At 33.7% G+C, this 70,000-nt stretch overlaps 2 protein-coding genes across 2 annotated transcripts; both read left to right on the top strand.

Moving 5' to 3' along the window:
* The first annotated feature begins 30,316 nt into the window (after positions 1-30,316).
* Positions 30,317-46,239, top strand: LOC114738294 (uncharacterized). Its single transcript, XM_028926334.1, has 11 exons — positions 30,317-30,436; positions 39,396-39,570; positions 39,680-39,861; positions 39,956-40,732; positions 40,870-40,947; positions 41,147-41,447; positions 41,551-41,750; positions 42,165-42,241; positions 44,363-44,464; positions 45,612-45,795; positions 46,150-46,239. The coding sequence occupies exons 1-11, from the start codon at positions 30,317-30,319 to the stop codon at positions 46,237-46,239; spliced, it is 2,286 nt and encodes a 761-aa protein (XP_028782167.1).
* A 5,561-nt stretch (positions 46,240-51,800) lies between these two features.
* LOC114738293 (uncharacterized) lies at positions 51,801-52,496 on the top strand. Its single transcript, XM_028926333.1, has one exon. The coding sequence runs from the start codon at positions 51,801-51,803 to the stop codon at positions 52,494-52,496; it is 696 nt and encodes a 231-aa protein (XP_028782166.1).
* The last annotated feature ends 17,504 nt before the right edge of the window (positions 52,497-70,000 follow it).

Genomic DNA, 70,000 nt, shown 5'->3' with positions numbered 1-70,000 from the left:
CAGGTAAGTTCCAACCCGCACAAAAGGCGTAACAAGCTAGGCACTGTCTCATAGAGAGGCTCGGTGAAATAGACATGTCTGTGAGGATGCGGACTACCTACACCTAGACAGAAAGACCCTATGAAGCTTCACTGTTCCCTGGGATTGGATTTGGCCCTTTCCTGCACAGCTTAGGTGGAGGGCGAAGAAGGCCTCCTCCCGAGGGGTCCGAGTCATCAGTGAGATACCACTCTGAAAGAGCTAGAATTCTGACCTTGTGCCAGGACCTACAGGCCAAGGGACAATCTCAGGTAGACAGTTTCTATGGGGTGTAGGCCTCCCAAAAGGTAACGGAGTCGTGCAAAGGTTTCCTTGGGCTAGACGAAGATTGCCCTGGAGTGCAAAGGCAGAAGGGAGCTTGACTGCAAGACCCCCCATCAAGCAGGGATAAAAGTCGAGCTTAGTGATCTGACAGTGCCGAGTAGAAGGTTTGTCACTCAATAGATAAAAGTTACTCTAGGGATAACAGGCTAATCTTCCCCAAGAGCTCACATCAACGGGAAGGTTTGGCACCTCGATGTTGGCTCTTCGCCACCTAGGGCTGTAGTATGTTCCAAGGGTTGGGCTGTTCACCCATTAAAGCGGTACGTGAGCTGGGTTCAAAATGTCGTGAGACAGTTCGGTCCATATGTGGTATGGGCATTAGAGCATTCAGAGGACCTTTCCCTAGTACGAGAGGATCGGGAAGGATGCACCTCTGGTGTGCCAGTTATCATGCCTATGGTAAATGCTGGGTAGCCAAGTGCAGAGCGGATAACTGCTGAAAGCATCTAAGTAGTAAGCCCACCTCAAGATGAGTGCTCTCCTATTCTGACTTCCCTAAAGCCTCCAGTAGCACAGCCAAGATAGCGATGGGTTCTCTGCCCCTGTGGGTATGGAGAGATAGAAGTTTTGAGAATTCAAGAGAAGGTCACAGCAAGACAAGCCGTTTATCATTAACGATAGGTGTCAAGTGGAAGTGCAGTGATGTATGCAGCTGAGGCATCCTAACAGACCGGTAGACTTGAACCTTATTCCTACATGACCCGATCAATTCGATCAGGCACTCACCATCTATTTTCATTGTTCAACTTTTTGACAATATGAAAAAACCAAAAGCTCTGCCCTCCTTCTCTATCTATAGAAGGGATGGAAGGGAAGAGGCCTTTGGTGTCCCCTCCAGTCAAGAATCAGGGCCTCACAATCAATAGGCAATATGCTTTTATCTCATGCCTTTCTTCATTCATGCTTCGATATTCTAGTGTCCTAGGCGTAGAGGAACCGCATCAATCCATCCTGAACTTGGTGGTTAAACTCTACTGCGGTGACAATACTGTAGGGGAGGTCTTGCGGAAAAATAGCTCAGTACCAGGATGATAAAAAGCTTAACACCTCTCATTCTTATTACTTAATAAGAATGAAAAATGAAAAGGTCATCTTATTCAAAACCCCAATTATGAAATCCTTTCTCTCCCACTTCACACCTCGGAACGTACCATTCTTATAGAGAGAGGGGTGCTTTCACATCTTCTTAAGCCGAAATAGCTGGGGAGAGGAAAGGTTCCCTTTTTTTTAGGGTACTCCGAGGAATAGATCCAGTGGAAACAGGGTGGGGCCTGTAGCTCAGAGGATTAGAGCATGTGGCTATGAACCATGGTGTTGGGGGTTCGAATCCCTCCTCGCTCACAACCAGCCAAAAAGGGAAGGACCTTTCCCTCTGGGGGTAGGAAAATCATGATCAGAATAGCGGACCCAAAGCTATGGAACTTGGGTGTGGGTATTTTGTCGAAATGGAATGGCCTTACCCTACTGTTTTCTTTTTATTAAAAAAACAAAAAAAATGCAGAGAAGGGCATAATAAATGTAGTATGCCCTTCTCCGTATATCTTTTTTTGTTTTACACCCCCTAATTCTTCCTCAGCCAGGCTCGGGCAAAATAGCAGAGCAAGTAAAGTATTAGTAGCATAGCACAAATGCCTTCCTCATCATTAATATGTTTGCTCACGGTAATTATGGCCTCTCGGGAGAATTGATGACTACATCAAAGATGCACTTACTAGTACTAGTACATCTAAGAATTCTTAATTGGTTAGTTTAAATAGCCCTGGACTGTGGAACAAAGGAGTATCCCAGACCTACACCGAGGTATTAATGACTATTCTCAAATATCACAAAACAGAATGGGATACAATGAGATAGAATGCAATAGAAACAAAGACACAGGGAATGGGTTACCCACTCTTAATGGTCAAAATGACCCCTTTCATTCCGAATTAAAGAATTCGAAATGAATCAAATCTCCCCAAGTAGGATTCGAACCTATGACCAGTCAGTTAACAGCCGACTGCTCTACCACTGAGCTGCTGAGGAACAACGGGAAATTAGATCTCATAGAGTTCAATTCTCGTTCTCAACCCATGACCAATATGAGCTTGAAGTTTCCTTTGTAACTCACAGAACTTCTTCATAGTGGCTCCGTTCCATGCCTCATTTCATACGAAACCTCGAAGTGGCTCTATTTCATTATAGTCCATCCATATACTAATTCCATTCATTTAATGTTCCTTTCTTTGGTGTCATTGAGATAAGAGATGTCGTTTCTAGTCTATCTGTTTCTATTTCTATATATATATAGAAAGTTTCAAAATCATCATATAATAATCCAGAAATTGCAATAGAAAAGAAAAGGGGAGGTTTGTGATGATTTTGAAATCTTTTATACTAGATAATCTAGTATCCTTATGCATGAAGATAATTAATTCAGTCGTTGTGGTCGGACTCTATTATGGATTTCGGACCACATTCTCCATAAGGCCCTCTTGTCTCTTCCTTCTCCATGCTCGGGTTATGGAAGAAGGAACTGAGAAGAAAGTATCAGCAATAACTGGTTTTATTACGGGACAGCTCATAATATTCATATCAATCTATTATGCGCCTTTACATCTAGCATTGGGTAGACCTCATACAATAATTGTCACAGCTCTACCCTATCTTTTATTTCATTTCTTCTGCAATAATCACAAACACTTTTTGAATTATGGATCCACTAATCAAAATTCAATGCGTAATTTTAGCATTCAAAGGATATTCCTAAATAATCTTATTTTTCAGTTATTGAACCTTTTCATTTTACCAAGTTCTATGTTAGTCAGATTAGTCAACATTTATATGTTTCGATGCAACAGCCAATTTTTATTTCTAACAAGTAGTTTTGTTGGTTGGTTAATTGGTCACATTTTATTCATGAAATGGGTTGGATTGATATTAGTCTGGATACAGAAAAATAATTCTATTAAATGTAATGTACTTATTCAATCTAATAAGTACATTATATCAAAATTGAGAAATTTTATCTCTCGAATCTTTATTATTTTTTATTTATTTCCTCGGTATACTATTTATTTTTAATAAATCTATAATTAATATATAATTAATATTAATTAAATAGAATTAACTAAAAATAATATTAAATAAAAAATAATAATATTCTATTTATAATTTTAGAATTTTAGTTATAATTTTAGAATAATTAAATAAAAATAATGAAATTTAAATAAAATTGAAATAAAAAAACTAATAAAAGGATTAATGCATAAAAAAATACAATAAAATATACAAAGAAATTCATCCACCCCCTGTATATTTTATAAGTTCTCCCAGAAATAAACTTGTAATACCCACCCCGTTTGGAATTCCATCAATTACTCGTCTATCTAAAAAAGAAATTAGTTTAGCTAATCTTCTTACATTATTAATTAACGATATTCTATAAAAAGCATCTATGTAACCACGATTATATGACTAATCATACATGAGATTTCTTATTTTATCTACAACAATCTTTTTAGAAACATTTTTTGAAAATAAATTAAGTAAGTTGAAACTTAGTAAAGATGAATAAAAAGGCTTATAGAAAAAAGACACTATAAATATTCCAAAAAAAGCTATACTAACCGAAAAAGTTGCCTTTGTAACAAATTCATACCAATTCTTAGAATTATTTCAATTTGGATGTAAAAGATCTATAGACGGAATTAAAAATTTTGATAATATATCCAAATCTAGTCTTTCTTGGTTGAAAGAAATTCCTATGACCCCAATGAACAAAGTAAATATTATTAATACAAGCATATAAAATAACAGTATTTTTCGATTCATGAGGATAGGAAAAAGTAGTGTTGTTAGTTTCAAAATAGGTAATATCAATAAAAGGACATGTTATGTTTTTTAGATTTCTATCAATTCAATGTGAATCAGTCTTCTTCTGAGAAAAGGAAGTCCTTCCATTATTATTGATTGTTAATAAAGATAATAAATGCATTTTTTTTCCACTTCTTTTTCTTTACCCCATAAAGATATTGAATGGAATGAGCTTTTTTTTTTCCATTGAAATTTTTACAATTAACGTTTAAATATCCTTCAAAAACAAGTAAATAGATCTGAAACATATAAAATGCAATTAATCCTGCTGTGGAACAAGCTATTATTGTGAAAATTGGTGAATACAATCGACTATCATTAAGAATTTTATCTTTAGACCAAAAACAAGCAAAGGGTGGAATACCACAAAGAGAGAGTGTACCCACTAAAAAAGCAGTTTTTGTAAGTGGCACATGTTTTGTTAAACTGCCCATAAGAACCATATTTTGACTTTTATCTGGAGAATATCCAACAATAACTTCCATTGAATGAATAATGGATCCGGATCCTAAAAACAACAACGCTTTTAAATAAGCATGAGTAATCAAATGAAATAAAGCGGCTCAACAAGAGCCCATACCTAGAGCTAACATCATATAACCCAATTGAGACATTGTAGAATAGGCCAAACCTCTCTTAATATCCTTTTGAGCAAGAGCTAAAGTAGCTCCTAATACTACTGTTATTATCCCTATGAAAGCTATTCCATTCATTATGGAAGGTATAACTATGAAAAGAGGAAGAAGGCGGGCTACAAGAAAAATTCCCACCACAACCATAGTAGCAGCGTGGATAAGAGCTGAAATAGGGGTAGGCCCTTCCATAGCATCCGGTAACCATACATGAAGGGGGAATTGGGCAAACTTAGCAACTGAACCGCCAAATAACAGGAAGGTGCACAAAGTAACTAATAAAAGATTAACCTCTTTATTAGAAATCAAGTTGTTGAATATTTCAAACAAATCCCGAAATTCCAAACTACCTGTTATCCAATAAAGACCCGAAATTCCCAATAATAAACAAAAATCCCCTACCCGATTAGTTACAAATGCTTTTTGACAAGCATTTGCCGCAATAGGACGTGTGAACCAAGAACCTATTAATAAATAAGAACACATTCCAACCAATTCCCAAAAAATATAAATTTGTATCAAATTCAAACTAGTAACCAATCCTAACATTGAAGTATTAAAAAAACTCATATAAGCAAAAAATCTCAAATATCCTTCATCATGAGACATATAATTGTCACTGTAAATAAGAACCAGAATCCCAACAGTAGTAATCAATATTGACATAATAGAAGTAAATGAATCGATCAAGTAGTCAAACTATAAAGAAAGATCATTATTTATAGTCCAAAACCATACATATTGATAGATAGAACTGTTATTGATTTGATGAATAGATAGATCCATTGAAAAAATCATAACTATACTTAATAATAAAACACTAGGAAATGCCCACATACGGAGAATATTTTTTGTTGCTACGGGAAAAAGGAGAAGTCACACTCCTATTAACATAGGAACTGGAAGTGCAATGAAGGGTATGATCCATGAAAATTGATATGTATATTCCATACCAAAAAAAAAAGGATTCTTAATGAGTTTTGTTTCTTATTCGCCAATTTTATCTCTTTTGAAAGGGTTTAGTTAATAAAAAAATGAAAATTAAGATAGAAATAGAATTATCTATTATTCATTATTCTGAATTTTTGTCCAATATTTCCAATACTGAATATTTGTCCAATGTTTCCAATAGTTGAAAGTACGAAGTGAAAATGGGTCAAATGATATGACCAAATTACTAGTGAAAAATCCACTTTTTTTATTAATAGAATATTAAAAGATAATAATATTAAGAAATTCAAATTTTTAAATTATTATTATACAATAATTTATATCCAAAGAGTGGGGATAAATTATTACACCAAAACTAAAAATATTAGTTTATTTTGATATGAGTCATAAAAAACAATCCATCTGATTCAAAAAGATAAGAATTCTTTTTGTAGTTTTTGATTCCGAATCATTAATTTGTTTCGGCACTAATTTTTGATTTTCCATTCCAAGAAAAAGACATATATCTTTGGAAAAAGTTTGTAAAAAAGGTTATGATATTCAACAGTTTACTTTAGATAGAAAAAAGGAATTAAGATACATGATTTTTTGATATAAGATATCCAAGAATGATTTCTAGAATTATTTGATTACCCTAAAAAAATAGAGAAAGAAAATAAAAACCAAAAAGCATGGTGGTCATTTCACATCCCTTGTCCCTTTTAATATGCCAAAAACACCTTCTCACTTCTCATTTTCCTTTGCTACCGACCTGAATAAAAATGAGAAGGAGCTGAGAGAGCTTGAAAGGGCGAGAGGAAGACGAGCCATCATGAGCAACTGGAGAAAGAATCAGAGGTGTTTTTTTCTTGCATGTAAGCATGCTTTCTAACTAAGGTGAGTCCTTCAAGCCTTCCGCTATCCTAGTTTTCTTTGATTGGAACTATATGGGAGTGAAAGAAGCAAATGAAAACTGAGCCCCAGGGAAAGAAATCCAAGAATCGAATGAAAGCTTAGATCGAAGTATAAATTGGGAGTTGTGTGAGAGTGTTCATGCACTTGTATGTCGCTGTTTGTGTTGATTTTTCTCTAGCTCCTAATTATTGAAATAGGGGATAGGTGATTCAAGGAGTTAGCTTCAAGCTCTTCTTTTCTTTGGGTATAATGTTGAATGTTGATGGAATTGAAGAGAGACTTTGTGACCCACATATATATATGAAATTGTATTTGGGTTGGTTCTATTTTAATGACATCTTTGAAGACGTTTTACACCCAAATTATGTGTATCTGTATATGTACCCCATTGTATGAGCCAATGGCCTATTGAATGTTAAACCCTATGGCTATAGTTGACTTAATACATGATTCAATGGCTAGATGGAAAAAGAATGGATTTGATGGCTAAATGCAAATCATGGGTCTCGAACTGTTTTTTGTACAAAGGGTTAAATTGAGTAGTTAAACCACTAGACAGGTTATTTTGAAAGTGACTTTTGAAAAGTTAAAAAATTTTCAGAAAATCTTATTCCTTGAACAGGATCAGACCTTGTCTTTAGGAATAGTATAAACAAAAAATTGTCTTTTCCTAGGATGAAACCTAGCTTTTAGTGGTTCCAGATTAAATAGAATAACTCTACTAGTGTATAAGGAATAGTCGTTGCAATTTTCTTGACTTTTAGAAAGTCATATTTTCAGTGGTGACTTTTATTGTCACCGCAGAAAGTCAAGTTTCAGCGTGACTTTTTAGAGTTGTTGCTGAAAGTTGTCACTAAAAGGCTTCTTTTTTTTTTTTATATATAGAGGAGAGAAAGAGAGAAAGGGAAAAAAGCGAAAGAACAGAGAAGGAGAAGAAAAACAACTCATAACTTGAAATAAGTAATTCCTCAACTCTAAATTACCATCTAAGATTTGTTTTCTCATTTTGGAGCTTCTCAAACAAAAGTTGTTAGAGAGAGAGAGAGATAGGAGGAACTAGGGAGAGAAACCAAAAGGAACACGCTTGGGAGTTGGTAAGTAGTTGGTTTATGGTGATTTTATCATGGTGGTTGTTGTTGTTGTTTGGAGCCTTTAGAAGACTAAACCATATGGGAAATTTTGTCAAAAATTTTCAAAAATTGTTTAGGATTATGATTTGATAATTAAACAAAGATTAGATTGAGTGCTTTAATGGGTTATTATGGTACTGAGAGCATGTTTGATCATGTTTGTCTTTTTTTTTTTTTTAAATAGCTCTTTAGACCGCCTGGTATTAGGGTGTTTTCAAATCCTATTACTAGCTATCCAAGTAACTGACTATCCAAATCTATCCGGATCGAGTTTTATAGGACTACGTTGGGCAATAGACTCTCCCAACAAATTATTCCTTACCAGTTCAACCAAACACTTCTTGCTGATCATGTATGTTTTAATGTGCTTGTTTGGTAATACTTTGAGAACATTCTCAATCTTGCATTATTGAGTGCCTGAATGAGTTATTATGCTATTGAGATTTTTCTAAATTTCACCCCTTTCTTTCATGTACCTATAGTTGCTAGGTGCAAGCTCTTCTAAAGGGAAAGCGAAACAGTTAGAAGCTTACGCACATAGGAGGCACAAGAAAGCTTTGTTGTTTGTTTTTGTGTTTAAATTAGTGTTTCCCTGTTTATGATTTCATTATATAAGTTAATTATAAGCTTTGGCATGTAATTAATCTCCATAAGGAGGCAAAGGAAGACTAAGCAAAAGGTATAGTAAGTGCTGCTATGGGTAAATCATAGCTGATAGCATGAGACAGATAATAATCTGTTGTTGGTTACTTTGAATCATGATTTTGCCAGTAGAACTTGACAGGGCATTTGTTTGAATCAGGTTCTGAAATTGTGAAGCATTAAAGTACACACTAAACATTTAACCTAGGATTTTTTGGATGCGTGGCTTAAGATATATTATTTCTCAAAGTTGAGAAAAAGTCCTGGATTGAATCTGCGAAATTCTTTTGCCCACACGTGAAAATTAGGAGCTTTCGAACAAACCGAGACCAATAATAACTTGGGGTCTTATTTTTCTTTCAAAGAGCTTACCCTAGAGCTAAGTCGGTTCTCGTAACTAGGATATTCCGAGAATGTTTCATGGGGAGGATTACAACAATGTTTTAAAAGCCGGACCAGAGAGCAAGCCGAAAAAAGCAGCGGGTCACGGTTTTTATGGTTCAAGCAGTCTAACCATCGGTCGAACCAGTAATGTAATAATTAAATAAAAAATATTATATATAAGTAATGATATACTAAACTAAAATAAAATAAATACTAACACATACAATAAACATGATATTTTTACAAAAATAATACACAAACAATATTAAATAATCCAACCAAGCCCTTTTTTTCTTCTTTTCTTCTTTATAATTATTGCAAATACTTTTACATTTGTTTCTGACTCTTCAATCTCACCCTGTAGCTATCTTTCTTAATCACTTAATAAAAAAAAAATTCATAATCATTTTCTTTAAATATTTCTATGCATAAATTAATTAGTTAAATTAAGATAACAGCATGGCAAAATCAAAACATGGGGTGGCATCTGCTAATGTCCTGCCCGAGATGACATTTACAATCCACCTGCTCCCATCTAGAATATCAAAACTTTCTTGACTGTTGGACAAGCCACCTTTTTACCTGGGCATTGGTAAAAATGTGGGTTTATCAAGCAACCTGGGCATCCCACTTCGACTTCTTCCATTTTCTCTTTTGTAGTGCTGTTCATTTCTTTGAGTCACTGCCATCGATATTGACCATCTTTCATCTCTTCTGTCTCTTATCTTCTCCTTCCTCTTCTAACCTTCTGCTCTCCTTTCTTCTTTTCTTCTTCTTTTTCTTCCTCCTTTTCTTGTCAAAGAATGGCATCGACCTCGCATAGGCCAAAGGGCTAAGATGTGACGTTGCTTGATGCAGAATGAAGAAGGATCTAGATCAAGAGATTTTTCTGGGTTAGATAAAAGAAGACCCGTAAAGTTAAACCCATCCGGTTATTCAAAAACTATTCCGGTTTCTGGTTAAAATCCGGTTTCCGACTCAACTGACGGTTTCTAGCGGCTCAATGCAGTCCAACATAGGAGACGGTCCAAAGCATCCAAATGAACCGTGTGACAGTCCAGGTGACGGTTTGTCCGGTTCAACCAGACGGTTCGGTCCGAGTCTGTAAACATTGGATTACAATGAGATTTCAAAAAAAAAAATTACAAAACAAGTCCCAAAGGTTGTTATTCTCCACTCTAGAGCTTATCATTACAGACTGCTCAAGTTGTTATTATACCTTTTAGTAGTTATTTCTCATGTACGGGACTTAATTGTAATTCTCCCATTGTAACTCTCCCTTTTCATTTAACTGCCACGTGCTAATCACTGTTACGAGCTTCCCTCTCTATTATTCTAGAAGTCTCCGTTTTTGTTTTCCATTTAATTAGTCGGTGCCTCTTTTGAACATTTTGAAGTATGAATAATTTGAAAATAATCCATGGAAGTAACGCATTCTGACTTCAGAAAGGCAGGAAAATCGGGAGACAACTTTGGCGTATTGCAGCATTTGGTCATTCCACTCACAAATTACATTAGGTATGTTCTCTATTCTTCCAAACACATCCGCTAAATATCGAACAATGCGATGAGGTAATTTTTTTTTTTAAAAAAAAAGGGTTAATACAATTTGTAGTCAATTAAGTTTCTCCTCATTTTGATTTTGATCTCTCAAATTTCAAGTCAAAAGTTTTGGCCCTTCACGTTTCATTTTATTTAAAACATTGGTCTTTAAAATTCAATAAAAACATTAATCATTTTGTCCTTTGAAGAATAATAAGTTTGAAATTTGAGAAATCAAGACCAAAATAAGAGTAAACTTAAGAGATTAAAAATTATATTAACATAAAAGAAAATGGATATTTGAATCCTGGTTTAATGTAATATTTTATTGATGAGCAATTTGTATTATAGTATTATTTCAATCTTAAGTCTAATTCACCTAAACTTACTTGTTAGCTGGTAGCTAAGGGGAGCATGTAACTATTCCTATAATGAAATCATCGGGGATTGAAAAATGTGAATCATTCCATTTATATGCACAAAGTAAGGAACTCCTATTTAATTGCATTCTTTCTTATATAAACCAGGTGAGAGAACTGTACGGAACTACAGAAATATGATAAAAAATCACTTTTGATCCATCATTCCCCAAGTTTCTAACCTACATGGGTCAAGAACATGGCTCTTCCTCTGACGAATAATCACAGAAACATGGAACAACGGACTTTCTCCTCTATTTTGGTAAAATGTCACAGACTGACTTTTGTTTTGGTAGCAATGCAATACTAATATTGTATTATATGTTCTGTTACTTTTATTTATCATGCTGATTACATTCCCCTTATCCAATTATGATTATCATATACCACCTCTGCTCATTAATATAAGAACTAGTTTGATATTCAATTTGGTCCTAAGTATAATATCCTAATCTATTTTGTATCTTATATTTATTTATTTTTTCTCCAAAGTAGTTCTTGTAGTATTTGCACATGTTAAAAGTTTTATCAAATGGTAGTTTTAACTAATACGCATGATTAGCAAGGGTATTTTAGGAAAGATAATACATACTCCTCTAGTCCTAAGTATAAGAACTCTTTTGTAGCGTAATTTACACTACAAAATGGGTCTTATATTCAGGACCAAAGAAATATTTATTACAAATAACTAACTTAACTAATTTTCTTAATATACTCAAATTAGTCAACCAACTTTTCATGCATGGCACCAGGGTATCACTTAGCTATATGCAACAAAAACAAGCTTTCTATGACAAAACACGCAGCAGAACTTGAAAGAGAAACTATAGAGTTTTAGTGTGTCCAAATGAAGCGATTTATTGTGGATTCACCCCGTTACGTACCTACACCCAGCCTGAGTTTTCAGCTGTTCTTAAGGACTATTTGATTAAATAACTTCGATAAATTTAAAAACAAAAAAAAGTAAATTCTGATTCATCAAAATTTTTTGGAGAAATATGTAAATAGTTTTGAAACTGCTTTCAACAAATTAATTATAAAAACTTCATAAATATCATCATAAAATTGTTCAAGGTTCCAATCTTTGCCCTTTTTTTGAATTACACAATATATGAAATTTGAAAGGAAATATAAAGATTTGATTTGAAAGCTTTAATAATCGAACTAACATAGCATATTCAAGTAATTATGAAGAAGATAACAAATTCAATTTATACTTATTTAATATATTATTCGTATCTTTCGCTTAATTAACAAGGCATTAATAACTTTATCCGATAAGAACAAATCAAATTTCAGGCCAACTCTGAGTCCTATATAAACTTCTAACCCCACATGGTTTCACACTCACACAAAACAAAGATTAATTGTCATCGAATTGAGCTTTACAGCTCCATCGTTGTTCTTAGTCATTATAGAGAATGGCCAGAATTTCAATCACACCTATCTTCTTCCTTCTCCTCATTGTCATCTCAGGTGAATTTATCGATATAATTCTTCTTTGATGTTCAAATTCTAATATTTATTAGAAATTTATTAACTTCCTTAATCTCCCCAAATTAATCAACTGGGTCTTATATTAAAGACTACAAGTAGTATTAATTTTACATATAACAATCAACTGATAGGTTTATGATTCTTCACATATAGTTTGAGGTTTTAATTATAATCCTTTCTTTTTTCTCCTTGCTAGCCATGTCTATGAGAAGTGAAGGCGCAGGAAGATGCGTAGAGGTTTTGCATCCGAAGGAAAAATGCAATCTTCCTAAGTGCCAGGAGGAATGCTTTAGGCTTAAAAGAAATAAGGAAGGTCATGGAGAATGCGTAGGAAGTGGTGAACCAGGCACCACTTATCAATGTCAATGCGTCTATGATTGTTGAACTCTCTCTCTCTCTCACACTATATTCTCTTATATATCATTACTACAAAATACCGTTGCTGAATACACACACACACATATATGATATATGTCTGTGTTCGTGATTGAGTAATAACAAATAAAGGTTCTGTTATGCGTGTTCAATGTTTATCCTCTTATACCATGTACTCATGATTCTTAATGTAAAAGTTACTTAATGGATTTGAAAAAAAGTAAAAAAAAACTAAATAAATTACTTAATATCTTCCTAAAATAGTATATTTATGTAACATTAGATTATATATCAGTTTACAAGTTAAATAAATTAGTTTGTGGGAAAACAATAAATATATATGTGACTATGACTAATAGAGTAAATTGAGATGTTATATTCAATTATGACCAAAACTAACTTCCTAACTAGTTTTTATTTTTGGACCTTAGGATTTAATTATGGTGTATGTCTTCGTTTGAGAAACAAATCATAGTAACCCCTAATGATTCAAGTAAAAATTTCTATTTTCTATTTATTCTTCGTTTGCTTAAATAAAGATAAAAAAATTGTTTTGTCAAATTATAAAATACAAACCAACAGGAAAATAATTTTCTTAATAAATTAAATAAACATTTTCTTTAAAAGAAACACAATTGAGTGAGATGCATTTTTTACTATGAGCCACGTGGCCTTTGATCTCTCTAAAAGGTACTTAGGCCAAACATTTTTATCCGAGGTTAAGTCTAGCTTTGTAAATAATTTTTTTTTTTTACTTTTGCTCTTTTTTAATAAATAAAATTTTTTATTTCTCTTGTTTTTTAGGGTAATTACAATATAATAAAGATTAAAGTATACATTTAGTTCTTTATCTTTATATAAGGTTTATTTTGGTCCCATAACTTTAAAAAACATATTTTTAGTCCTTTTATCATAAAATTATTAGTCTTAAATGACTTTTTAAATAACAATTATAACTGTTTTAAAATTGAGACTTATTATATTAGCATTTGAAGATGCTTTACAAACACTCAATATATCAATATCATCATTTTTAGTATACTTTTTAAAATTAAGGGATTAAATTCAAATCTTGTATAAAGTTAAAAAACTAAAAATATACTTTAACTTATAATTAAAAACCATATTATTTTTATAGTCAATTTAGGGCACCCCTTCTCATGAACGGGTCCCTATAAACAATTGACCCCTGAACCTACTCTATTTTCTTAAACCGTTTTTTTTATAAAAAGTTTTTGGCTGGCAGCTCTTCTTTTGTTTCCCTTTAAGGGAAGGCCAGCATTTAGTCCCGACACTCCTCACCATCAGAATGCCACCAATGCTCATCTACGTCGATTTATTCTTCATTTGGTTACCTTTCAAACTGGAAACTATTGGCTGCCGATGACGGCATCGTACTCGGAAGCTTCCATTTGTACTATTCCTTTGGGTTCCAACCTGGACAAGCATACTCTTCCACAATGCCTCCACATCCGGCGGCTACTGCCGGGGTTTGTGAGTTCACATGCCGCTCTTGCATCAGAGCTTCCATCAACAGTTTTAAAGATGCTGCCTTGAATGGCGATTTTCTGATCCGTCATGACTTTGCGTTGATGGCTTCACCATGGAAGGGGAGCAGTATGAGGAGAGAGCATCGCCATGGAAGGGATGAAGGCATTATATTGCTTCCAGACTAGCGATTTACTAGAAGAGTGGTACTGCAGTATTGTGAATGTAGGTGAGGAAGAGAGAGAATAAATAATAATCCTATGGTTGACCGTCCGAAGCAATAAAGAAGAAGAAATTTATTTTTCACTCAAAAAAATAAATAAATTTATTTAGGCTAATGCGGTTTAACAGAATCTGTCGGAGTTATTAAATGTTGATGTGGAAAAATAATCCAGATGGCATCATCTTATTGGCATACTATAATGGACCTCATGGAAATAAGATCCAGACCTAAGTTTTCTCTATAAACAAAAAACCTTCAAAATATATTTTTCACTCATATAAATCAGAGGCAAAACTCGTATCACAGTATCACGCATTGTGCTCCAGCCAAATTGGCACCGCCACATGTTGCGCCTTCTAATTGCTGAGTAAAACATATTAAATGCAGATATGATATATGTTAGTTTGCAACAGATCATATATATCAAGGACGAACAATAATGGCTATTATATCACCAGGGACAAAAAAAAAACACAGAGTATTCTCAATGCAAAACTGTCGGATGAATACATTGAAATAGTTGTCATGATGGATCATTCCTACCAACGACAGATAATAGCAACAAGAAAAAGGGAATGTAAATTCACAATGTCAAGGGATAAATACTCCAGTCCTTAACATAAAACTTAATTTACTAATTTAAAAAGATTAAAAAATTACTAAAGCATGTTACATGATCTCTTTAAAATATTTATGTGGGGTATTAGATTATATATCAATTTACAACTAACACAAATTATTTTGAAGAAAAATGATAAATATAAATAGTTTAAAGTAATTTAGAAACTTTCTTAATTTTTTCAAGTTAGTCAACTGGATCTTATATTAAAGACCAAATGTAGTATTATACAAGTAAAATTTTGTATCAAGGTTATGATCAGCTTTCAGTGGGGTTTGCAAAATTTTGAGAGCACAGATTACAGTACTGATTATAACCATCACATATCTTATGACCACATATTTTTCTGATTATAGGAGCTAGATAATTAATTTATAAAAATTTAAAAATTAATTAAATTATTTTTTTGGGTAAAAAAGTGTGTTAGTTTCTTAAAATATCCTTCTAACATAGAAAATGACTCCCTTGATGAAAAACTTTCTTAATATATGCAATGATAAGGAGAATTTAGGGAAAAAATTATAAATTTGAAAAATCAAAGAAAATTATATTAAAATCTTGCATTTAAAGCCAAAGTAAATCCCTTTACTACTTCTTAGTTTAGCATCCAACGGAAGTGCCAAACATTGTTTAGCCATCAAGCAATAAAAAAATATTGAAAACTAATTATTAATGGATCTACTTGCTGCATCCACAAGTCGAGCTCCCCTAAGGTTCGCATCCTTCAGGTTGGCATTGTTCAACTTGCGCCCTGAAACATTTAGCTAATTCTAATGAACACATATTACCCTAAAGCAAGAACACACACACACACGCACGCGCACGCATACAGAGAGTCGCTTGGAAGAAAATTTAACCCCCCGAAAAAAGAAAGAAATGATTGTTCATCGAAACCTAAATGGATCAATAAACATAAACAAAAGTTTACGTGCAAGCCTTCTCAAAACATAGATGAGCCATAAATAACTTATTTTCCCAAGATATTACTCTCTTCTAATCCAGGATCACCTAGATGTTTCATGATATAACATGTTTTATTTAAAATATCAATTGCTTCACCTAACTAGTATCTTTAATTGGTTATAAAATTTTCTAATTAATTAACTAAACTCCTTTGGCTAATAATTTTTCTTGAGGATAATTTTAAGATTTTATTTAAAAAAATAGTCAAGTTTAGGTAATTTTCTTAGCTTTCGTAAAATGGTCAAGTGGAACTTAAAAATAGGATGTGAGGTTGTAAATTTTATGGGATCATATTTAGAAGTAAATAAAAATTATCCTTTTGATTGGGGGGGGGGGGGAACAAGTGTCCTCAAAATAACCCTTGAGCATACTATAGTGAAGCAAACTCTCTTTTGCATTTCCCATCCACTTCCTCACCACTGCTCATCTCTATCGTTAGATTGAAATTTGAGCTGTTCAGATTTAATTTTTTTAAAATTACTAACAAAATGTCAAGCAGCTTAAAACTGCAATATAAAATATTTTAAAAATATTAGATCTGGACTACTCAAATTTCAATTTAACAATTGAGATGAGAAGAAGTAGATGAAAAGGATACACCACAAATTAGCTCCAACCACTTACCTCTAAATTAGCTCCTTCCAAGTTAGCTCCCTCCAGATTGGCGTTAGTGAGGTCTGCATTCTGAGGCAAAGAAGGTACTATACACTCAATGGATGACTAAAAATAATATACAACGTATTATCTCTTAGTATAAGAGTTAGATAACTTTTGTTTTAAAAAAAGGGGTTAGATAACTAATTTGAGAATATTAAGAAAATTAGTTAAGTAAGTTGTTTCTAATAAATAAACATTGTCTTCCCTGAATATCCCTATTAATCAAGAGCAACTACCATAAGGATTACTTGAGAATAAAATAGATAAATATTGAAAACAAAGTGAATTATGGTCTTATATTTAAAATCAAATTAAATATCCAACTAGGTATATATTATATTAAGGACTGGAAGTAATATTAATGACATGATCCTGGGTTGCTTTTGGTGCACTCAAGGATTGGCGCTTGAGGATTCGACAAAAGGTTCCTTAAATGAAAAAGAAAAGGAATCTTTCCTCCAATAAAGTATTAATTGCCTCTAAAACGTTTAAGCTAATGCACATTGATGGACGTCAAATATGCTGAATTACTGATGCTAACTTGTTTATAAATTATTAAGACCAGTTAAGAGTGTTCCATGCCGTTAAAACCAATGATCTTTCGTTGAGAATATTCTACAATCAGGAAGAAGATCTATTCAAAGTAAAATTCTAGACATGTATAAACTCTATTTAAAGATTCTTGTTTAGTGGTGAACCTGGAGATCCGCAGAACGCATGACTGCTTTGAACAAGACACAATCTACTAAGCAAGAATCTGCAGAACTTTACGAACTATTAACGAAAAAAACAAAACGTTAGAAAAAATTCCAATAAAATAGTACTTGAATTTGCAAAACCCCAAATAGCCATTTAAATTTGCAAAATTCCTAGTCATAACGACTTAATTGAAATTTTGAAATGTTCACGAATTACAATGTTTTCCTTTGCTACATTTTTTTAAAAACCCTTGAATCACCTGTACCGGCCAGCTGACTGAAAGAGCTCTAGTGCCAGAATTGAGGTGGCCACCAGTCATCACAGCTCCAGTGGACTGCTGATGATCAGTCGCCAAAGTCCAACGATTGTCAATTATTTTTGGAAGTTTTTCAACTTTAAAAATATGATTAACAATTCTTGTAATGATATTTACAACTTTATTAACACTATTAACTACATGCTTTTCAGGTTTTTAAACTAAATTTTTTTTAACATTCATAATATGATTATAACAACTCTTGTAAATGATATTCACAACTTTATTAACACTATTAACCACATGTTTTTCTTTGGACTTTAAACTGAAATTTTTTTAACATTCATAACATGATTAACAACTTTTATAATGATATTGACAACTTTATTAATGCTATTAACCACATGTTTTTCAGGTTTTTAAATTGAAATTTATTCTGCTTTTATAATGTGAAAAACATATAGTTAAATATCATTACAAGAGTTTTTAATCACGCTAAAAATGGTTAATGGCGTTAACAGGGTTGTGTATATCGTTATGAGAGTTGTTAATCATGTTATGAATATTGAAAATTTTCTAGTTTAAAAACCTTAAAATCATATGGTTAATAGTATTAATTAAGTTGTGAATATCATTATAAAAGTTGTTAATCATGTTATAAAAGTTAAAAAATTTCAAAAATAGTTACTGAGTGCCACAGCTCTGGCAACTAGTCATCGACTATCCATCAAAGCTCCAGTGACTGGTGGCCACCTAAACTCTGGTGCTGGCTATTGGCACAGGAATTTCAGTGGCTAGTCAACCGATTAGGGTGACTTGAGAGTTTTTTAAAAAAAAAAAAAAATTAAAGGACAACATTATAAATTCACCAACATTTCAAAATTCTAACTTAGTCATTATGACTAATTTGGGATTTTGCAAGTTTAAGTGAACATTTGGAGTTTTGCAAGTTCAAGTGTCATTTTATTGGTATATAATTTTCCCAAAACTTTATGTATAGATATAACGATACAACATGATGGTCACAAAACAGTAAAAGATGAACGTACCTTTCAGATTTGTAGCCTTGAAAACGGCATGTTTGAATGAAGCTCCACGAAGATTGGCATTAGCAAAGTCACATCTTCCCTAGGCCACACTTCTTTAGTGATATGCTTGAAAGAATTAATACAATAATATATGAAAAGTATTGCCCTGAGAATGAATTACATATCAAGAGTTGCATAGTCAAAGATGGTGGCCTGAGCATTAGCATGCTGTATATCAAATAAATTATAGGCTTCAGGTTAAATTCTATGAAACTGGTCCAGAGAAAGAATCACATTTCCAACGAATCTATTTTAATTGTATTAACTTTTGATCCTTATTATAAGAGTTAGATAATTAATTTGAAAATATTAAGAAAATTAGTTAAGTTGGTTATTTGCTATAAATGTGTGTTGATCTTTTTAAATTATCCTTTTCAATCATGTACATTGACAAGAACCCCTTGGGGATATTTTGGAAAAAGATAGGTGACAAAATAGATTGGGGTCTTATATTTAGTACCAAATTCAACTCCCAGTTAGCTCTTATATTAAGGATCAGAACTAGTGCCAATTAACAACGGACTCACCTGAAAAATTACAGATACAAGGGTTGCACGAGAGAACGAAACATTTCTAAGACATGCGGATCTCAAATTCAGAACTCGCACAACCTGAAAATTGAATGATAGAGTTTATGATCATAAGCTCACCTTCAAGCAGTGAAAACATTTTTCTAAGTCAGCGTATGAAAAAAAAACATTTTTCTAAGTCTGTATATCCAACATAACTCCCCATATTATCTCAAACAGTTCCTTGTAATATAGAATTTGTTTAAGTTCGTCCCATCAGTATTTTACAATGATGTTTACATAGGACAAGCTAATCGACTTACTGCATTCTCCACGTTGACATGTGACAGATGAGTTTCTTCAAGATCCGCAGCATTCACCTTTGTGTTGTTCAACTTTGCACCCTGAGACGCATGGAAGCAATTCTGATCAACCTCTAACAAAATGCCATGATAGGCAACTCAACTAGGTATTGATTCACTGCTTATCATAGCAGTGAGTACCGTAAGGTCAACCTAACCAAGTTATTGTAAATGCATAATTCACTTACCTCTAAATTTGCTTTTTTTAGTACAGCTCCATGTAGAATGACGTTGGTAAGATCTGCATTCTGAGATGATGAAGGTACTAATTACCAGATCATACAATTCAAGAAAATGACCCGCTAGACATTGAACTACAATTACACTCATAGGAAATTAAGTTTGCAGAAAAAATAATAACACAGCATAATCAAATCTATATATAAATAACCTGTTGAATCTCAATTATACACTGAGTCATAATACCAGAGTCATTCCATGATACTCTTTTTCTGATTAAGCTAGAACAGGCATCCTTTTATTAAGGCCTATCTAAAATCTTGTCAGGTACTAAATATAAGTATTTCTCTTAATAAATATTTGAATTTTGTTTCACCACGTTATAAGAGACTAGTCTCCTTTTCTAGGCTAAAGCCCCATTGATGTTGTTTAATACTCTAATAATATGCACATTGATCCATAGCATTCACTCGCACGCTACATTTGTACTATAATTGACCAACAAACCGGCTCACTTTTAATTATGGATTCTTAACTAATCAACTAACAGCTAATTCTACCTAATCACATGTACAGGACAGATTTAGGCTGAACCTTTAGAACTGCAGAGGTCAGATCTGCTCCGTGTAAACTATAATCACGCAGGCAAACATCTGCAGGATCCCAAATTGGCAACGTCTATTGTTTCAGTGAAATTCATACATGAGCAAGTATTGACGACATGTTAGAACAGTACAGTTAAAACTATTCGCTGGCTCTAAAACTCAACTTTTTAAGTTCAGAAAAAAAAAAAAAAGGTTAGATATTAACATGCCTTCTAGATCTGCTCCACGGAGGGAAGCATTATTTAGTGAAACCCCACGAAAAATTGCCCTCGTAAGTTTACATCTGTCAAACAACAAAATATAAAATATAATATGTCTTGCTGCATACATAGACATATGGATAGAACAAAATGCGAAACTAACCCAGTCTTTATGTATTTGACCACGCTAAGTATGAATATAACAAAGTATAAGGTGGACTCCAATGTATGAACTGCGTGTTATTCATGATTTATGAATAACATGACTAATTATAAATTTCATACGTATATAGATTATTATATTCGATCCAAGTTCATCATATCTGAAAGCACAAGAAATTATCAAAAGCTCTATATATATGATGGAAGTCTTTTGAATTTTGGTGTTACCAATATGAAAATTTTGGTTTGAGTTACTTACTGAGGCAAATTTGCGTTGTCAAAGATGCAATCTTCAGCGTCAACATCCTATACCAATTAAGATAGCTAGGTTGGAGATATACAAAGTGAAATATATTTGATTTGAAAAATAAATTAAGACGGTGTATGGTTGTTCTTAAACTATTGTTATCCATATGTGTTACTTGTATATGTCAATAGATACTAAAAACTGAATTGATTATTAAATAGTCGGAGACAATGGTTCAAGGACAGTAGTCTAACAGTAGTTGAAGTGTAGTTATAACTCATCATGATTAAAATGATGTAATTTAATAGAAATATGTGAAAGTATTCATATATAACCCTGCAAAAAATAAATTTAAAGGGGAAAACACATTAATTCCCGAGTAAATGGAACATTTATGTATAAACCATGCATAATCCAATAAAGCATACTTGCTGAAGAAGAAGTCTAATAGACTTCTATTTTTCTTTTACTAAAAGTGATATGATTTTAGACTTAATAAGAGGAGAAAAATATGTAAAATCTAACCCAAATGAGCCATTTAAAATTTTTGACGAGACTAACTAAAGGACAACTTCACTAGCTCATTGGCTTTTAAAACAATGATATGAGTTTACAATTATGCATACCAGAAATTTTGTGCGGACTGCTTAAAGTTGACATTCTTAAGATGAGCATAGCTGAAATTCCTAAATGGTAAACTCTGAAAAGCCATAATCAAACTGTGTTGGAGGAAGTTGGTGTGAAGTAATAAATTAAACCAAACGAAGTTTGCACAACCATAAGTTGCTCAAAATTTAAAAAGATGTAAGTTTCTAGAAATTACCTGTTTCGAGAGATCAAGGTCAGAAAGAAAATTTACCGCTTGAGCAATGGATTTTGGATTACCATTAATTATTTCAGTAGCTGTCATCTTTTGGAGCACCGAGGGTATTTCACTTACAATTTGTCCCTAAATTATTATAATAATAAGTTAATTAGAGTCTGTAACATGGGCGGATTAAGGAAAACCTAGTAAAACAAATATTCTCTTTTGTTGGGTTGTATTAAATCTACTCTTGGTGAATTAGAATATTAAAAGCAATGTCGCATAATATAATCTTACCCATACTCCTGTAACGATTTTTCCAACGTTGTTCTCTTTATTCCTAAACTACGGATGAAAAATTTAAGAATTATAGATGGAATACCTGCATATATGATAGAGTTAAAATCCAAATTTGCCCAGAAAGACTTTGCATAGAAATTGTGAGTATTTAAAAGCTGTTGCTGGATCAATATGAGCCCCAAAAATCTTTAAAAATACGTAAAATTGCCCTAACCATTTAAAAACTGACATTGACCATTTTAAAAAATAATATTGATTATTAACATTTTTAACATCTAAGGGCAACATGACTCCTTTTTTAATACTTTGAGGGGCATATTATTGATCCAACAAAATTTTTTGGATTCTAACCAAAAACTTTCGGGAAAAAATTCAACTTTAACCTTATATGAAATATCGAGAAATAGTATGTCCAAACAAAATATAACAATATTGGTGAGGCAATAAAAAAAAAAAAAAAAAAAGACATAAACAAGACAGATCAAATAGAGACTTACCCATCAGCCCAATGATAGCCACTTATATTTGCTACTTCTTTGAAGTCATTTCTCTATTTCTGCACTTGTTCTTGAGTAAATCTTTCATTGCTTTTGAAACGCAGCTTCAAAAGTACCTCTTTGATGTGATATATCAGATGGATCTATATTATAAAACACTGGCAAAACCAGTCCGCTCCACGACTTTTTGCAGTCAACAATCTTTGAGAGCTTATCCAAACACCAAGAAGACGAAGCATAATCCTTAGAGAAAATAACAATGGCACAGAGAGATTCTTCAATGGCTTGAATGAGTTCTGGGCTGATACCTTGTCCTTTCCCTATATCATAATCTATGAAAGTTCTGATATTCCTTTCTTTTAGAGCTTCGTGGAACTCAGCCGTGAAGCCTTTTCTAGTGTCTTCTCTAAAACTCAAGAAAATATGGTACTTCCATGGTTGTTGGAATGAGGAGTTCAAATGTGAAGTTGCCATTGAAGTAACGTTATGGCTTTGGGTAAGAGTATAAGAAAGGGGATTAAGCAATGCAATGAAAAGAGATGACATCTACAGATATTTATATATAAGTTTTCATTTCTCACACCCAACTTGGAGTCTATGATGGAAACGTTCAGGTCAACGATTTGGTTGTTGGATGGAAAGACGCCGCCAATTGACTGGCTTTTAGTCAATACTTTCCCTGGTCCAAAATGTATAGGATCTAAAGTTTACATATTACAGGGAATTGAACTAACGACCTCTCATTTACAAGAAAGCTCTAGGCTATTGGCAATAACTAATAACGATAGTTTCTAATGTAAACGATTAAAGGATATTTAAAGAATTAGCATATATTATTATTACAAATGAATAACTTAAATGATTTTTTTTAATATAAACTAATCATTTAGCACATACATATAGGATTTAAGATTGAAGGGAGTAATGATTTTCGGAAATTCCAATAGCAGACTTGTCTTTAGGAGACCAACTAGTTCATTATTGATAAGACCAACTACTTCTACTTGTATGATATGTGTCACACCTTTCTTTATAATCCATTATATGTCAATTGAAACCAATATAAATCGTTTCATAACGTTTCCGGGTGAAAATTTTTGAATTTCAGGATTTTACTGTTCATCCTGTCCGTATACTATTGATCCGAAAATAGGCAAATTTTAAAAATTTATAACTAAATCTAGAAAAATCAAAACGAAGTGGCTCCAATTTTTACACGAAGCTTGCTAAGAGTTCTATGGATGGAAAATTAATCATTTGGTCCAATTTGATCCAGAATAATTCCAGGAAATTCATCAAAATATACTGTTCATTTGGTAAATTTTCAAATTTCTAGTATTTTTGCCCAACTTTGGAAGGGCATAACTCTTAGCACACAGCTCCAAATTTGATGAATTACCACTTGTTTTAAAGCTAAAAATGAGATCTATTTGACTATAAAATTTCATGCCTAGATTCCTACAATTGCTCATTATTTTATGTGCCACAGATTTGGTACTTTTTAGGGAATTTCTATCCCCTAATTGTCACTTTCTTTAATTTATTTCCCCCTTTCCTTTTTCCAAATCCATTCCATAATGTACCATGCATAATTCCAACACTAGGGCATGAGAATAAAATACAATACACATCATGACATCATCCATAACTAGATACAACCATTACATAAAGTTCAATGATACCTTACACAACATAACATAACAACATTAATTACATATTGCTCCACTATCCCAATACCAATTCCTTGCCTTGATCCATGCTTAGTCTACTTCCTAATTAGTGCATAAAATGACATAGGAGGAATGAGATTTCAAAGAAATCTCAGTAGCATATGAATTATAATTATCATGTAAATCGTTGCGAGTTAAATTGTGATATGTCATGCAATCCAATGCATTCCCAACTCATAGGAATTCAAGCCAAATATCATGCAAGGAGAGGAACATTATATCATTTACATTGACATACCACAAAGCATTTGGCCAAAGCATAACCAATGTCAATCAACAATCAAAGTTACCACAAAATTCCTTCAAATCCAAGCAACAACAAATCACAAACAAACAAGCAAGATAAACAATCAAATTATAATTCAAAGCTACCTCTGCAAAGCTCGTCCAACTAATTCCTCCAAGGAGCAATGCTTCTCCTTAATTCCTCCTCTCAATGCCTATTAAACCAAGCATAAATATAAGCCATGTTAATCACAAGACAACTTAGTTCCAATACCTTAACATTACTTAACAAGTTCTCCCCTTTTGTCTTTGATTTTTAACAAATTGATTCCTCCTTTAGAATCAACCATCTCATGACTCAATTCTACACAATTTTTCATGAGAAATCCAATGATGCAATCAGATTTTTAAAATTCAAACTCCTTTCCCATGAACTCCTCTTGGCCGAACAGGGGCTATATGCTTCCAAAAATTCTATTTTTGATTCCAATGATTTTAAACACTTTCCAACATTATATCCCTACACAAAAACATGTTTTAAAGCCATTAGAATCATTAAATCAAGTAAAATCAAATTGCTTCTGCATGAACAATGCTGAACGAAATTCCTTCCCTTAAACCCTAACTTTGTTTTCATCCAAAAATCAATCCATACATCACTTAATCTTCCTTATTCCACTTAATTATTAATTTTTCTATCCTTTCCTAAGCATCACACATCTCAACCAAATTTCTCAGAATTTTTCAGTATTTTTCCAAGCAAAAATCCTTGTTTAATCAATGTAAAACTTAGAGATAGTGATGCTTGAAAATACCTTAGTGTTTCCTTGAAGTAAGTTGGATGATCTCTTGCCTAAAACACCTCAAAATTTTGTGCAAGGTGGTTGGATAAACAGTGACAGAGTTTTCCCTTATTTTTCCCGATTTTCTAACATTTTTCTTGTATTTTCAAGGGGTATTTATAAAAAAAAAATCCGTCTGCTCTCTCCCTCCTGATTTGCACGCCCAAATAACAGATAAGGAGGTGTGTTTGCAGCCATCAAGTGTCTCAAATCTTCAGATCTCACCAAGTGGCATTTCTCTAGATTTTTCCACACAAATATCTCTTAATTTTGCATTTTATTTAATAAAAATGGCGGAATCTGGAAAGTGCACGAAATTGGGCCTTTAATGAGTCTATTGTGGGCCCCAAAAATGGTTTGGGCTGGCCCAAAAATATGACCCACAAACCAAATCACTATCCCAAACCGATTTGAAACTTTATCAGTTACTATTCACTAGTAACATTCTATAATTTTTCCAGACCTCTAAAAATTTATTTCTCTCTATGATAATCCACCTTTTAATATGAGAGCATGATTTGAAAATTTTCAGAATTTTTCACCACTTCTAGGTATTTATTTTGAATTTTCTCCAGTTAGGCCTTTATCGGTAAATCTGAGAGAAAATAAATTTTCTAAAATTAATTCCTGAGCCTCAAAGGCCTAAAACCAATTTTATAAATTCAAACACACATTTAGATAAATTTTTTATCAATCTTCTAAATTTATTGAGGCCTCTAACTCATTCAAATAATTATTTTCTTTTATTTCCCCAATAATTTCCCGGAAAACCTCAGTTTACAGGAAATTCCGTAATAATTCATTTTCACCAAAATTCCACCTTCTGGGCCTCAACCGAGTTTCCAAACCTGTACTATATACTTTTTCCATTTTTTGGGGATTTTTTGGAATTTTTTTTTCAAATTTTTCCGTTTTGCCCTTCCTAAACCGATAATTACAAAAATGCTAACCCGGACCTTTTCAGGGTTTCATATCAAAAGTTATTTCATCTCCCCGTCTAGTTCCTACATTGACCCTCATCTCAATTTTTTATCTTTTATTGCCAAATGAAAATTTTTGGGATGTGACAATATGACAATGGATTTGTCATCTTTTCCCTCTTATTTTTATTAAGCAAGGAGAAACTGTTTGTAGCTTTTGACGATTTTGGACTTTAGCATTATTTGTCTTATGTAAGAAGCCAATTTTGACTGTCCCACAACCATGTTGTACGTTTCTTGATTTTTTTAAAAATAAACTGGGCTTATTTGTATGGGATCTACAATTGGCACTTTTCACAACTTGTGGATGGTGCAATTTTATATGATTTTTACATTTTATACTTTGTTGATTTGTTGATTGTTGATTGACCTCATGCCGCATGGAAGAAGTTAGTGAAGAATTTTTCACCCAAAAAAAAAGTAGTGAAGAATTGAATATAAGAATATAAATGAAAAACTAGTAAATAATGCTGATGTTGAAATTTTTTTTTTTTTAAATTACGCGGGGGTGGACTCAAACGCCGCATTACAACACAGATCCCACTAACACACACGTAAGTACCACTCAGCCAAACAGCTCACTGTAATGTTGAAATTTTATAATGACAGATAATAAAGGGAAATTATATTAAACTTCAATCTTGGTAGTTAAAAAAAATTAATATTTTATCCCCGTGCTTTATCATTATTTTTTATTGAATTTTGTTCCTTTAATTTAATAAATTAGCTCATTCTTTATTTTCAAAAATACATTTTCGAGTTAATCCCTTTGTTATTGGAGTTAATTAGAGTCTTAAAATCTTAGTCATTCCAGCCTAATTATAAAAGTCCTTATTTATAATCAAATAACTTATTATAACTTTAGGTGATATATTACAAGCAGCCTATTATTACACGCAAGCGCGCGCATGCGTCTAAAAAGTTTAGCCTTGATATGCCTTGATCCTTTTTAATTCAATCCATACACTTACTTTCTTTTTAAGAAAAAAATCCATCCTCATAATCATCAAATAATGTTAATAAGTTAATTCATAAAGTTAATTTTACGTTTGCAAATGAATCGGACTTACGTACAATTGCCATCAATGACATTAAAAGTTTGATAATTTGGAAAGAATAAACTAGTAATTTAATAACCAAAAAAGATTGATTCAAATTGAAAGGATATGACTCATATCCCAAAAAAACTTGATGAGTTCAAATTTTGTTGGTAAGAGCTTTGCAAGTGTATTTTGTAGCATTATTAAGTCTTGAGGCTGAGTTTTCAACATTTTTTTAGGAGGACTTTTTAATTTGATGCAATAATGTAACTTCGATACATTAACAATAAATAAATTCTGCGCAAAAAAAAAGAGAGAAATAACGTGATAGATCCAATAATCCGCCAATGACGATTTCGAAATCCAAATTTTCGGCAAAATAAATGGAAAAAACAAAAAGTTCATTTTCGGCAAGGTATATTTTGTTTCTCGCTTTGTTAGTTAGTAGAAATTGCTGATTCAACGAAAAGTTTGGAACCAAATCAGTCAAAATTGATTAAATTTACTCCTTCTTATCCTAAACGTTTTAGGGAGATTACAAAATTGGTTGAGTTAACTATTTGTAAAAAAAAATATGTGTTAGTTTATATTAAAAAAAACTCCTTTAGAATACAACAGAAAAGGAAAATAAAAAGTGACAGAAGGAAATTCAAAGAAGGAAGCCATGAATCTGTAGAGGGAGAAAAGCTGAAATCATTCCACATACTTTCTATAATATTCTCTGTTATAGGTATATATATTCTTCTATTAGAAGTAATCTTATTCAAAGTACTATCAAACACTAAATATGGCCACCTTTTTTAATGGGATTCGAGCATATATTAATTCCTCACATTATTAGGGACTAGTTTCTTTCACTAAACCCAACACACTTTTTAGCCATGCCCACATCCTTGGTCTTTGGTTTGGGCTCTCTTTTGGATCACCAAAGTAGGCCCAATTCCCCTGGGATGTTATAGGAAACCTTCTTAAATATGTGAAATAAAGACACCTCGTGAGATTAATCTCTTACTATTTGGGTAGGAGGATACTCTGGACAACAAAAAACAAAGATAATTTAAAAATAAAATTATAAATATGAGAAACTAAATTGATTGACATGTTATATTTAGGATATCAAAATAAAACTCTCTCAATTAACTCTTATATTTTTTTAAAGGGAGAGGGAGTAAATATAAAGCTTATCTTTTTCAGATTCATTGTACTGTATCAGTCAACTTCGCCCCAATTAAACTCTTTCATTCATTTTAATTTGAAAGCTTTAATAAACGAAATAACATTAGTGTGTGTGTGTGTGTTCCTGTCTTTTGCTTAAACAGGAATTATTTAATTCCGATAAGAACGAAATAAATGCCAGGTCAATATTGAGTCTCATATAAACCTCTAATTTCCCATTACTTGACATCGAATATTATATTGAACTTTACAGCTGCACTGCTGTTCTCAGTCATTGCAGAAATGGCCAGGATTTCATTCACACGTATCTTCTTTCTTCTCATCATTGTTATCTCAGGTGAGTTAATCAATAATTCTTCTTTGATGTTCAAATTCTAATATGCATGAGAAATTTGGTGGCTTCTACATATATGTGTGCCTACAATGACTTCTTGCAGTGGCTACTCTAAAATATCACCACTGAAAAATCGCTGTTCTATGACGATAATTAATTTCACCGAGGAAGTGGCGCCGCTAAAATTTTGAGTGATGATAATTTTTTTAATTGTTTGTGGCGACTATAATATGTCACAATTGAAAATTCACTTTTCTAATTAATATAGCCACTGAAAGTATGTGATGCCGCTAAAAATTGACTTTCAGCGATAATTTTTTTTCACTTTTTGCGGTGACCTTTTGTCATTGTTAATTATTTTTAGTGATGACAAAATCAATTTTTTTATAGTATGGATACATGTGTGCACACATTTGTTTCCCGTTTATGAAGCACTAAGAATTATAGGTGAGAATTAAAGTTACAATTGAGAAAATAAATTAAAAGAGTGTTTAATATGAGAAATTACTTGATAATTAGAATTAGGCAAGTCTATGTGGGTGGGATTTGAGAAGACCACTTCCCCTCATGGTATTTGTCAATCCTACCTATTTAGGTTTGCTCATTTCCAAAAAGTAAGCAATCACTCATATTAAATACTTTTTAATGGGTTTTTTTAATCACAATTTCAATTGTCACCTTTTATTCTTAATGTTTCATACCAAATGAGATTTGTGTGTTTACACACACATGACAATCAGTGGGGAAGTGGGGGAGGCTTGGCGGCCATGACCCCTTTTAAAGATTTTAATTTTTCTTTATCGTACAATGATATTATGCATTTCCCCGTTGCAAAAACAAATTATGAAAATTTCATCATCTGGAAAAGCATGCCCATTGGCCATTGCTGCTGAGATGGGAAGATTTAATGTAAAGTTGTAATTATTGGTCAATTAAAGAATAAAAACTAGACTTTTCAACCTCTAAAATTCACTTTTAAGTTCTGAAAAGTCGGATTTTTGAGCGTGTCCAACTCATATTATTGTTGCAGCAGATCGGATTTGGATATTGCAAATAGCATATTATTGTTGGCTTTGTGATGTTATCTCTCAAATTTAAAGGTCTATGTTTTACAAGATGGAAGATGATTTTCTCGATGATTCAATGATTATTTTGTTTTACTTGAAAGTTTACCGCAAATATGAAAGTTGATATTTTTATGCCATGAAATATCAACATAACTTAAAAAAAATATGGATATATTTTTTTGATGATTTAATTAATTCTTGAGGTGATACTTGATTATTCTCAAGATACTACATCCGCTTCTTAATATGATATCTAGTTTGTAATCAAAATTAAATCTTATATTAAGGACAGAGGAAGTATAATTTATGATTCTCCATATATAGTTTGAGTTTTATAACAATCAATTGATTGATTAATTCTTGGTACGTCAATTAGCTATGGCAATGAGAGGTGAAGCTGCCAGATGCGTAAAGGTTTTGGATCCGAGCAAACAGTGCCTTCTTGCGAAGTGCCAAGAGGATTGCTTTAAGCTTAAAGGAGACCAAGCAGGTCGTGGAGTATGCGTAGAGAGTGTTAACCAGCCAGGCAGTTATGAATGCCAATGCATCTATAACTGTTGATCTCTCTCTCTCTCTCTCTCTATTCTCTCTTATTACTTACAAAATATTGCTGCTGGATATGCTATATATATGTGGGCGCGCGCTCGTCCTGTACACACTTTTGTGTGTATTTGAGTAGTAATACTATAATAAATAAAGGTTATGTGTGCGTTTAATAATGTTTCATCGCATCGTTAGTTATATCGTGTACTCCCTCCGGTGCATAATACAAGATGTTAGTTAAGCTTATTCATGAGGGAGAATTGCCATGGAATCTCAAACAAGGAATGTGATTACTAAGAAATCTTAATGATAACAAAACAATATGCAATGACAGGTTTCAGAGTAGTAAATGATAACTGTTCACTTGTCACTAGGATTCACAAATCAAGAAATGTTAGTTAAGTTTTTAAATATATTTTTAATTGATAAAAGTTATTTATTTTACCCTTATGAAAAATGTGATTGGAAAATTCTTTCCTCTCTCTGTTGCATTTAAAATTCTCTTTCAGCCTTGTAACAAGGGGTAAAAATGAAAAACCGTCAATAATTACCTTGTCAATCTCTTATACTCTGGATTAAAAATTTTTTTCTAACAGACTTTTTATATTTTTGGACGGAAGGGATTATATACTTAATTACAGTGTACTATGTAGCTTAAGCAACACTCACAAGTAGAAATTAATTTTAATCATTTGTTTTCTTTTTGGGTGATATAGCTAGTTAGGTAGCAATTCAGCCAATAACAAAAATATAAAAGGATTACGTTCGGAATTTTGAATGCAAATCTTTTGTATTAAGTTTTGGTTCAGTTCCGTTGGCAAAAAATTTGTTTTTGGTTCAGTTCAGCAGAAATGAAAGTTATTGTTGATTTACATCCTCTTATTTTCTTTTAAATTTGTATTGCCATAAGTATCGATAATCAGTGTACCATAAGCAGCTCAATTCATTCCTCATATACTTACTCAAATCGTTGTACTTATGACTCTCATCACTAAATACTTTTCTTAAGACAAATAATCAAATTAGGTAGATAAATATGCTGATTAAAATTGGCTAAAGTTAATGCATATGTGAAAGATGCAACTTATTTTCCAAAACGACCTTATGAAAAAGGTGGGTGGGAGGGAAACGAGTGAAAAAAACTATGAGAGAGAGCAACTGGGGAAAAGAGATGATAGACAGTTAATGGTAAAACTCAGCCTTTGGGCATGAAGGAGACTAGCATAATGTTTCTATCAATTCATGTTGACTAATTTAAATAGATTAAGAAAATTTATTGAGTTAGTTATTTGTAATAATTAGGTGTTGTCTTCCCTAAAATATCCTTGTTAATTATGTATTAGCTAAAACTATTATTTGATTGAACTTCTAACATATACAACTACTATAAGAATTATTTAAAATAAATAAATAAATATGAGAGACAAAATAGATTTGGGCTTTATATTTTAGAACCAAATTAAAAGTTAAACTAGTTCTAAGGACTGGAGGTAATATTATTTTTTATTTGCAAACAATAGCATCTAACATAACATTTTAGTTTAAGGCCCATTTGTTTGAGGTTTTATGAAAAGAATCATTTATTTTTGTGGGGAAAAAAATACTTGAGACGTTGAAAATTTTCAGGATCTCAAAAAATACATTTCTAATTATTTGGAGAAGCTACTTTGAGCAGCCTATAAAAATAATCAAATGTGATATATGAGATGTTTGAACCAAATAAAACAAAGTTTTATCGAGTATTAGTTTGGAAGCTTAAGAAAATAATTTACCTCTCTAAAAATTAACACTATTTCTGGTTCTACATATAAGATCTAGTTTGCAATACAAATTATATTGCAAACTAGATCTTTTATTTAAGGGTGGAGATAATATAACCCAACTGGCAATTGAATTCAATACCTGTGTCTGTTATAGATTTGTTCCTCTTAATATCAATCCTGGTACCTAATATTTTCCTATATTCCTCTAAAATATTTGCTCCCAAGGAATTAGCCATATGAGCTTAATTTGTCTTGTTGTGTAACATCAGTACTAAAGATGACTGATTATTTGTTACTCCGTTCCTCCTTTTTTATAAACAATCTTGAACTAAATCACATAAATAAAGAAATTAGTCAAAATTGGTTAAAAATAAAGAATGTGTAAAAATTAAAAGCCCTTTCTCTAAAAATACTCTTATTAATAGAAGAGAGGGTACAAAAAAGAGAATAAAAAAATTATAATAATAAAGAGAATTATGAAAGACAGAGAATGTGTGGAAAGAGATTATATTAAAATATAATATTCAGGACATTTATTTAGAAAATGATGTTTTGGTAAACAAAAAAATATATATATTAACTATTATAATAAGTCTTTAATAAGGGTAAAATAAAAAGTTTGCTATAAATATTTAAGATAATTTATAAATATTATTTATAGTTGATTTATTAGTGAACAGGAAAAAATATTATCTAGATGGGTGAATAGATTGACCTTAAAACAACAACGATTAATTACGATTGCTATAAAACAAGCGCGTATTTTATCTTTGTTACCTTTTCTTAATAATGAAAAACAATTTGAAAAAAGCGAGTCAGCCGCATTCTGAGCAAAATAGCCATTTTCAAGTAGTGTTCGATCGATTACATATTAATCAATATTTGATTGATTGGTCTGAGGTTATGGACAAAAAAGATTTCTCTAACTCAATTTGTTTCTTTTTGTCCAAGATAAGAAAAAGACGATGATTATTAACACAAAGAGCATTATTAAAGACTTGTCCAGAACATCATATCCCAGTACCTCTTTAATTTGACATATGAGACTGACTGTTGACTGCATTAAATAAAAAAAACAAAAGAAGAATGCGTGGTCAGTGTAAAGAATATTTGACTTGAAACTGGAGAAATAACTTCCGGCAAATCTTGATTCATTTTCATAGAATCATTTCCTAATACTGATTTATGAAAGAATAAATAAGCACATTTGTTTCCATGAGATATATATGTAGATAAGAAAATAAAATATACTTCCATATAATTATAAAATACCACTGTCATTTTTTTTTTCACAATGTTTTGCCTAATAATTATCATAAATTAGTATTGTGAAAGCTTTTTTTTTTGAGGGGGAAAAGACAAAAAAAATACCTTCAAATATATAAAATTCTAAATCAATGTTAGTGAAAAGCAAAATCTCATATCAGGACAGAGGTACTAATTTGGCATTTTCAAATATTGGCAAAAGACAAGTTTGCTATTAATAAAATGACAAAAAGAAAGACAGTGTAGAAAATAAGTTAGTGTGGTATATTTATATAAACACATTGTCAATTAATTTGAAAGCGTTATCAACACACCTAATAATGAGATAATATCTGATTTGCCTAAGTTTTGTAATTGGTTTGGCTTGTAATGAATTTTATTGATTACTTATTGTCAATATATATAATTGTTGTTAATATATTTGCAAGAATTGTCAGCGGTCCTAACCAGTTAGCAACATGCTTGGTTTGCCTTGTGATAAGTTTTATTGATTTGTTGTTGTTAATACATATAAAAGTGTTGTTAATCTATTTTAAAAAGTTGGCAACACGTCTAACAAAATTGTAATGAATTTTTCTAATTAGTTATTATCAATACATATAAAAGTGTTGTTGATCCATTTAGAAGAGTTGTTAATACACCTAACAAAGTTGTAATGAATTCTCCTAATTACTTATTTTTAATACATATAAAAGTGTTGTAAATTTATTTGAAAAAATTGTCAACGTGCCTAACATAGTTGTTAATATATTTATGTGAAGGCAATTAATGTGCCCTATTATAAATTTTTCATATTACTTATAGCGAATACATATGTAAGTGTTGTTAACCAATAAATATTATATAATTCAAATAGTGTCTTTCAAATACAAATAATCATCAGATGCTATATAGTTATTAAGAAGTTTAATGAAGTAGTAAACACCTAATTCATACACTGTCATCACAAAAATCTAATTAGCAACAACTGTGCTTACTATTTAGATAAGTGCTACTGCTTTGTTTTCTTTTTTTTCTTGTTCAAAAAGTTTCAAAGCTTTAGCACTATTTTTTTTTTGGTCACAAAAAATGAGTCAAAAGTCTCCATCAATCAAACTACACCATTTTCAACAAGGCATTCATATTTATGCACTCACTTTCTTTTATCTATATTATATATATGTATTTCTTCATCATCCTAATGATTCCTTGGGGCATAACTCAGGCCACCCTAGAAACAATAAAGGCCAACCCAGAAACAATAAAGACTGGTTAATCTTTGTAGAGATTAGGCGCTCCTTCCCATTTCTTAATCATCAAGATAATTATTCACACTTCCGCAATTTGTATTTTGAGATAGATTCCAGTTCTAGGATGAACAACTAAAGGGATATTTTCAGTTCGTTGATTTTATTGGATGACAAAGATGACGAGAAGCAACTGGAGAAGAAGAAAGCCATGGATTTTGATCGAAACGAAGCTATGTTTGAGAGTAACCAGAAGTAGCAAGCTCAAAGCTATGATTGACTATTATATATAGCTTTAGGACCTTTATGCCGATATGAATGAGCTCCACCGTTTGGGAACCAAAAGAGCTCATCGTCGTTCTACTTCTTCCTTCATTTCTGACAATGTGGGCTTTAAAGTTCCGATGCTAATGAGGTCTAGATCGTTTTCTTCATATCTGCGCTATTACTGGCTATGGATGAAAGAACGACAAAAGAAAGGTGAAAAAGGGAGAGAGAAAGAGTGAGGAGGGGGAGAGTTAATTTGGCGAGTATAAAGCTGATAGTGAGGTTGTCGTGGGAAAGGGAGGGAGAAAGAGTGAGGAGGGGAGGTAGACATCTGAAAAGGAACAGGAAGGGAAAAGATTAATTAGAGGGCATGGTGGTAAATTAACAACATTCCAAAATCCCAATTTGATACCCATGGCTTGATTTGGGATTGGTACAATTAAGGTAACTAATTTGGGCTTTATGAATTTTGAGGGCATTTTTATGGGATTTCCCCCCCTTTTTCCGTACTAGTGAGGAGTACAAGTTGATTGCATTGAAATTAATGTGATAACTCCTTTCTATTATATTTATAAGCTTTAAATTTAGGGAGAAATGTGATCCATTTTATAATTTTTATTATGGGTTTGTTTCAATATTTAATTCGTTTTTTTTAATTTTCTTATTAATTATTTATTCTCTCTCATTGTATTTTTTATACATTTTTTCATTTATTATAAGAACATATTTAAAAATAAAATTATATTTTTTACCTATTTATTATGTTTAACTAATTTTAAATAATTTTTTATTATACAAAAATTAGTTATTCAAGACTTATTGACAAGAGGAAGAAGTGATTCATTACAAAAGTGAGATTATCAATTTAGCAGGCAATTCACTCTTAGAGCCTGTTTGGGTGCCCCCAAAACCATAGTTTGGATGGAATGTCACCCAAATAGCATTAATTTTGGACTAATAATCTGAAACCATGGTTTGAACCAAAACCATAGTTTTGGAACCCAAAACCCAAAACTATGCATAGTTTTAAGAGAAGTGAATCCATTCTACTTCTGGCTCAAATTAGAGAGTATGATTGTGCCTATCAAAGTAGATCTCAACAATAATATGACTTTAACATCCCTTATTATTTTTTTATAAATATATTTAATCTTATATCTTATGAATATATATACATATTAATTATTTATTAATTACATTATTTTATGTATTATTAATTATGTTGGTAAAAAATATATTATTAACAATTTTATTCCTTCAAATTAAAATATATCATAAAATCTATTTTTTATGTAATTATCATATTAACTTATGCTTTTTTTTAGTAATTTGTATATATAAAAAGTACTTCTGATAATAACTATCCAAACACTTTCACTTCTCATAAATCACTTTTTCACAAAATCTATTCTCCTCAGAATCTATCCTCCAAAAGCTATTTTCCAAATCATAATTTGGTTTTATCCAAACACCCCTAAGGTACAAATTTTCACAAAATTTGTATATGTAGCATGCATGTATGCTTCCCTAAATTGCCAAGATACAAGATCGTTTATCAAACGCCGTTGAAATTGTAGTCTTGGGGGGTGTTTAGCTAACCTCAGAAGTGCTTTTTAGAAGCACTTTTCCGCAAATCGAGACAAACTCCTGTACATATTTACTTCATATACCGTAAAAGCACTTCTGAAACCATGATTTTGTTCTTACCCACACACCCTAGGCACTGCTAGTTGAATTGATGGAAGTATATTATTATTTTAAATAAAAGAGATCTTCCTATTAAAACAAGAATAAAAATTTCTGTATAAATGTTTTTGGCCTAATAAAAAGTTACAAGTTATTTTATATTTAGATAAAAAATATGTACGCATTTTTAAAAAAATGGATAATTGATATTTACTATCTTTAATATTTTTCAAGTGTATTTTAATTTTGAAAGAATCCCATTTAATTTAATTGAAATATTAAAATTAAAAATCAGGGTCTTCACTTTTTAATAAATAAATGATTAATATAAATTTTGGCCCTTCAAGTTTATCCTCATTTTGGTTTTGGTTTTTCAAGTTTTAAACTATAGATTTTGGCCCCTCAAATTTTTTCCATTTAAAACATCTTATAATCCATTAAAAATTTGGACTATTTTTTCTCTTGAGGATCACAAAGTCATAACCTATAATTTAAAACTTGAGAAACTAAAACTAAATAAGAACAAATTTAAAACATCAAATATTATATTCACCTAATAAATAAGAGTTAATTTTCCATCTACTTTTTCCTCTGAGAAGACGAATAGACGTGTGAGGGTAATAAGATCACTTCTGAAATAGGAATGAAAGCAGAAATGGCATGGCACACGACACAGTACCGTACTACTCAGTCCTTACCGTTTCCCTCCTTTTTTGTCTTCTTCTCATTTTCTTTTCTTCAGCCTAGACCATCTTCTTTCTTCTCCCGTTTCTTTGGTCGTTTTCATCTTCCTTTTATGATCATGAAGAAATGAAACTTATGTGCTAAGTCTTCTATTGCTATATCTTCCCAAGTATGGCAATGCGCTTTAGAAGTTGGCTTCTTGGATTCCACGGATGAACTCTGAGAATTTGTATCGGTCTCCTTTTCAGATTCACCTTACTTAAGACACTCAAACCGAACTGCATTTTGCTCTCAGGTCTTCAAAAGTTTCAAGTCGTCTTGGTGCGTGTTTGAAAGCTCGTTGAGAAGGTTAGACCACGTTCGTACTGGATTGCTTGTTATATTACACCTAAGGCGAGGTTCTTCAGTGCAGATCAAGTGAGTAGTGAAGCGAGTCATTTTTCTTCAAACTTCTTCCGCCATCTTCTTCGCCTGGTCCTTCTATTTCTTCTATTTGCTGCTGGTTTTTCTGTGCGCGCCAGTGAGTTACTCAAATCTGACCCTTGAAATGACTTGGTCAAGTGATCAGCGACCTGAGCATTTGAGTTAATCCAGCCTTAATCTCTAGAGGGATCTTCCTTTGCGATCCCGATGGCAGCTGCAATTTCAGAACAAACCTTTATAGATATTTGTGTATTGTTTTTTTTTTTTTTAATTCTGCATGAAGCTCAGGTATCCGCATCCTTTCATAGAATCCTAGGGCTAAAGCCTTTAACTCAGTTTTAGCGTTAATTCTTGTCACAACTGATTGTTTTTAGCTTCTTAAGATGACTAGATTGCCCCGGGCATAAACAGAGTATCCAGTAGGAGATCTTCTATCTAATATTGAACTTGCCTAATCTGCATCGTTGTATACTTCCACATTTCTTGTTTCAACTCTACAAAGTTTCAAAATTTCACAAGTCTTTAAGTATCTTAGGATTTTATATGCAGCCTCCATAGTTCTTTTTGTGGCTTGTTCATGAGCTGGCTGACAATGCTTATTCGGAGCCTAATGTCTGGCCAAGTATGGGATAAGCATATTAACTTCGATAAACCTTTCAAACCACACTCTAGGCGTCTGCTTTAATCCATACAAAGACTACAAATCTTTGTAGGTTTGGACTTTTCCATCTGTTTGTTGGTGCGCTTTGCGCCTTTGCCTCTGTTTCTTCTGTAGAGTGTCTACACTTTGCTTCTGTCAGGCTGTGTCGTCCTTGTTTCCATCACATTTTCATCTTCCAGATTTCTGGGTGAATTTTCATGGCTGTGTGAGGTTGTGTCTTGGTCATCAAGGAAAGCTCTTACCTTTCCAAGAGTTTTCTCAAAAAATTGAATCTTCTCCTTACTGAGCCTTTGATCATCAACTTCTTTTCTCTCATCTCATGAAGCGACATACCCTTTAACTTCAGCTTTCTGCTTCTGTTTCATATTTGGGGGATTTCCATGCAACTCCCAGCATATATTTCTAGTGTGCCCTCCCTTGTTATACTGGTCACACCAGCCTCTAGAGGCCCTTTTTCCTTTCTGATCAGTAACTGACACTTCTTTTGCGGCCAGTACAGATGCTTCTGGTTGCAAGCTATTTCCTTGGGTGAACTGCTTTCAGCTTTCCTCACACTTTACCATATTAAAAGCTTCAGATAGGCTGGCAGAGGTGTTAGGAGATAAATATTGTCGAGTCCAAGCAAAAATCCAGATGTGTATTCTCTCTCAACTATTTGCTTCTATTAGAAAGAATCAAGGCTGCATCTCCGCTTATGATGATCATACAAATCTACTTGTTGCCAAAGATGCATGAGTGAGAAGTAGTATTGGGTCACGGGTGCTCCGCCTTGCTTTAGGTTTCGGAGTGGTCTTCTAGCTTGAACTAGAGATGCTATGTTCTCTGTTGTTGAGAATGTCTGCCTCCTATCCTAGATTTGTTTTTCGGTGTTGTTTTCCTTTGTTTCATCAATAATTTGTTTCAATAATTTAAAAATTCATGTTCTTTTCTACCTACAGAGAATGGGTGGTGGAAGGAAGACCAAGCAATATACATTGCCAGAGAAATCAAAAACATCATGGTCACTGAACTGTAGCATAAGTGCCAGAAATCTTGGGAAGGCTGAGTTGGCTGGAGTTATCTTCGGTTGCACAAACAATACAATGGAGGAATGCATTTCCAAACAGCTGTTTGGTTAGTTGATCTTTTTCCAAATTCCTAGCTTCTTAGCAAGCCACCATTGTAGTTGCTGTTCATAAAACAAACTGAATTTAATGTGAATTCACTTTAAATTGTGGAACAGGCCTACCAGCTTCTCATATCTCTTATGTAAAGCATATTCGACCTGGTTTGCCACTTTTCTTGTTCAACTACAGTGACAGGAAGCTACATGGTATATTTGAAGCTGCTAGTGAAGGGAAAATGAACATTAATCCTTGTGGGTGGAGTGAAAATGGTTCAGGTCGCACCCGATTTCCAGCACAGGTATTTCTTGATGTTACATAATAATTTCAAAATTGGTTTCATGCCAGTAATCATTTCCATTCTAACATACCTATTTTTTTGTCATATTTTTAAGGTAAGGGTCCGAATTCAGATGCAATGCCAACCCCTGATTGAAGATAAATTTGGTCATGTAATCATCGAAAACTATTATGAATCAAATCACTTTTGGTTTGAATTAGACCAGAGTCAGACAAGTAAGTTGATTTCTATGTTTACAACTTCACCAGTTTTTGCAAGCAATGCCCTCAACGTTGAGAGAGTCAATTTAAATTTGAACCCTAACTCATCTATTGTGAGAAATGGGGATCATTCTACTGTGCATTCAAAGGCTCACATTAGACAAAGTTCTTTCAATACTCATGGTTTGGAGGAGGAAAATTGGTCACTGAACATATCAAACAATGAAGAAGCACATAGAGGGGGGCAAGCAGAAGAAATTTGTCTCCAATCTCATGATTTTGCTTGCAAAGACCAGAGTTTTTCCCTTCCTCAGAAAAAATGGAATGAACCATTTGCAAAATCAATCACTACTGACAGTATATCGGCTCCTTCATCTAGTAGTCTTGATTTTGATGGGAAAAGTAATTCTTTGCAAGATTTTGGAGGGGAATCTGGACAATTTTATGAAGAATTTGATGCCATGAAGCAGCACACGGAAACCCAGGGCTACTCTCTTGGAACAGACAATGATCCCTACTTTCCTCAAAAGGGTTCAATGGAGATCATGTCTCCTAAGACTAATACCTCAGAGGGGAATATTTCTTTGTTGGACAGAGCAGAGACAGGAAACTGTTCCTTGCCTGAAGAAGAGTTTGTTTCAGATGTCAATTCACAGTCTACTATGAACAAGGTAACTTGTCGTCTTCTGTCCTTAAACCCAGTTATGCAAATAAAATGCATTGATTTTTGTTCCCCCTTCCATTGGTTGATTTTAACGATCCCTACATAGTGTGATAGGACTTCTTCTTGTTGTTGTTGATTTTATAGATGCTAGAGGAAGTCCATCAGTTGAAGCTCAATCAAGTCAAACAGGATCAGAAAATTAGATTGTTGGAGGAGGAGTTGGTATGAATCCGACCATTATTTAAATTTGACTTTGTTGTTGGAAATAAGAGTTATTCTATTATTGGTGAGGAAATCAGAATGTATATTATTATTTTCTTCCATCGCCATTTGTACCTTCTGTACTTATAAATGATGATGCTCTTTGGCATGTCAAATGAAGCTGTTGTATTTTGTGCATTTTATTCATTGGCAAATTCAGGTTGAATCAAGAAGGGTGATAAAGAACTTGAACCAGCTATTGGAAATCTCAGAGCGTAGCTCACGTCAACAAACTGATCTTGTTAAGGAATCTGCGTCAAGTATTGGTAAATCAATACTAATAATAGGAGGTTTTGATGGGGTATCCCACTTATCATGTTTAGATTGTTATTGTCCTTCTCGTGATTCATTGGAGTACCTTTGTCCAATGAGTTCTATGCGCTCATATACTTCTGCTGTCAAGTTGAATGGTGAAGTTTATGTTATTGGGGGTGAATGCTATAATTCGTGGTATGATACAGGTATTGGATGCAACCTTCAATTATTCTTTCCCCTGTTTCATTTTCGTGCAAATTGTTTTTCTCTTTGCTAAATTGTTCTGAAATTTATTCTCTTGTTGTGAAGTTGAATCGTACAATTTGGAAAAGAACCAGTGGGTTACACGTCCTTCAATGAATCAAAAGAAAGGAAGTCTTGCTGGGATATATTTGAATGAGAAGATTTTTGCAATTGGTGGTAGCAATGGAGTACAATGTTTTTCTGAGGTTGAAGTATTTGATATCAATGTTGGAATGTGGATCCCCTCGAAATCAATGCAAGATAAGGTATTGCGAGCCTCCCTTAGTTTAATACATTAGACGTGCACGTTATAGACTGCATACATAAACATATGAGCATAAAAAATGCTTGATCTACACACTTGCTACTGAGAAGAAATTTATCAGGAAATGTCAACAGATTCTGCAAGAGTCAAATTCTGACATCCTATGTTGATTCTTGCCTTGAAATTTTTTATCTTAATACAGTTTCTGATCTTTTTGTTTTTTAAAAGAAAATTACAATGACTTTGTTTCTTGATAGTGCATAAAAAGCTTCATTGAATTGATAATTTTCTTGAATTAGTGTATGAATTACGAGCAATAAAAATTCAGTCACATTTTCTCTTCAATATCTATACTGTTAATTTGTTCTCGAATATGGTTTGCTTTGTTGACTAACATTTCACTTTATTCTGCCAGAGATTTTCCCTTGCTGCAGCAGAAATCAATGGTGCAATATATGCTGTAGGTGGATATGATGGAAAAGACTACTTGAAGTGAGATTTCCTTTTGGTTCTCCCCCTACAATTTTTTGCCATCTGACTGCTAGTGCCAGCATATTTTCAAATTTTACTTTTTTGCTTCATCTAAATCAGTTAGGCCATAGAGTGGTGGCGATGGAAACATATATCAAATAATAGCCATGAATATATATCGTCATTACTGATATACATGTTTGGGATATGTCTGGGAGAAATGATTGTTGAATTTCATTGATAGGGGCATAAGATTTTTTATCTCCCAAAAACCCAACTTTTCTGAATCATGAAAATTCTAAAGTAACCTTTTAAGTTTAATTTCTTTATATCTAATAATATTTGTTCTGGGTTGAATGCTTATTTGGGTGCATGACATTTATTGCTTGCTTTCTATACCCTTCCTTTTGATGGGTGGAGATAATTTCAGTGCTATTAGCTGAAACTTGTTTTTATCTCCCTTCATTTAAGTCCCGTTACAAATCCAATTATTTCTCAGACCAGAGGCACATTTAACTGTGGTTCTCAAGTATTACTTTCATTCATTATGGTAAACTTTATGTTTGGTTTTGACTTGCCTAGAAGTCTTAAGTAGATTTATTGCAGCTTGCTTACCAATTGATGTGTAATTGAGTATGAGTGTATAATATGGTTTGGAAATTAGCATAATAGACTTCACGGAACTTTAATGACGATATGGTTTTCTAAAAAATTTTCTTGTTCTATTTAAAATACGAGAAAGCATACCAGAAGCATAGATAATAAAGCTAATAGCCAGAGAACAGCAGTTCATCAAAGTATTATTTCCTTATCAAAACAGATGCAGGGCTTAAAAATGTTAAAAGAAAATTAGTCGTGTAGCTGAACAGAAACACAGGAAAGAATAAAATGGAGCCACAAGACTGCACTTCTATAGGCCAGAAACTATACAAAATTCAGCATGCCTTTCTCAGCCTTGCTCTTTCCTTCTTATTCCTTCTTAACAAACTGTTATCAGCTTAAATTATAGAAATCAACTGATTTATTCATGTGTCCCTGTTGACTTCCCAGCCCAAAGCGTATTGTCTTTGTTTTCCTTCTCTAATGTTACTCCTATCATACAACTTGGTAATAACTAATAAGAGTCCATCAGCTTGGTTATCGAACTCTTTTTTTCTAAATGGTGTCACTAACTTTTGCAGACCATGACTAGATATAACTGTATGTAGGAGTTTGTAGAAAACTATAGCAGCAACAACAACAAGCCTTATCCCACTAGGTCAGGTCAGCTACATAAATTACACAACGCCATTTACTCTATCAACAACCAAGTTCTTAAATATGTTGTTAACCAGAAGGTCTCATTCAATACCCTCATTGAGTATTCTTCTCGGTTTTCCTCTGCTCCTTTTTATGGAACTCTATATTGTCTGATCTACTCTCCTCACTAGGGGCCTTAAATGGCCTTTTCTGCATATGCCTAAACACCTCAAGCGATATTTAACCATTTTTTTTCGATAGGCGTCACACCGACTCTTGTTCTGATATTTTCGTGTCAGATGTTATCTTTTCTTGTATGACCACACATCTATCTCAACATCCTCATTTCTACTACCCCAACTTTATGCTCTTGTTTTCCCTTTATTGCCCCACATACACAACAATACAACATAGCTGGTCTTATAGCAGTTTGATAAAATTTTGCCTTAAGCTTTGCAGGTACCTTCTTATAGTAAATAACTCCGGTAGTCTTCCTCCACTTTAACTGACCAGCTTGTATGCTATGAAAAACGTCTCCATTAATTTCACCATCCTCGTGTACAATGGATTCTAGATATTTAAACTTTGATACTTGGAGTTTGTGGAAAACTAATTTGTTTAATTTCTTTGGAGGAATTCTATTTTATGATCGTCTGTAATATACCCAAAACGAAGTACTTTGATTCTTTCATGTGACTATTATCATAAGCTGTGGGAGGTTTCTTTATATAACTGTAAGTATCACTTTTCAAAAGCAAATGGTGGGAAGATTAGAAACTGAAAAGGATTCAGCTTTTATTCTTCCTTATGCAACTATGTTCAAAACTTGTCATTTTATGACTCGTTTCTTTGTCCACGCTAATTTTGAGTAACAATTCCTTTATTTCTCCAATATAATAACAGATCACTGGAGAGATATGATCTTCGGGAACCTTCATGGAGAAGACTTGAGAGTATGTCCACAAAGAGAAGCTGTCATTCTTTGGCAGTCCTCAACGAAAAGCTGTAAGTTGACTTCCTATTTTACCTCTTATTGCTCGCCCATGTTTGTAATTAAGCCACTGAAAAATAGCGCAACTTCATGATGGGAAATAAACAATAGGAAGGATTTATTTAGTTGTTAGTGATTTATTAATGCGGCTATATTTCGTTTCCCACAAGGCTTTCTTTGATTGTTTCCTATTTTATGAGTTCTCTTGCTTGAAGTTTAAGTTAGGTTTAAGTTATTATTTTTAATGATTGTTCTTAGGGCGCTATACGTAGACCTAGGATTATTTTCATATAGACCTTTTGATGAATTAAAAGATTGAGTAGTTGCTGTCTATTTCTCCCTCCTTTCTCCTTCTCCTCTTCTCTCTTGTCCTGCATCAAAGGGCCGCATGGAATGAACTCATAAAACAACCATGGAGTCATCGTCCCGGGTTGTTGGGGTAAGTTTCATATCAGTTGTAATCAAAATATAAAGGTCGTGAAGAGATCAGTAATTTAATCAGAAGATAAAAGTAGCAATCCCAAAGTCAATGGAAGCTACATTTACGCTGTAATTTAGCATCCCTTTCCCCTCCTTTCTTTTCTTGATTCCCTTTCCTTCTCTCAACTCCCATGTATGCAGAATGGGAGAGTAACACCTGGTGTGTGTTTAGCGGAAGATATAGAACATTTGTCTTAGAAATCTGCTAACAACAAGAAGCTCAGGAATGATACAGAGATATGCATGCCTAGTTTTATTTGAATCGGTTAGATAAAACGTTTGAAGTTTGTTGTAATTTTGGAGAAATTCAATTCTATGATAGTCTTCCATTGAACTTGCCATGTGTCCTCATTCCATAGAATTCAATCGATATATCTAAAATTATGAATGATAATATTCACACTTAAAAATGTGTTTTTATGTATCTTTAAATTAAATTAGCGCCATTCCTACATGCGAGGGGGCAAGCCACTCGAGTAGTGAGGAGTTTTCTTGCTTTATTGTCTACTTTTTCTCTTCAAAGTTCAGTTCCATTTATTTTCTTTCTTCAATTTCCCATTTCAATCCTACCAAAAAGTCTTCCATCATATCAAACGGGCATAACAACAATTTTGGAGGGAGACCTGGGTTCACATCACAAAAAGATGTTAGATACTGAACATCAAAGTAATTTCTCTGCAGATATGTCATTGGTGGTTATAATGGCGAACAGATGGTCTCAACAGTGGAGATGTATGACCCTCGTGTGAATCACTGGACGATGGTTGAATCAATGAATAATTCTAGGGGATTTTCTTCAGCTGTTGTTATTGGAAACTCAATTTTTGCCATGGGAGGTTTGGTTGAAAATAATGTTTCTAACAAGGTATGTGACATCCCTCTGTTGAACTTCACCGGGAATGGGTTGAGATTATTTGATATTTTATAAGTACTGATTGAAATTCTGGAAACTAATGTCATGGTAGCCTATCCCAAGCATCAATTTCAAAAGCACTTCAAATTGGGTGATTCTTGTTTTATTCGTAGCTGCCAGTGAAACAGATCATGGCTTTTCAAGGAGCCATATCCTTAAATCTGGATCAGCTCAACAATTAGGATGTCTGAATTGAAACATACAATAGATATATCAGCCAGAAATAATTTCTGCTTCCCCAATTTCATAACCTCATGGTACTACGCTGAAGTGCTGGATTATTGCTTTGTTTTCCGATAACCTCAGGTGGAATATTACACGGAGACTCAAGGCTGGCACTCTACTAATCTTAAAGCTCTTGGCAAGCGATGCTCCTTCTCTGCTGTAGTCCTGTGAGGGTATGGTTTTACTTTACTGTATATATGTTCCCCTTCTCAAAAAGATTAACTTGCCCTCATTTTTCCTTACGTGGCTGCGCATAAAGTTTAACTCAAGATCTTATTATCTGAAACTACCACAGGTGTCTGAACTCTTATTCTGGAAACATTAACCTTGTTTGGTTTTTTTGGTAAAACAAGGACTTGTCCTTCATTCTGGAACAACAAGCAAGTAGGGGACGAGACTCAATGAAATGAAATGTGTTAATGAGGTTTTGTTCTCTCCGAAAGTAGTTAGCGTTGACTTTAGGTTCGAGGTTTATTTGGGAAATTGTAAAGAGTATGCTGTGTTTCGGAAAAGGAAGGGGGGAAAATACTGTAGACAATATCTTGGCTTGCATGGATCCTAGTCAGCACATAAATTGTGTTGTTCTGTTCTTATTAGATCTTAATGTAAATTTGAAGAGGATGAATGTTAAAAATCTTTATCTTGATGTGCAATCCTAAGCTGAGCATTAATTAAATTTAAGTTTCTGAACGCTTTGAAAGCTGATCCAGAAATTTGAAGCCCTATTCTTATCATTTAAAAGAATTTTTTTAAGCTGTTTCCTTGTTTATAAAATTAAAAACTAAGAGGATGTAGAACTTGTATTCATAAAATTGAGCCAAATCATGACTAATGTGAGTAAGCATCTGTATTTATAGGAGATTTCTTTTTTAGAAATAAACGCGCAAAATAGACAAATGCAAGTTAGTAAATATTTGCAATTAAAATAAATGAATTATAAAGAATAGACGTATAAGTTGTTGTCTCAAGAACAATTGTAAATTAATAAAAGCTAGTAAACACTAAAACACCTACTAATACAATATGTAGTAAGAATCTAACTATGTTGCTGTTTATTCATGTCAAGTTGTTAAAAAACCCTTTCTAAACCTTTTCTAAATCATTTGAAGCGTTTTGATTATTTGAAAAACTCGATCTTGCTCTTTTACAAGAGATCTAAAAAAACCAGGTGTCTAAGAAACTAAAGATTAAACCTTCTTGATCTAATCTTGCTAGCCTTCATGTTATTTCTTTCATTGTGCTATATCTCTTCCAATTTTCTCTCATTTTTCTCCTTATCTTTATCTACTTCTTCAAGTTTCTTCTCTTCTCCTTCACATTATCATCTTTTTAACTTTGATAAAACTATATAAACAAGCTCAACTCCAATCCAAGTTATTAAATCAAGTAAGCATGATATAAATATTGATAACATGTAAGAATTAATATCATGCACATTTTTTGCTCTAGAATTTACAATCACCAAAACTAAACAAATACTAACAGAAATCAGCTACATATTTGGTTTTAAAAAAAGCCTAAAAACATCCGTATTTTTATTGTGCACATGATTAACTAAACATCTATAAGTACCAAAATACTAACTCCAGCTCTTAATATAAAAGTTAGTTAACTAATTTGAGTATATTAAAAAAATTAGTTATGTTGGTTTTATTGGCCAGAACTATCATTATTATAAAGATTACCTTGGAAAATAAATAAATAAATGAGAGACAAAGTGGATTGAAGTTTTATATTTAGGACCAAATTAAAAGTCAAACAAGCTCTTATATTAAGAACTGTAGTATTATATTCTTGAGGATAAAGATAATCAAAATGAATTTTGCAGTAACAGTTCAAATTTCTAAATTCAAAAGTGGATAATGACTGTTTGGTTTTATGTCCTCGAACAAGGTTGTTCCCTTAGTTTGAAAGAAAATATTGAAATTTAGCAAAATTCTAGTTATACTTTCTTAAATAGCCAAATATGAATCATAATTGTTAAATAAACGGACTTTGGTTGTATGCTTGTTTAAAGAAAAACAACTACAGATTTATAATTTAATTATTTGGCTGTTTATATTGTTTTTTCAGTTTTACCACAACAGCATAAATAGATCTCTATGTAATGGGGTTTCACCACCTCATACAACTCTAGTAGACATTGTTCGAATTTGAACGAGAGAGGGAAAAGGCTTATAAAGAATTCAAAGAAGAAGAACTAAATATGGATGCAAATTTGAGAATTATTTATATTTCTGCTTTATTCTTACTACCAGCTTCTTCAATTATATCTCAGCCTGTGTTTTCTTATATAAAAAAATATGGTGGAGCACCTGATGGAGATCTAACCTCAGCAAGTATTTATCTCTTCAACTCCTAGTTTGAATGTTCACTACAACAACAAAAAAATGGGACAAAAGAACTACTCTTCATTACAAATTGATTTTGCAACAGATTATCCCTCTGTAAATATTTCTTTGGTGGCTTATTCACAAAATTTCAATCTCAAAACTTGTAGGACAAAAAATAAATTTTGTCATAATTTTTTTTTTTTTGGCTAACACAACTATATCTACCTACAATTTTTTTTCATATTACAATTTATTAAAATACACTCGAGTTGTTGATTGATGTTGACAAGAGCTTGGAAAGAGCATCGAAAGCAGCATGTTCATGAGTTCATCAACAAGTGCAAGCAAAATTTCTGTGGCCAAAGGTACAAACAATTTGAGACAAATAGATTTTAATAGTCCTTGCAAAGCTCCGATTGAACTTCACATTGAAGGTAACATTATAGCATCAAAAAACCCTAATCAATTCAGTGGAGATGTTCAATGGCTTAGATTCGGATACATTGATTCCTTTACTTTGTCTGGTAGTGCCACTTTTGACGGTCAAGGCTCAATAGCTTGGAACCAAAATAATTGTCATCAAACTTGGAATTGCAAAAAGATTCCCATGCTAATTAATCAATTTTACTCATGAAACTTACAAACATGTGTGAATTTCTTATATCATCATTTTTGAATTTCTACTTAAAATATAACAAATGTTTATTTTCTAAATAATAATATGAGTATATATTTTAACATCATGAATTAATTCTCTCATTTGGTTAAAAAATAGGTTAACAGAAAGAAAGAAAATTATAATGATTTGTGTTTATTTTGTATTGCCTATCATTTTATCTCTTTTTATTCAAACGTCTTCTTGTAGTAAAAAAAAATCTAAATCTAGAATGCACTAAATTTTTTAGAAGTCTAACTTTTTTTTAAAACTCTTCTGGAATTTTGGTTTCAACTTCCTGAACAATCCAGTCATCCAGGACATAACATCAAAGCATAGCAAACACTTTCACGTGAATGTTTAAGGGTGCCAGAATATTACATTTAGCAAATTTTCCATTGCGGCCTCAATAGATAGTCTAAATGCAGAGGGAATCCACATTGGAAGATCAACAGAAGTGAAAATACTTGACTAGAACATTAGAATAGGAGATGATTGTATCTCATTTGGTGATGGAAATAGACAAGTGATTGTTGAGAATGTGACATGCGGACCTAGCCATGGCATAAGTGTTGGAGGCCTTGAAAAACATGAAATAAAGAACCTGTAGAAGATTTGGTAGTAAAGAATTGCACTTTTAAAAACTCTGACAATGATGTTAGAATCAAAACTTGGCCTAATACTTCAATAACAATTCCAGTATCTCAATTGTGTTTTGAGAATATTGTCATGATTAATGTCACAAATCCTATAATCATAGATCAAGAATATTACCTATGAAAGCAATCTCTCTCTCTCTCTCTCTCTCAAAATGGATACATATTTATACATGTAAAACATAGTAAACAATACAAAATTAATTTAAATCTTAAACAAGCATCTTAAAATGCAAATATGCGTTTCAAAGTAGTTGAAATTTATAGGAAAAATTGTATTTGCGATGCAAATTTTGGAATTTTACGGGGATATCCCTATGTTTGTGTACTGTTTATACTGTTCGCTTTTTGATGTCTCATTTTTGAGTTTCTCTATCTATTTTTTACTACGTACTTTCTCTTTTCTTTCTTCTTCCTTGCATTGCGAGTTCCTATAATAGACTCCATGGAAAGTAAAAGTCAGTGGAGTCTCCTTCAAGAATATCAGAGGTGCATCAACAACAAAGGAAGGAATAATTCTAACTTGCAGTGGTAGTGTCCCATGTTAGAAGATAAAACTTACAAATATTAATCTCAAATTCAACGGGACTCCTGCAATTGCCTCTTGTAAGAATATCAAGTCTTTGGGAATGTGCCAACCTGTACTCCTTTGAATATATTATATTGATTCATCTAATTAAAAATATCCATTGTAATTCAAACTATCATTGTCCGTTTTCACTTTGCTATTTTCTAGTTCAAAAATTATAATGTTTTGACAAATGTCAAGCCCCAAATCTTTGCAAAAGTACAAACCCAAAAGGAAATGCAAATGCAAATAACATAAGGGAAAATGATATTAAGGTCCCACACAAGCATAAATACAGCAAAAGAGCCCCCCAAAATCTCATAATTTTTCTGAAGTCCCAAACGGACTTAAGTGCAATTTTCAGAATCTTCAAATTACTTTGTTGCCCTTGCCATCAGAAACAAAGATGGTGGGTGAGGAGTTCCCATGCAATATGCTTGAGAGAGAAGACATTGGGAAAGAGGGAAGGAGCCATTGATGATGAAGTATCTTCTCCGTTACCATTAGTGAACTTCAAAGAGCTTCCATGTGAATCTCTACAAATCTTCAAGTATGGAACTTTCTTTCTTTTCCTCTCCTGCCTTTCTTGACAAATTGTGCATTTGTTTGGAAAAGGGAAATCAGAAAATCATTTTTGTCTTTTTGGATTGCTTGTGGGTGGTTTTGGGAATGGAATTCACAAGTTAATCAATAGAAAAGCTGTGTTTTTGGTTGGTGTGTGTTGGTGATTTAAGTTGGGTGTAGGATGATCATGGGTGCTCTGTTTTTGGATTGCTTGTAGGTGGTTTTGCTCTATTCTGACGTTAGTTTAGTGGCAAAGGCAGAAAAAGATGAAGGTTAGTGTGGGTGGAAACCCTTAGCACGAAATGGGATATTGTGTTGTCAATCAGACCACGATAGTTGTCAATACGTGCCGTGACAGTTGTCAATATAGCTCCTTGATTTGTCAATGACAGTTGCGTGATTCTTGATGTAGGTTTAAATTACTGATGGCAAGTACATCTAGAAAGCATCTATTTTGCTTTGTTCATATAGGTGGAAATTTTATAAATGATGGAGAAGATGATATTAGATATGTGGGAGGTAGTGTAAGAACAACAAATATAAAAGAGGGCACAAGTTATGAAGAATTGAAGGAGATTATATCATTAATTACTGGAAAAGAAAGCAACTCATTTCTTTTGAAATTCTCAGTTGTGTTTGACAAAAAGATTTTTGTGGGGTTGGTAGATGATGATAGGGTAGAACATTTGATAAAGTTCAATAAAGAAAGTGGTCATGTGTATGTAGAAGAGAATGGAAATAAGGACCACATAGAAGTAATAAGGGATAATACAGAAGTAACAAGGGATAATACAATGGAGGAGCAAGATGTGTAAGTTTAGTTTAACAAATCTGTTATTGTCATTTCTTGGTATGTCAGTTGTTACTGTCTTGTTATCAACTTGTCAATGCATGTACTCTGACTTGTCATTTCCTGTAGGATTGATCAATCATTTAGAGGTGTCAATTAATTGTTTATGTCTCCACCTACCTTATTTGATGTGATTGGAGAGCCATCATCAATTCCTTGTACTGTTGAAATGATCCCAACACCTACACCACAAATAAATTCCACAAAATGGAAGGATTTGATTATTGGAGGAGGACAAATATTTCCAAATGTCACTGCTCTCCGAGAAACACTATACAAGTATAGCTTATCCCAGAAGTTTTCATACCTTTTTATTAAGAATAATCAGCAAAAGATCATTGTGAAGTGCAAGGTTGATGGTTGTCTATGGTATATGGGTGCATATTTAATGGGAGCACATCAAGATACTGAGTTTTTAACTATCAGAACATATAAAAGTGAACATATTCATCATGCACAGGACAACTTAATTGTTTCTCACTCAGGAAGGTCAAATTTAACTGCTTTAATTGTGATTGATGGCTTGAGGTACAATGTTGACAAGAGTCCTAATGAGATTAGAAAGGACTTGTATAAAGAATATGGAGTGCAATTGAATTATACTCAAGTATATAAGGTCAGGAAGAGAGCACTAACGGAATTACATGGTCGAGTAGAAGATTCTTATAAGGTAATCCCTTGTATATGTGAGAGATTAACGGAAACTAATCCTGATACAGTTGCAAGATGGGAAGGCTCAGATAGCAATCGATTTGAGAGGCTATTCATTGCATATGGATGCTCAATTGAAAGCTTTGTGTAAGGTTGCAGACTAATTATTTATATAGATGGGTGTCATTTGAGTAGTCCTTACAAAAGAAGTTTATTATCTGCTTGTGCATTTGATGCAGACAATGAGTTGTTTCTCTTAGCATTTGGTATTGTTAACCGAGAAACAAGAATCAGAAGGAGATAACCAGATTAGCACAGGTAACAATTGTCTCAGATTAGAGTAATGCTATCATCAGTGCTGTTAGGACAGTATTTGATTGTGAGATACATGCTTTTTGCTATCAACATGTGAAAGAAAATTATAGTGCGTAGTATGTGAAAATCAGTAGAGGTGTGAGACGAACCTCAGAAAATAACAAGGAGAATGCACTTAATTTACTTGATAGAATCGTATATGCAAGGCATAACAATGAGTTTAATGTTGCAATGGGAAATTTAAGATTGTTTTGTCCACAATTGGCACAATGGGTTGAATCTCATGGGGATGTGGATAGATGGGCGCAAAGTAAATTTCCTTTTAAGAGATGGGGTAACATCACCAATAATCTTACCGAGTCTTTTAATGCATGGATGTTGAAAGAAAGGAAGCATGTCTTACCAGTTTTGATACAAGATCATTAAGAAAAGTTGGCGAAGAAGATGGTTGCTAGCAAAATGGGGATGAAAAGCTAGAAAAATGGTATAGGACCCAATATTGAATCAAAGTTGTCGGAACAAATAGCAAGAGGTGCGTATATGGTAGCAACATATTATGGTGATGACCATATTTCGGTACAAACAATACGTGAGGGACGTATCATCTATGTGACTATTGATCTTATTTCTCACAGATGCACATGTTTGGCATGGTAAATGAGTGGAATACCTTGTCCACATGCATATGCAGCAATGAAGCTAGTTCACCATAGCGTGCATGATTATCTAGATGAATGTTATAAATTGTCCACATAGGAAAAAATATATGCAAATAGCACGAGGCCAATTACAATGCATGATTGCCCACAGACAGATGCACATATTGTGACTCATATGCTGACCCAAACATTCTTGCATCCACCCATAACTAGAAGGCCTCTAGGAAGGCCAAGGATTAATAGGATAGAATCTCAGTTTCAAAATAAGAAGGTTTATCATTGTGGAAGATGCAAAGAGCCTGGACACACTGCCAAGACATGTAAGAACCCAAATCTCAGCTGAGAACATATTGAAATCAACTATTTTTTGTATATGGATGTGAAGGGAATATTTTGTAAATAGGTGTGAAGGGAATTTTTTGTAAATGAATACACACCAATAGTTAGTTTCTCGTTATTACATGTAACCCCTATGTTTTTTTGGGATGAGTTATGAAATAGGTATAGTTTCATGTATATGAAGGTGTAAATAAAAGTTGGTTATTGAATTGGCATGTTAGATTCTACTGTGATTTTAGTTGTCATTACTTGCACCTTGCGTTGTCATTAGACATGTTATGACTTGTCAATCATTGCACTATGACTTGTTAATGAATTTGTTGATGTAAGTTGTCAATAATATGAATTCAAGTAACATAACCTTTTTTACTATCAAATGATATTTTCAATCACTCTGTCATATTATATTTTGGTTATATTGTCATATATAATCATTATTAATGAAGTGTCAAAAGCTTACCTCTTCCTATCCCCTATCAATAGTGGCATTATGACTTGTCAATGGTAGCACACTAACTTGTCAACGGAGCTCTGTGTCTTGTTAATGAGAACATTGTCCCTTGTCAATAGTGGCATTATGACTTGTCAATGGAGCACTATGACTTGTTAGTGAGAACACTGTCTCTTGTCAATGGTCGCACTATGACTTGTCAATAGAGCACTGTGACTTGTTAGTGAGAACACTTCCTTGTCGATGTTCGCACTATGACTTGTCAATGGAGCACTATGACTTGTTAGTGAGAACATTGTTTCTTGTCAATAGTTGCACTATGACTTGTTAATGGAACATTGTGACTTGTTAATGAGAACACTGTCCCTTATCAATAGACACTTTTAGTTGTGAAAATTTTGAATATCAATTGTTAATATCCAGATATTCATTTGTTATGAAATTCTTATATCACTTGTCATTAAATTAGAATATTTTATAAAACACTGTCCCTTAATATCTCTACACATATAAAACAAAAATGTAATTAAAAATGTAATAAAACCCTAAGAAATTAGTATTACAACATGTGATGACAAAGGTAATAATATTATAAACATAATATGATCAGTTTGTTACAAAATTACCTATTTGCCAATCATGTTACAGCACATATCATGGGCTAACAAAATAAAAAATTAATAAACTACTCTATCTCCTCTTCTTGTTGTTGTTGTAGTCTGATAGTATCGACATCACTTCACCCCATGTTCATTATTTGGATGGGTAACCAACCACCACAAACAGCCAACCTTCAACTCTTGTAGTTCATCAGTGGAGTATCTTGGTATTGTAGCCAAGAAAGAACATGAACTCCACATGAATCATTACTAAGGAAATTGAATATGTTAGCACCATGCAATTGTTATTGTGAACAAAAACAACATAACACAATCAAACAAAACAACTACACTCACATATCATTCAACACATAAACTTTAGCCCATTTCACTTCGTTCTCAATTTTTTCCTCATTGGCAAACAATTCTGGCTTAATAGCACGCAACATCATATGGAAACAGTTCATCTGCAAAAAAGAAAAAAAAAACACATAATCAAAAGTGATAAGCTCTGTCGTAGGAGTTTATCAAAAATTCTAGTTTGCAGAAAATATGTAGTAATTATGCAAGTCCTAGGTCGATCTCTTGAGGAGCTAAGATTCCTTGAAAATCAGTTAAAAGAGTGTTCAACAAATTAAGTTGAAGAAAAATTATCCTATGCAAATTGTTGGTTCAAAAATTCCTTTAAAGAGTAGAATAAGAAAGAAAATGATCAGAAGCAGAGTATCAAAAGAATAGAATTGAAATCAACAAATTGAGAAACTTCCTTCGGAGAATTCCCTAGCCTTTATTGCCTATTCATATTTCGTTTGCATTGATTAGAAAGATAAATCTGAATATGCCTTCTCAGATTAAGAACATGAAATGCATTCAGAGCTCCTAAATGAATACTAACAGCATCCATTAAATTTTTAATCAACTCAGTTACAATCTGATTTGAACAAATCGAAAATCATAACCGAATCTACTCCGAAACAAAGAGCATTAGACACCTAAACACATAGCACATTCAAAATCCTGATTTAACAATCATAAATAAGTACATAAACTCAGCTAATAAGATCAGAAATCACACGTTCTGACCAGAGAAGAGTATTTCCAAATCCAGAAAAATATAATATGAACAAACTCCCTTTCAAGCTCCATGACTCAGGCTTTTGTTGAATCTCCAAAGGAAGAAGAAGATTCAGCTCCACATGGCTGCAGGTATGGCTTGGGTAGATCTTTGGATTTGCTTCGCCATTGCTGAACTGATGCAAATGGGCGGTGTGGCGGAGAAGGCGAGATAATCTGAAGTCGAGAGAGAGAGAGAAAAAGTTAGGAAAAGAATGTCTAATATCCCCCATGTGTATCTCTCCTTCTTTAATAATAATATATCATTTTCATAGATCCTCCGGCCCCCCACTTCTTTCTTTAATTTCCGTCAATTCCATTCGGTCCCCACACTTCATCTTCAACTTGAATTCTTGGTCAAAGAAGAACTACCCACGTGTCCCTCAATGCAAGTTGAATTTGTGTACAGCTGGCTAGCACAATTGGTTTCAGACTTTCTTCAAAAACTCCACATTTTGGTATTCTGAAGTTGGCTCTGTATTTTCCCAATTTGCCCCTAAAAAAAATTGCAAATCTGAAACAATATTAAGGCTCTCAAAATATCATTTTTTTCTATTAATTCCAGTTAAAATTTTTCTAAACTCCCATTTATTTTATACAAGCAAAATGTGATTAAGGAGTTTCATCAAAAAGGCTTCACTAACAAAACAGCATCCAATGATAAGGGACAGAGCATCCAATGACAAAAACACAGCATCCACTAACAACTAACAGAGTATCCTGTGACAACTAACATAGCATCCAGTGACAAGGGACAGAGCATCCAATGACAAGTAAAACAACATCCAGTGATAAGGGACAGAGCATCAAGTGACAACTAACAGAGCATCCAGTGACAAGGGACAGAGCATCTAGTGACAACTAACAGAACATCGAGTGACAACTAACAAAGCATCCAATGACAATTAACACAGCATCCAGTGACAAGGGACAGAGCATCTAGTGACAAGTAAAACAGCATCTAGTGATAAGAGACAGAGCATCAAGTGACAACTAACACAGCATGTGGTGACAACTAACACAGCATCCCGAGACAACTAATAGAGCATCGAGTGACAACTAATACATTCAATGACAACTAACAGAGCATGCAATGACAACTACGTAGGCCACTAGCGATAACTATAAGAGTAGTCATTGACAAGTATAACAGCAGCAAATAACTACACACAGTCTGTGTTGCCATAAACTGTTTGGGATTGAAGTGCCCTTTATTTGTCCTCTTTTTTTTCTTCGCATCATGTTGTTGCTCACCCCTTTCTTCTTCGCTTCTTCTTCCTCTGCTTGTAATTTCATGAATGTGATGCTATCAATCAAGGAGTCAAGGGCGTAGAAGGTCATGGTTTTTGTCTTCAAAACATAACAAAACCAGTGATCTTCAAATAACATAGGACCGAAAAGGAAATTGCAATCCCCTATATTGTACCCAATATATTTAGGTAATATTTCCATTTCATGGTCCTCCCATTTCCATCTTAAAGGATTGGCTACCATGTTTTGCATGAAATCTACAGAAAATATATGTCAGTTCACTCACCCCTCTTTATTCTTTTGATCTCCAACAAATGTCTTTGCCATCATAGTCATAAACTAAAATTACAATACAAAGAAATTACAACTCTTTACCATCAAATAACTCATTCTAATGTTAACTATATACATGTAACTTACCTTGTCGTTTATCCATCTTCTATGTTGGAGACATTGCAGCTCACCACGGGTTAGGAAGTATCCATACATCGATACAAAGTATCTAACGCAAATGAAACAATTATTAACTCAGTAAATTTTGTAACATAATACAAATTTGGTCACGAAAACATAATACTAGCTGCTCTTACTCCTTTTCATTACACCTTGCTGTACACATGTCAAATAAAGCTTGCCTATTATCAATTGTTCTCTTTTCCTAGCTTTACTTTTAATTTCCAGAAATGGAGACCTAAGAGCTTTACCCTTACTTATCACCCTTGTTGATTTCCTCACATGTTTGTTCCCTTCCCCTTGGTTATCCTCATGCACTTCTTTGTCCTCTTCATCCTTCTCTTCTCTTTTATTTTCTTCTTCATCTTCTTTGTCCTCATGAACATCTTCTTTGTCTTCGTCATCTAATTCTTGTCCACCCATCTCCTTTTCTGAGTGAGTTTCTTGTTCTTCTTGTTCATTCTATCATCTTCTGACTTAGATTCTTCTTCTTCTTCATTTCTGTCATCTTCTTCCTCATTCTCTGAATTACTTCCCTTCACAACTTTCTCCTCTTCTAATTTAGATTCTTCCTCCTCATCTTTCTCCTCTCTGCTTACATTGTCACTGTCCTTCATTAGTCTTAACTGAAGGGCCATCATTTCCTCTCCCAGTATTGACACTAATCGAGCATATGTTTTTTTGATCTCCTATACAAATAAAATTCAAAACTTCAATCTGTAAGCAACAACAAAAAAAGAAGAAAAATCATTAAGCCTACAAGTCCACATATCGAGTGAGTTAAATTTTCATGATCAAATTTGGTGGATTGCTTAGCCAGATGCAATATTCCTCGATTGCTCTCCTTCTCCTCTTTAACTCTTTGCTGCACTCTCTTTTCATCCCAATGTGTAACAGTATGCTTAACATGTGAAGCTTTTCTTTCCCCCAATGGAAATTTTTATAGACAATATGTCTGCATGTGACAATGAATGATAAGTTAATAGCAACCATTGACAACATTCACATCATAAAATGACAATAGAAATATACAAATTATAATAGCACTTACCATTAGGAAGTATAGACAACCTGACACATTCTTCTTCTTCTCAGTCAACTTGCCTTTTTCTAATTGTTTCTTGTACACTCTAATCCTCTTGTATAGTTCATTTAACACATAAGATGACCAATCAAACTTACCCAATCTATCCTTTGTTGATAGTATTACCTTCAAAAAATAATCAGTGACACAAATACTTGCATTAGGACATAACAACATTCCCAATGCATACATGACAAACAACATCTCAAAATTTTTATCTTGTTTCGTTTTGGTCAACAATGACGCTATCTTCTTGTATGGAATATTGTCATACACAATCCTCCATTGCTTGAACACTTCATCTTCATTATTCACAGCTACTTTAATCTCTTCTTTGTCAAATGGTAGCCCTAAAAAGTCATGCACATCTTTTGCCCTCATTTCCCTTCTCTTCCCTCTTATGGAAATTTTTTTGTTAAAAGGTCAAATACATACATAAACTCTCCGCACAATTCTCTTAGAATTGTGTGGCAATAGACTTCAACCAACTTGTCAAAACCTATTTTTTTAAGCCTGTTCATCAAATCCTTCCTCTCTTTGATGTGCTTGTAAACTTGTATGAATTGTTTTGGTGCACATCTTGTATAAAAAGGAACAATATACTTCTTGGACTATGTGGAGGGTCTTTGTTCCTTAGCCCTTTGACAATATTCCTCTCTTTGCTGTTCAGATAATTTATCCCATGCATTTTTCACATATGGATTCCCTCCTTCAAGTGACTTGTACTTTCTTGAGCTTTTCTTATAGAAATCCTCTGTAAACAAGGCATACTCGGAAAAATTACAGTTTCTTTCTGCATCCTTCCCCATCTTCTTAGTATCAATCAGGGTATAAGAATTTACTAAGTCCTGGATTATAATCTAAGACGTCATGGAAAAGAGGGGATCAATTATTCACAGGTTTGTACAGGCAGTGAGTTTCATAAATTTATACTTACTTCTGTCACAAGAGAAAAGAAAATTATATAAATTCAATATTTTTCAAATACTGCTAATAATACTATACTGGTAGCACACAACGGTGAAAATATAATATCTTCAAAAACATAATTAAACAAAAAACTGAATTTTTTATGGGAAGAAATAATTATATTAACTTTAATATTTGGATGTAAACTTTTCAAAGATATATAGATGAACATTATTTGTTGTTGGCAAAAAAAGAATATTATTTGTGGTTTGAAACTTTGAGGTGAAAGTGACTGTTGAAGACTCCAAACAAGGCACTTGAACTTGCTGCCTTGGCTAAAACAAGAATGACAATGAAAATCTTGTGTCTTTATACCTAAACCAATAAGAAAGAAGAATTCCAAATAAAGCTCCACCTCTAGCTTTAACTCAATATAATCATCATATAAATGGTTGATTATTCACATATCCACATTATTTATATGTCCCACACATAATGAAAATTTTTTCAGGACGTAAAGACTTTTTTGGTCGCATGGACCATAGCATTCATAATCTTCATCATCATCAACAGCAACTCAGGTCAGCAACTCATATGATTGCATGTTAATCATCACTTCAATCACTTACTACTACTCATGAAAATCATAACCGCAGAAAGGGAGATTTCTTTCCAATTGTTCTTGTTGGCACAAAGTTAAGTGAGCAGCAAACAGAAAGTTTGGGAATTTCATATGCTCATAACTCTATCTACACTTAGTGAATTGTTAACTAACATCAACAACTTGGTATGCATTTTACATCTTCATGAAGACAGAGCATTTTTGGCTTATCACATGGGATCTAATGTTATAACATCTAACGGGGTTTATATTCTTTATATTAGCTTTGTCTAATGAATGATCATGAGTCACCTTTGCAATGAAGGGAGCTTACTTCACGGTCATCATTTATTGCAAACAAGGGGAGAACCTGAGGAAACAAATAGGCATAGCAGCTTATATCGAATGTAGTCAAAGACTCAACAGTTTTTGGAAATTTAGATGTTCTATTGACAGAAAGCTTTTTCAATCATTACAGATTAGAGAGAAACAAATAGACCCTTGTTCAACCAGAAAAACCTTTTTTCAATCATTAAGCTATTTCCACAAGCAACGGTATGGTGAAGCACTACCGATAAACCCTTGTTCAACCAAACAAAGCTTTTTCAATAATTACAGAGTACTCACCGTGACTAAGAATGGAGTGATCGAATACCACAACGAGCCCCCTTCTTGCTTCAAACGCCAATGAACGTAGCTACCACGATGAGCCCCCTTTGCTTCAAATGCCGATGAACAGAGCCACCAGGACGAGCTCCACTTCGCTTCAAATGCTAATGAACGGAGCACAAGGACGACCCCCACACTACAAGAAAATGTTGAATTAGCAGCGGAACATTTCTAGCGGTTCAACAAAACCACTAGAAATTTTTGAATTTCTAGCGGTTTTTAGAAAAACCGCTGCAAATTACAGACAGTTTGACCATTGCCCGCATATTTCTAGCGGTTATCACCTAACCGCTAGAAATTCAGAGCTAGAAAAATTCCCGAGTTTTGGCGAGAACTTGGCGCCAAAATTGTAGCGTTTATTTTCTAGCGGTTCAGGCCAATAAACCGCTAGATATTGAAAATTTCTAGCGGTTAATACATAAACCGCTAGAAAGGTTTTAATTTCCCGAGGAGTTTAGAAATTTCTAGCGGTTCATCTGGAAACCGCTAGAAATTACTAGCAGTTTTTAGATGAACCGCTAGAAATTTCTAGCAGTTTCCAGATGAACCGCTAGAAATTTCTGTAAATTCCCGAGGAGCTTGGTGACCGTTAGGCTTTTCTAGCGGTTTTTCACAGAAACCGCTAGAAATTTCTAGCGGTTCTGTCAAAACAGCTAGAAATTCTCGGCCTATATATACCCCCCCTCACTTTCACTTCTTCAATCGTTCAGGAAGCGAAGCTCTGCTGAATTTTCTCCACAAAATATATTCGAGTTCTAGTTCAGTTGCAGATCCTTATTTTCAGGTAAAAATAGTTATTTATTGATAGATAATTTTTATTTTTATGTTTTATTTTATTTAATTTATTATGTTGTGGCTTATAAATAATTACTATTTGTTGTTATTAGGATGAGTCGTCGGCCAGGGAAGGACCCAGTTGATCTTGAGAGAGCTAGACCCAGTGAGGTTCATCATGATGCTGGTGAGCCATTCCCCAGCATTCATGACTACGATCTCAGCGAGGAGGATATCCTCAGTTTTATGGAGCAGGATGATATTGAGCGGACTGAGGAGGCTCATTTTACTGGGGATGAGCAACCCCATGCTGATGCTGATGCTGCTGACGAGGAGGAGGAGGAGGAGCAGGATCAGGGGAATGAGAATCCCCAGGCTGCGCAGCGTCCTGCTCCGAGACGTCAGGCTGGTTTGAGGTGGAATTTGTCGGTAGTATTTATTTAACTTTTTTAAATTTTGATAAGTATTTAATTTATATAGAAATTTATTAATTCATTGATATATAATTTATTTCTTAATTAAATTTTGCAGACACTGAGGGGAACAGGTCCTATAGGAGGCTGACAGCCAGAGAGCTGTCTATGATGACGAGCGGACGAGTGGTTGTGCCGCTCAATGAGTTGGGCCAACCGACGAAGAAAGGTGGCCAGTTGTACAACAAGTACGTGCGCCTCCTTGGTCAGCAGTGGACGCTGTTCCCCATCTACGTGCAGGACTGGAAGAAGATCACCTCAGAGAAGAAGCAGCAAGGTTGGGAAATGATGAAGGTAATATAAAATTGTTATTTATAATTTTTTTTAATTTAAATAAATGATTATATATTTTGTTTTCAAATAATTTAATTGTTTGATTATAATTTTTTATTTATTTAATTTGTTTGTTATTTATAATATTTTTAAAAGTAGTTAAATGAATATATATATTTTTTATTTAAATTATTTAAAAGTAGTTAAATGAAAATAATTTGTTATTGATTTCATTAATTTATTACTTATAATAATTTTAAATTTAGTTGAGTAAAATATTTTTTCATTTAAATTACTTAATTGTTTAATTATTATTTGTTTTTGATTAATTTATATTTTATTTATAATATTCTTAAATTAGTTAAAACTAAATTTTTTATTGAAATTGCTTAATTATTTGTTTATAATTTGTTATTTAGTTAATTTATTATTTTAATCATAGAGTAAATTTATTCTGGGGGAGGAGTTGAGGGCTGACACGATCAAGAGGCTTGGGATGGCATGGAAGAACAGGAGGGCCGACCTGTGGAGGGAGAAGAAAGGTGACGGGACGAGGCCCCTCCAGGAGATACTGGCAGATGTACCTGGTGGAGTCCCGGACCAAGACTGGTCCAGTTACGTCTATTTTAGGATGACGGCTGACCAGATGGTATGATAATATTGTATTAATTATAATTTCTTTATTTTTTATCCGACTTGACTCATTTAATTTAATTTTTTTACATTTTGCTTCAGGCTCTTTCTAGGAGAAATGCTGGGAGCGTCAGGCATCAGACGATACGTCATAGGGCTGGATCCAGGAGCTTTGCGATCACTTATGACGAGATTGTGAGTACTTGAAATAAATTTATTAAATATGTATATGTATTTAATTTGTAACTAATTATTTCTTTGATTTCATTTACAGAGGGAAAAGATACGGCAGGAGCGGGGATACACGGCCACTTATGGCGAGATGTGGCCGATGGTGTATAGACCTCGAGACGGGCGTGTGTCGGATGAGGTTGAGGAGATAGCGGTAAGTAATAAATTAAATATTAATATAATATCACAGTGTAAATATCATTATATTATAATTAACTTCTTTATATTAATTTTGGTAGGCACGGATGACTCAGGTCGATACCGAGTTGCGTGAGTCTCAGGGGTCTGCCTTGGATCCCACCGCCTCACTTTTAGCGGGTCGTGGCCGGCCGCAGCACCCTGGTCGAGTTAGCGGGCTTGGACTTGGACCTACACCGACTAGGTTGCCCCGCTCAAGTGGCGCTGGCCCTTCATATACTGCCGGGAGCTCTCAGGCGAGTGCGAGGAAGCGGCCGGGTTCCTCATCCTCAGAGGAATTGCGAGAGGAGCTCAGACAAGAGTTCGAGGCCAGATGGAGGCCAGGATCGTGGAGCGTGATCGTCATCGTCAGGAGCGTGATCGTCAGCGGAGTGATCGTCAGCTCCAGGCGCAGCTTGACCAGCTCTTGGCAGCTGCTACGGCTCTGCGTCATGTGGTGGTCAGTATAGCTCCAAACATCTCTCGATCCTGAGATCCCCGACCTACACCTGCCACCAGTCCCGCCCCTACCCCCCCATCCGCCAGTCCAGTCCCAGCAGGTTGAGCGGCCTGCCCACCCCCAGCCGGAGGATCCAGCAGAGGATGATCACGATGATGCTGCTTCTGCTTCTGCCCCTCACCCATGATTTATCTTGCTTTCATTGTATAGGATTTTATTAGAATTTTGATTTTATGATTTATATACTATTTAGATATTATTTAAATTTTAATTTATTTGTTTACTTTATTTATTTATTTCTATAATTTTATTTATGTCAAGTATTAATTAATATTGAAATATTTATTTATTTATTACAACATGAACATTACAATTTATTAAACACGTTAAACATGTTAATTAATCAAAATAATTCTATAATCATTTATTAATTTAATAAATATTTATTTTTGTAATGTTATTAATTTATTGCGCAGTATTTATATTTAAAATAATATCATTTCTAGCGTTTATAAACCGCAAGAAAATCAACTGCGAAATATTTGTAGCGGTTCTAAAACCGTTAGAAAATTCAGGCAAATTTGATTACAAGCGAACTTTCTAGCGGTTAAAAAACCGCTAGAAAATTATGTAATTTTCTAGCGGTTTTAAACCGCTAGAAAATTCAAAACCGTTGGAGACAAAATTCCCGTTAAAACCGCTAGAAATTTCTATCGGTTTGTAACCGATATTTTGAATTTCTAGCGGTTAATAACCGCTGGAAAATGAAAATTCCGTTAAAACCGCTACAAATTTGTAGCGGTTTTGTAACCGCTACAAAAAAATGACCGTTCCACCAGCCTCCTTTATAAGCTGAAGCACTCCAACTGAATTCCATTTTAACTTCTCTTTGAGCTTCCTGTGTCATATTTTCACGAAATTTGAGCATTATTAGTGATGGATAGGTCGTGGATCAACTTGCACCGGTCGACTCCGCAATACTTGGCTGGTCTAAACTATTTCTTGGATTTTGCTTTCGCCAATGCTGCCGTAAATGGTAAGATTCAGTGTCCCTGTCCTAAATGTAATTTCAAAAAGTGGCATCCAAAGATATTGTTAGGGAACATTTAATCTTTAAGCCTTTTTCCGCGAGAGTACGTATTTTGGCAACTACATGGGGAACGGCTAGATATGGGTGCTGAGTCAGTTCCAGTAGTTTCACGGATGGGAGTTCGAGTGGATGAAGCCGATGCCGTGAATGATGCTGTGCGTGATGCTTTTGGTGTTCACGAAAGCCCGAATCCCAACGAAGATGAAGTAGAGGGACCTCAACCGGAGTTTCTAAGAAACGAAACTGCTCGGGAATTTTTTGACCTCATGACCGAAGCTGACAAGCCTCTTTATTCTGGGTGCACAAAGTATTCGAAGTTGTCATTCTTGGTGAGGCTGTATCACATCAAATGCTTGTGCGGTATGACTGACAAGGCGATGTCCATGTTGCTGGAATTACTGGGAGATGCTTTCCCCCAAGCTGAATTCCCTCCATCTTTTTACGAAGCAAAAAAGATTATTAACAAGCTTGGCTTGAACTATAAGAAGATAGATGCATGCCCAAACGACTGTATGCTATACTGGGGAGATGATGCCAACAAAGAGATTTGTACGAGATGCAAGACGTCACGCTATAAGTCGGTACGGAAGGGCAAGAAGCAAAAGAAGAAACCGGCCAAAATTCTCAGGTACAAATTATTACAGTGTGTTACTTGTTCCGTCTCTAAATATTCGATATTTGAAATTCTTAAAACAATTGATTATGTCATCAATTTTTTTAAATTGAGTCGATATTTAGTATTTAAATATTCGGTATTTTAAATTTTTAATATATTATTTTCTTAGATACTTTCCTTTGAAACCACGGTTGCAAAGAATGTATATGTCATCAAAAATGGCTCAGCACATGAGGTGGCACGCGACTGAGGAAAATCTAGATGGTAGGTTAAGGCACCCACGAGACTCGGAGGCGTGGAAAGCATTTGATGCGAAATTTCCAGACTTTGCCAATGATCCTAGAAATGTACGTCTTGCGATTGGCAACCGATGGTTTCAATCCCTTCGGAAACATGAGCACAAGTTACAGTATCTGGCCGGTGGTGTTAATTCCATACAATCTACCACCTTGGATGTGCATGAAGCAGAGCTCCTTTTTGCTTTCCATGATCATTCCTGGCAAGAAAGCACCAGGAAATGATATTGACGTATACCTGCAACCGTTGATACACGAATTGATCGACCTATGGACGAATGGTGTTGAGGCATATGACTCACATGACAAGCAACTATTCAATCTCCGTGCAGCCTTGATGTGGACAATAAGTGATTTTCCCGTTTGGGAACTTTGTCTGGCTGGAATGTGCATACTGGGTTGGCCTGTCCTGAGTGCAATTTTGATTCTGTGCCATGTCGCCTTCCACACAGTCGCAAGTGGTGCTTCATAGGACATCGACGGTTCCTTGATTCCAAGCACAGACTTAGATTGCAACGGATTCGCTTTGATGGGAAACAGGAGAAGAGAGATCCTCCTGTTACTTTGTCTGGTATGGATATTTTGCGGCAGTTAGAAGATGTTAATGTCGAGTTTGGTAAGAGTGTGGATCCCGAACGATTGGGACGACGATCTCGTGGGACATCTGATACGCAACCTATGCAATGGCGGAAGAGAAGCATATTTTTCACTCTTCCTTATTGGGAATCTAATTTGCTACGACACAGTTTGGATGTTATGCACATTGAAAAAAATGTGTGCGATAATGTGCTATATACGTTGCTCAATGAAGCTGGAAAGTCCAAAGACCATCTCGCAGCTAGAAAAGATTTACGGGCCTGGGGAATTCGTGAAGAGGCTTGGCCTGATGAAAACGACAAGTTTTAGCCAGCTAAATTCACCTTGACAAAGCAGAACAAGGATATCTTCCTCTCGACGTTGAAGAACATAAAAGTACCAGATGGATATTCTAGCAACATCTCAAGGTGTATCGATCTGCAGGCTCGAAAGGTTACTGGGTTGAAAAGTCATGACTCTCATGTTCTTATGCAACAGTTACTTCCATTGGCCTTGAAAAACACACTTCCTTCTGATGTATCGGTGGTTTTGGTAGAATTATGTTCATTTTTCAAGAAGTTGTGTGCGAAGGTCTTGATAGCGGAAGAGCTTGATCAGCTGCAAAATAAAATTATTCTTACACTTTGTCACTTGGAGATGATATTTCCTCCATCATTCTTTACTGTTATGGTTCACTTGACTGTCCACCTTGTTCGAGAAGCAAAGGTTGCTGGCCCAGTTCACTATCGATGGATGTACCCTATAGAGAGGTACTAGATTATCTTTTATTCCCGCCTCTTTAAATTTCACATTGTTCTTTCATTTACTCGTAATTATTAATGCAATTTTAACTTACAGGTACTTGGGAAAATTAAAATCATATGTTAGGAATAAGGCATGGCCTGAGGGGTCAATAGCAGAAGGTTATTCCGGAGATGAGGTCCTAACTTTCTGTTCGAGGTACTTTGATGACATGGAGACATCTTTTAACCGCCCGCGTCGCGTAGATGATTCTCCTCCTGGTCCTTCCACGTCAACTTTATTTCCTCCTGTTGGGAAACCAGTTGGAGGATATGAATTCTTCAGACTCACTCCTACAGAGAAACTCCAGGCACACAGACACGTTTTGATAAATTGCAGCCAAGTTGAACCCTTCATGCAGTAAGTATATATATCATATAAGCTCACTAGCTTTTACACTTTATATTTGTTTCTTACTGACTCTTCTAACAAATTACACTTTACTATAGTGAGTTTAGGAGTTATCTCAGGCGTCAGCTACGGGGCCGTGCGCGTTCTGCTGACATTGATAAAAGAGTCCACAAAGAGTTTCCCAGTTGGTTTACACGTCGAATACGTAATGACAACAGCCCATACACAGATGAATTCAAAGCTCTTTCTCTCGGTCCGTTAGACCATGCACGAAGGTTTACCGCGTACAATGTCAACGGCTTCAAGTTCTGTACGGTTGGACGTGATCAGGGATTGCTCACACAAAACTCTGGAGTTTGCGGGACATTCGGAACGAGATGTTATGCTAGCAGTAGTGATGGCGATATGCGCTTTGGAGGCGTCACTTACTATGGAAAGCTAATTGACATTATTGAGTTGAGTTACCAGCTTTTCACCGTGACACTGTTCAAGTGCTCCTGGGCAAATACGACAACTTCACGGGGACTCGCTACTGACCATTTGGGCATCACCTCAGTTAATTTCTCTAGACTTATTCATGGGGCATCTGAAGATGATGAGCCATATATCCTTGCTTCTGAGGCACACCAAATTTACTATGTCGAGGACGAGAAACATAAAGACTGGAATATGGTCGTTCACCTCAAGCCACGGGATCTTTATGATATGGGTGATGGTGACATTATTTACGACAGTGAACCCTTCCAACCCTCGAATTTTGAAGACTTCTTTCCTCAAGGAGATGATAATTTGCCAATTATCAGGTACACGTCTTTTCTTAAATTATTTAAATAATTAACTACTAATTACTAATTTTTTCCAAATACATTATAAATTTAACAAATTTTTTAAAATGTGTCCTTTCAGGCCGGATGATGATGGAGAATAGCAGCATCCAAAATAAATTATTAAAAAATTTTCCGTCCATAAATACATATGTATAAATTAAAATTCGTACAGTTTTTTTAAAAATAAAAAAAAATTAAATTTTAGCGTACCCGCTACAAATTTATTATACAAAATTATAATTTGTAGCGGTTATTAACCGCTACAAATCATATCTATAAATTAAATTCGTTCAGATTTTTAAAAATAAAAAAATTAATTTGTAGCGGTTTTAACCGCTACAATTTATTATACAAATTATAATTTTGTAGCGGTTAATAACCGCTACAAATATAACACTACAAAATACTAGCGGTTAGGTATACGCTAGAAATGAATAACAGCTACAAAATGCAATAAAACGCTACAAAAACACCGCTACAAATGTGTCGCTGATCTCTATAAATACCATATCTTCTCTACATTCATTTACTCCATCTCTTTTCTTTCCTCTCCTATTCTTCTTCATAATCTCTCTTTTTTCTTACTATCTCATATGGTGGTTTCTTTCTCTTTACTGTATGGTAAGTGAATTTTATTTTATAATTCATTGTATCTTTTATTTGTTTTTTATTTAAAATTTACTAACATATTTATTTCTCCTTTTCTTCAGATTTTTCTTCTTCACACTTGTCATGCCCTCCTCAACTGATTCAAATACTCCTCAACCTAACACTATAGGTTCAATATTACAAAATATATCATCTTCAATTCAACTATCTTATTAATATTCAATTCAATTATCTTATTAAATTAAATTCACTTCTTTTGACACACTCATAATTTAATTACATATTGTTATTACAAAATTTAAATATATAAAATGTAACATATAACTAATTATACAAATTAACAAAAATTCTTCAACATAATTTATTTAATGGTTTTTAAAATTATAATATGAAAAACCATAAATTTTTTTCTGGCACGGTAACATTTCTAGCGTTCCAAACCGCTAGAAATATTTCGTCAAATTTAAATTTTGCGCCAAAATTTCTAGCGGTTCAAACCGCTAGAAAATTTTTTTTGCCGCCATTCCAAAATTTAATTGGCGGGAAAATTTAATTTCCCAAAGAAACTTCTAGAAATTTCGGCGCGCTACTGAAATTATTTAATTCCCGGCAAATAGATTTGGTTTAGCATGTTTCTAGCGGTTATAAAACCGCTATAAATTTTATTCCGTTGACATTTTAGCGGTAGCGTTATTAACCGCTAGAAATGTTTTTTCCTTTAGACATTTTCTAGCGGTTAAAACCGCTAGAAATTTTCTAGCGTTTTGACCATGATGTGTAGCGGTTGCCATAACCGCTAGAAATTTTTTTCTTGCGCCTGGTTTTCTAGCGGTTTTGTTAACCGCTACAAATGTTATTTGTTGCGGTTAAAACCGCTAGAAATGTGTCACTCTAACCGCTACAATTGACATATTTTTTTGTAGTGCCACTTTGCTTTCAAAATGCCGATGAACACAACACCAATACGAGCTTCACTTCGCTTCAAAATGCTGATGAACGGAGCGCAAGGACGGCCCCCACTTCGC

The sequence above is a fragment of the Neltuma alba genome, unplaced genomic scaffold (genome assembly GCF_004799145.2).
Source record: "Neltuma alba isolate B1F8T4 unplaced genomic scaffold, ASM479914v2 tig00013571_pilon, whole genome shotgun sequence".
Lineage (NCBI taxonomy): Eukaryota > Viridiplantae > Streptophyta > Magnoliopsida > Fabales > Fabaceae > Neltuma > Neltuma alba.
Note: the sequence above shows the minus strand (reverse complement) of the source record. Positions and strands in the feature narration are given on the sequence as shown.

Excerpts from the sequence above, each read along its gene's own strand:
- LOC114738293 (XM_028926333.1), top strand. The coding sequence starts at position 51,801 with ATGTCTCCACCTACCTTATTTGATGTGATTGGAGAGCCATCATCAATT.
- LOC114738294 (XM_028926334.1), top strand. The coding sequence starts at position 30,317 with ATGGCAATGAGAGGTGAAGCTGCCAGATGCGTAAAGGTTTTGGATCCG. Across the intron at positions 40,948-41,146 it reads GATTGTTGGAGGAGGAGTTG|GTTGAATCAAGAAGGGTGAT; the intron begins GTATGAATCCGA and ends TGGCAAATTCAG. Across the intron at positions 41,751-42,164 it reads CGAAATCAATGCAAGATAAG|AGATTTTCCCTTGCTGCAGC; the intron begins GTATTGCGAGCC and ends TTATTCTGCCAG.